Source organism: Phascolarctos cinereus, unplaced genomic scaffold, assembly GCF_003287225.1.
Source record: "Phascolarctos cinereus isolate Bilbo 61053 unplaced genomic scaffold, phaCin_HiC Scaffold_4;HRSCAF=312, whole genome shotgun sequence".
Taxonomy (NCBI): domain Eukaryota; kingdom Metazoa; phylum Chordata; class Mammalia; order Diprotodontia; family Phascolarctidae; genus Phascolarctos; species Phascolarctos cinereus.
The window spans coordinates 555654627-555726715 of record NW_027555847.1 but is presented as its reverse complement, the minus strand read 5'-3'; the positions used below and the strand labels follow the sequence as shown (position 1 = coordinate 555726715).

Genomic DNA, 72089 nt, shown 5'->3' with positions numbered 1-72089 from the left:
GCCCCCCCCCCATCTGGAGACGTTGCAGGAAAATCTCCAATTATACTCGTGGTGTGGTTCATGTTGAGTTTTCCCAAATGTGGGTAATAGGGTCCCTAGTTCCTATATAAACATTCAACGTGGCAAATGCAAATAGTGTGTAGGACAGCTTTTCTTTCATTTTTACCCACACAGAAAACATATAAGATACAAAGGACTCACCATAGCCCACATACATAAATACACACAAAGCAATCAGCCAGCTCATCAGATCTTCTTAGAAGGGAATCAAATATGGATTTGCCATTGAAGCAATACTTTGAAATTCTGATGATTCTTTCTCTTCCATAGAGTCCTTTACAATCTCTTTTAAATTCCTGCACCTTGGAATGTCAAAAAGCAAAAGTCTTGGGCCCAAGGCAGTGTACCTAGTGAGGAGCAGGTTCAGAAGCACACAGTAGCTATGTGGCTCCGCCTGGAAAAGCAGAATGGGGACTCAGACCCAGCCTCCAGCCCAGTCTGAAACCTGCAGTTGAACAAACAGGGCAGGAATCCAAGACCAAAGGGGAGCCATCACTGTTACTCTGAACTCGCAGAGCTTTCTGCTGGCTGATAGTGGCTGAGTCCAGAAGCACTCTACTGGAACTTCCAACCAGGGACAAGCCCCAGGCGTGTTGCTTCAACCCAAAACTGAGACAAGAACTTGCTGAGTTCAGACTTAAAGGGCAATGAGATCACACCATTTTGGGAGCAATAAGATCTTAGCCTGAGCTGTCCAAGATCCTGGAATAGCACAATACTCAATACCCCCAAGAAAGCAGCAGAAGGGCCCAAGAAGACAAACGCTTAGCATCCACATATCCCCAGAAGTGCACAGAGTGTGGCCCTAACATAAAACCCAAAGTCAGAGAGTAGTTTGGAATAATGGGCAGAAAAAGAAAAACAGAAAAGAAAAAGAAAACCACTAAAAAGAGCTTAAGACACAAACCCAGAAAAGAATGATTCCCAAACACATACAAATAAATTCCAATCTGCTGCCAAGGTCTGTCGATTTTGCCTTGGCAACATCCCTCAAATACGCCTCCTTCTCTCTTCTGGAGCTGCCACCCCTGTAGCACAGGTTCTCATCACCTCATGCTTGGATTATTGCATTTGCCTGCTAGAGAGTCTGCCTGCCTCAAGTTTCTCCCCATTCCAAGGATAGAAGTATGGATTAGAAACCAGAATCCAACAATGTTTATAATAAACATTCTTGAAACAGAAAGATGCATACAGAGATAAAAAAATAAGGAACTGGAACAGAATCTATTATGCTTCAGCTGAAATGGGGGCCTACCCATGAGCAATTTAATTTCTCTAATTATTGAGATGTCTTTACTTGTGGAAGTGTTTTATAACTGTCTTCACATAGTTCTTGTATGTGTGTTGGAAGGTAGACTCCCAAGTATTTTATATAGTCTGAAGTTATATTAAATGAATTTTCTCTTTTCTATCTCTTCCTTCTGGATTTTGGTGGTAATACCCAGAAATGCCAATGATTTAAATGGGTTTGATTTATATCCTGCAACATGTTTACTTATTCAAATACCATACCAATGAAACCTACCAAAGGATTACTTCATAAAACTAGAAAAATAATAACAAAGTCCATCTCAAGGAACAAAAGAGCAAAAATATTAAGGGAATTAATAAAAAAAAAAAAGGTGGGAAAGAAACAGACCTAACAGTACCAGATCTCAAACTATCCTATAAAGATTTATTCACCAAAACAATCTGGTACTGGGTAAGAAATAGAGAAGTTAATCAGTGGTATATATTAAGTACACAAACAAGCACATTAGCCTAGTGTTTGACAGTCTCAAAGATACTAGCTATTTTCGGCAAGAACTTACTATATTTTTTTTTTGTTTTTGGCTAGGCAATGGGGTTAAGTGATTTGTCCAGAGTCACACAGCTATTATGTGTCTGAGGACGGATTTGAACTCCAGTCCTCCTAAATCCAGGGCCCGGTGCTCTATCCACTGTGCCACCTAGCTGTCCCCAAGAACCTACTGTAGACAAAAAAAAAAAAGCAGTCCAGTAGAACTAACTACACACAAACATCTCACACCATATACCAAGAGAAGCTCCAAATGTATACCTGATTTAGACACAAAGGGTGACATCATAAGCAAATTAATAAAGCATGGAAGAAATTGCCTATCAGATCTATGGATAGGGAAAGATTTCATAAACAAACAAATAATATAGGAGTCCACAGGAGGTAAAATGGACAGTTTTGATTAAATAAAATTAAAAGTATTTTTCACAAATAAAAGCAATGCAGCTAAAATTAAAAGAGAAACAGGAAATGGAGAGGGGAACTTTGTACCAAGTTTCTCTGATAAAGATCTCATTTTTGACATATATAAGGAACTGAATAAAATTTGTAAGAATAAGAGGCATTCCCCAATTGATAAGTGGTCAAATAGTCAGTTTTCAGAGGTCTCTGTAGTTTGCTGGCCCATGAGTTAGAACATTAGACCACATAGAAAAAAAAATTGAATTGAATAAAGACAAATGTTACAATACAGTTGGATCAAAAATATAAACTTTCACAAATAAAAGATGGGGAAGAAATGGTTAGATGATATTTTGCCTGATTCCTCTTGCCCAGTTAAGTCATTTTGACTATTAAAAATACACAAATGAAAAATAAAGGACGTATGAAAAAAAGATGTTATCTGCATCTGGAGAAAGAACTGATAAATAGAAGTACGTATAGAAAATGTTACACACACACACACACACACACACACACACACACACACCTATTTGTGTCTAATAGTAGCCCTCTCTAGGGCAAGGGGGGAAGGGAAGAAAAAAAGGGAAAAAAAGAAATTGGAGGGAGTAGTAAGTTGCACATGGTAGATTTGCAGTTTGATATGCAACCTTTTTATTATACTGTGTTATAGAAATGCTTTTTTGTTCTGTGAATTGAAAATAAAATAATTTTTTAAAAATGCTTTGCCTGAAAAAGATGTGGAGGTATTAGTGTACTGTAAGCTCCATATGAGTAAAGAATGTGATATAGCAGCCAAAGAAGCTGAATTTTAGACTACAGTAAGAGAGGCATAATGTCTAGGACTAGGAAAATAATTGTCCTGCTGTATTCATGCATGGTTACACCACTGTGCAGTCCTATGTATGGGTCTGGGGGCCACATTTTAGGAAGGGCAGTGACAAGCCAGAATGCAGAGCAGGAGGGTGAAGTTTCTCAAAAATCATACAATACAATCCAAATTGAATATGTTTATTCTGGAGAAGGGAAAACCCATGGGATGGGAGCAAGATGGGACAAGATAACTATCTTCAATTATTTGAAGAGAGGCAAAGGGGAATTAGACCTGTTCTTCTTCATCCAGAAGACAGAATGAGGAGCAGTGGCCTTAATTTATAAGAGGCAGATTTAGACTTGACATTAGGAAAAACTTTCTAACAATTAGAACTATCCCAAATGGAATGGGCTGCTTCTTTGGAGGTTTTTTTGAGCAGAAACTTAAGTTCCCTTGTCAGTTATGTTGTAGAAGGGTTTCTTATTCACATATGGCATGGCTTCTGATAGTCCTTCCAACTTTTTACAACTATAACTCTTTGACTTCACGCGTTGATTAGAATAGCTAATAATAATTAATGTTTATTTAGCATTTATGATGTGCCAGAAACTGTGCTAAGTGCTTTTCGATTCTTATTTCATTTGAATTTCATAACAATCCTGGGAGAGAGGTGCTATTATTACCCCCATTTTACTTGAGGAAACTGAGGGCAAACAGAGGTTAAGTGACTTGCCTAGGGTCATATAGCTATTGCATCCAAGGTAAAATTTGAACATAGGTCTTCCTGACTCTAAGCCCAGCACTTTATGCACTGTGCCACCCAGATGCCCAGCAAGAAGGTTAAATTGACAGAGATACAACTTCTTTCTTTGAAGAAAAGTAAGCTAAACAAAGCTACTCTTTGATAAAACAAAGTGCAGACCAAAGTTTATGCATACAGGAGGTACACATTGTTCTGTCTTAGACAAAAGCGCAGGAAAAGAATCTTTGGCAACAGACTGGAAAAATTAACAGCCAGAGGTGACTTGGTAAGTGTCCATGTAAGTCCAGAATTAGAAAGCTTCTCTCCAAATGACAAGTAGCCAGGACTGATGACTTCATTCAATTCAACGTAGATTAAAAGCCTCCTGCGAGCTGCACCTGGGAGGGAGCATTCATGTGATAAAATCACAAATCCATTAAAGAATCTGCCAGGCCCACAGAGCACAGGTCCTGGAGTCAGGAGGACCTGAGTTCAAATCCAGCCTCAGACACTTGATACTTACTGGCAGTGTGACCGTGGGCAAGTCACTTAACCCCAATTGCCTCACTCAAAAAAAAAAAAAAGTAGAATCTGCAAGGCCCTTCAAAGGATGTTTGCCATACAAATACAGAAAAAACCTTCAAGGATCTTCAAGTGTAATATGGGGGTTATGAATATATACAAATCAGTGCGACATAAAGGTTTGTTGTTGTTGTTTGTTTTGTATTTTTTTCTGAGCATGTGACTTCATCCGTATAGGAAGCTTCCAGTGAGGAATTTTTACCAATGTCAGTGGTCCCCTTTTCTGCAACTTTAGACAATTGCTGTGGGCACCAAGAGCGTAAGTGTCCAATGCCACACAGACAGTATGTGGCAAAGGCAGTACTCTAAGCCAGCTTCCCTGATCCCAATGCACTGTGTAAGACCTCTCACAAGACAGCTCATATTTGGGTAGAACTTTAAGATTTACTCACAACAACCTTGTGAAGTTAGGTATTGCATAAACTATCATCCCTATTTTACAGAGAAGGAAACTTAGAGGTGAAATGATATGTTTGGGATCATAAAGCTAGTAAAAGTCCAAAGTGGGACTCAAACTTACGTTTCTCGGCTTCAAATCTAGCACCCTTTCCTCTCCATACTGGAGATGGTGAAAGGGCAAGAAATTGATTCAGATAAAGTACTATGAGAAAATGAAATGCAAGTGGTCATTTTAAGCTGATGCAGTTTTTTCTTTATGGTAGCAACTGGGTCTTGATAAAAAAAATAAATAAACAAAAAGGATTTCAGTAGGCAGAAGTGTAGAAGGAAGATGTTCCAGGCATGAACAAATGTAGGAACATTAAGGGACTATGGATACCGATCAGGGAAGAGTAAGCCAGTGGGATGCTAAAAGTAGACTCCAGCAAGGAATGTAGAACAAAATAAGGCTGAAAAGGTAAATTGGAACTACATTGTAGGATGTCAAATTCCAGGCTAAGAAACTTATATTTTTATCTTATTAAGTCTGAAAAGGTAAATTGGAGCCAGATCATGGAGGACTTCAAATTCCAGGATAAGGAACTTACATTCTTATCCTACGACTCAATTGGATGATTTTAATATATTGCCAAACAAGACATCACTAATTAATACTAAAATGGCTTTTCTCTTATATTTCATAAATCTACAAGTAAGTGCTCTAAGATGAAAATAACATCTAATTATCTTTTTTTAAAACCTGGATTTTACTATGAGCTAACAAAGTCCATATACCTTGAGGTGTTAGGTTAATCAACTATATGGTTTAATGACTTTAAGATTTCTCCTAAACTGGTTTTGACATATATAGAGAAACTAAAGTCACTTACTAACACTCACTGAGGCTCCTCTAGATGAGACTATTTCAAGTTCAAGGTACTCTGTGGGTCTGTATCCACTCAAAATCATAACTTACAAGTCCATACCAATGTATCTACTTTTACTAGTCAGAGAGAGGACATGTTTAATTCAAATGAAATACATTTAATGATGTCATAGATATACGGGATGCCTGCAGCCCTCTCTATTATCTCTCAAATGGCCATGTAAATGCCCTGTTCTCTCTGTCTCTCTCTGTCTCTCTCTCCTCCTTCTCCTCCTCCTCCTTCTGTTGCGGTGTAAGAGTTTGAGAGGTTGTGACCCCTCAAAGACCGGGGTACAGGACGGGTCGTCTGGAATGAATTCACAGACTCAAGCATTCTTTAATTCAAGGTGGCAAAGACTTATTGTTACGCTTTTCAGAAGGCAAGGATTCTTAAAGGATCCTGCAAGAGACTGAGAATGCAGCTAGGATTTATACAGAAAAGAGCATGGGAAAGAAATGCCAGGAACACTGATGGATGGGAAAGTACAGGAAGTACACCGGACAGGGAGGGAGATGACAGAGGTATGGATCTTTGGAGTCTGGCAGGAGGAAAAATCCTTGGGCTGGCCAAGGACAAAACTCCTTGGGCTGGGCAAGGCACCCCTCTCCCTCCGTCTTGATGAGAGAATGTTCTGCAACAAGGGAAAGCTTTCTTACAAGACAGGAGCTGCTACAAAATTGGGAGGCTTCCAGAGACATGATCTGAGGGCTGGGGCTTAAACAGCCCAGCTCTGTGTAGCTGTACCAGGGAGAGAGATAAGGGTCATGCTGAGGCCCATGCATGAATAACTGCTAGGCACAGTGTCCTTGGGCTGGGGAGTGGTTGTCAGAGACAGTGTTTCTGAGACTAGGGTGAAATTGGGGTACAAGTACAAGCACCAAAGCACCCCATCCCTTCCACCCCACCCCCCACCATTGACTAGCTCACTCCAACCTGCCTTCACACTGGGAGCTCTAGGTTACCCAAGAAGGATCATCAGCAAGCAATTACATTCACATCTTCTCATTGTCCTAGGAGTAACTTTGCTGGGGGAGAATGTACACACACCCACTAACTACTATAGCTCTTAAGTCCTCACTCATATACTTCCATATACACAAAGCAGCCACAAATGATGACGCTTCTAAAATCTTAAACTTGATTTAGTAATAGGTAAAAGAAATAAATAATAATATAACAGGTATTCATACAAAGTAAATGTAGGAATAACAAATATATTATGCATATCAGCCTGGGTCCCATTCTTCCAAAAGTGCCTTCAGTATTTGTATGGGAGATTAGGCACATTGGAAACTTGTCAGGAAAGCATGTGAAGGAGAAAAACCCATATGCTTCAGGTAACTCACAAATTTGAACTTCAGACTTTGATGTCACTAATCTATTCAGGAACATCTGTCCCACACAAAGTCACTTCTCCACTAACTTAGCATCTGCAGGTCCTCATTGCTCTCCAGCTAGACAAATCTTCCCTTCTCAAGTCACTATAGCATTTACATGTTCTTTCAATTTACAATTACCCTTAAGAGGGCATCAGAAAAGTGTTACCTCTTAAGTTGGTGAACAGTTGCCTTTAAGCCATAGAAGTGAAAAGCTCATCAAACTGGCTATTTCTGGGCACTAGAAGCTTAGACATCTGTTCACTCAACAGGATGTTGAATCATCCAATTAAATGCAGCAAGCAGCATTCATAGCAACAGAACCAGGTTGACTCTTTGAACAAAGCAAGCAAACCTATCCATCTCTTCATTCACTATGATTTTGCTTCATCCAATTAAATCTCAGCATATCTTCACATACGGTAAAATAGCCACAAAACCTTTCTCCCCAACAAGCCACAGAAGGGGATCAAAGAGCCACAGGCACACATCCCATAAGGTCTAGGTCTAGGGGGCTCTGGAGGGCAATAGCAGTTAGTAGCTAGCTTCTAAAGAGCTTAAATCTTTATTCATCCAGTCAGGAATTAGCAACTGAAACCTTTTCATCAGCTGACTACTCTTGCTGCTTTTCCCCCCTAGGAAGTCCCCAAAAAGCTGCTTTTTTTTACCCCCTGCTGAGTTTTCCTCCCTGGCCCATTCTTGACCACACCAGCCTCAGCTCCAATGTTCCTCAGTGGCTTAAACTCAGAGCCCCCTGATACTCAGTGACTCACTGTTTGCTTATGAAGTAAAAACTCACTAAATTTATTTCATGGAAATTAAGTCTTTATTTAACCATCTTTCAGTTTCCAAATAATTTTGACTTTTTATTTATTGAGTTTTGCCTTGTGAAGTCTTAAAACAATTATATGCAAATGAGCAGAGAGATCATAATGCCCAGTAGCTCTCATTTCTCAAAACATCCTTCCATTTCAGTCCTTGATCTTGAAACTTTTTCTTCATAACCACATTATAACTTTTTTTTAATGAATGAAAATTATTAGGGGCAGCTAGATGGCACAGTGGATAGAGCACCAGCCCTGAAGTCAGGAGGACTTGAGTTCAAATTCGGCCTTAGACACTTGACATTTACTAGCTGTGTGGCCCTGGGCAAATCACTTAACCCCATTGCTAAGCCAAAAAAAAAAGAAGAAAAGAAAATTATTTCACTGCCTCTCTGAGCCATTAAACTATTCATTTACAATTGAGGCATCTGTTTTGCTGTATTTGAAAAGATGTTGATATTTCATTCAAGTAGCATCATGGTAAATGAAGCAGTGAATAGGTGATTTAAGCCTTTATATGTATGCCTCAATTCATTTTCTGTCCCAAATTGCTCAAATTCCATCTAAAAACTATTTTTTACGGACATGCTTTAGCGGTTTTTATTAAACCTATTCTTTTCCTACTCCTTTAAGACATCAAACTGTTTGTCCATGAATGATACAATACTTTATATCCTTTGCCAGTTAATTTGACTCTTTTCTTTATACAAAAAAATACTTTTCTCTGCCTCTTTCATCATTAAACCTCTACATGAAAAGTTCTTAAAGAAATGGTATTTTACAATGAAATAGAATGGTAAGAAGAGTAGCAATAAAATGTTTCCCCCATAAAAAATGAAGCATAGTCTCCCACACCTTGAGTGGACCTGTGTGCAGAACATGTGTTGAAAGGTATTAACATAGTGAACACGTAGCCATAGTATACCCATGAAGGGATATATACATACTGAAAACACATGACCAGAATACAGATGTGGCAACAAATACCACCAATGAAGTAGTACTACAAACATTTCCCAGTGATCTCATTGCACTGATCCTGCTGGATTTGACTCCCATTGATGTCCCATGGCATACAGTTGCTGGCAGACAGACTCTATCAGGCATTGCTCTCAGCTGGATATTGTAAAGTTGCTTCTCTGAGCTGTTTCTCTTGGTTAGGAGTTGCCAGGTGCTACTCTATCATAAGACCGTGAAGCTTCTTTATGATTCTAGTTTCTGGTTGCAGCTGGACTCCTCAGCTGGTATACTATCTCTTCTGCACACTATGCCTGGCACATAGTAGGTACTTGATAAACGCTTAGCTAATTAGCTGCCATAGCTCTTTCAGCTAAAAGTGCAAAGGTTTTTTCCTACAGGTACTAAAGAAATGTTAATCCTAAAACATCTGCTCATGGCACTAGAAAAAAAAATCCTTCCTAGCTTTTTTTCCAAAAGAAAGTCTGTTTCTTAGAATCCTGTCTAGAATACACTTTATTCTATAGAAGGAGATTCCTTGCCCCAGGCACCAAAATCTGAAGCACAGACACTTACTGCCATCAAGCTTAAATCTATTTTTTCACCTCTTTTTCTTGGCCACCAAAGGCTGTGTCTCTATCATAAACCCAACTTTCACATAGGGTTAGAAATTCCTTTGAAACCTCCCCCACTTTAATTTCCCATCACCAAAGTAAACTCTTTTAGAGACCTTTAGAAACTGCTAATGGCCCTTAGTATTTGGGTTCCCAATTTTCAACTCCAAACTCCTTTTCTTCCTCCAGATCTCTTGATATTATATGAATAGCTATGGAATATATGGGTCTTACATTAGTTATACCCTGTTCTTGCTACATGAGTAAACCACTTTCTTTTGTAGTCATCCCTCTCCCTGACAGCATTGTTTACATCCATTTTCCTGTGCAGCTTTTTACTGGTATTATGATGCTATCTACTTATACATATCATGAGGCTTTCTATTGTCCTTTGGGTGACTTATAACAACTGTTCTTTGGAGACTGTAGTAGTCCATGACATGAAGCCACACAGAACCATGAGAATATTACTGTTAGAAAGATGAGCCTATGTTTCAGGAAAAAATTTGGCATCACTAAAAGAATTTCTCAATTACCCAACTGCAATCTATCCCACTTTCTTCTCTTGTTCAACTCTGAAACCAGTTGAAATGACCAAGACATATATACTGATGGATCAGCTCTACATATTGTTCCTATGACTGCACATTTTAGTCTGGGTAATAGTCATATTTCACCCATGTGATTTTTCCTTTGTGGATAACTTGAATTATTATGTATCTAATTTAGGGCACTCTTAAGTGTTCTTGGGTTTGATGCAATCAGCAGAATATAATTTAAAAACAGGGATATCTGGAAGATGTCACTACCTAGACACTATCCCTTTTCTATTTAGTATCTATGGTAGGCATCATCTTCCATGATAGTGATGTAATTCTCTCTATTTTATGCCTTGCTTAATCCCATTGATCTGAGGATCATAAAAAGGTATTTATGTCAATATATCTTGCAAGGAATTTTGTATAATTTGACATAAGCATGGGAGAAACCTTTTGGAGGATAATCTTTAGATAGAGTTTCACTATGTAACTGGCAAGATGAAGTAATTACTTTCCCCAAACCTCAGCAACCCAAAAACCTCATAAAAGGAATTATGCTAAAAAGTAATTGCTGCTGAATACCCAAGATTAAAAGTAAAACAAAACAAAATCCCTGTACAAAGTAAAAGTTTTATGATATAACAGAATTTTAGTACTTGGAGTTCCCATTCAGAGTCCCTATGGCCAACCCACTCCATGCTTCTTGCTCAGTGAACACAAACAAATCTGCAGCCTTGTAATCAGGTTTCAGCAACAGAAATACCTGTTTATTCAGTCCACATCATTGACCCAGCCTGAAATGCCACCACCACCACCACCGCCCTCCCACCCTTGCCAGATGCACAAAAAGCAGCAGATATATATTCTGTCAAGTCGCACAAAAGAAAGGGACAGTGATTCAAAGAAGGAAGGGTGGTGTTTTTTTTTTTATTCTTCAGGCGGAGCCAAGATGATCAAGTAAAAGCAGGGACTCACCTGAGCTCTCCCCCAAACCCCTCCAAATACCTTTAAATAATGTCTCAAAACAAAGTGTAGAGTGGCAGAACCCACAAAAGGATGGACCAGTGAAATAATTTTCCAGCCCAGGACAATTTAGAAAGTCAGCAGAAAAGGTCTGTTATACCACAGCGAGAGTGGAGAATAGTCTAGAGTGGCCACAGGTGGCAATTGAATCAGTGGCAGCAGTGGTGGTTTCCAGACCTCTGAGCCCACAGAAGGGAAGGGGGTCAGACAACTGACCAGAAGGAGATTACAGGGATCCTTTTGTTTGCACTGGGGGCGGGATTCTGTTGCACTGCCCATGCTTGGATCTGTGTTGCTGTCCTGGGTCTCAGTCCTAGGGTAAGGAGGAGCACTGGCACACCAGAGCTTGTGGCCACAGGGGAACAGAGACTCTAGTCACAGTTCCAGGGTGGAAAAGAGTGCTTTGTGGTTTGTGGTTGCCCACAAACCAATGTACAGGAGAGTAGTAAACACATCTCTCCCTGGATCATACCAAAAATTTATAGGTCCCCAGAATTATCTCTGAAAACAGCTGCACAAAAAACATGAAGCTTGGGACAGTGCCACCTCCACTCTGGAAGCAGAGCATAGAGATAAAAGTCAAGAAATAGGCTGTAAAATGAGCAAACAGAAGAAAAAAATCTTGACTACATAAAGTTACTATGGGAGGCCTGTGCAACCTGTGGCACATCAAAGGATTTCAGGTGGCCTGCCAAAAATGTAGAGGATGTTTTCCATTTTTCATGGGTCACCCAAAATCCTTTGGTATGCTACAAGCAGCCTTCAGGCTGCAGGTTATGCAGGCTTGTAGTATGGTGACAGGGAAGACCAAAGCACAAACTCAGAAGAAGACAACAAAGTCAAAACTTCTATATCCAAGCCTCAAAAAAAAAAAAACGAATTGGCCCCAAGCCATGGAAGAGCTCAAAAAGGATTTTAAAAATCAAGTAAGAGGGGCAGCTAGATGGCGCAGTGGATAGAGTTCTGGAGTCAGGAGGACCTGAGTTCAAATCTGGACTCAGACACAAAACACTTACTAGCTGTGTGACCCTGGGCAAGTCACTTAACCCCACTGCCTAGCTAAAAAAAAAAAAATTAAGAGAGGTGGAGGAAAAATTGGGAAGAGAAATGAGAGTGATGCAAGAAAACCATGAGAAAAAGAGTCAACAGCTCAGTAAAGGAGGCACCAAAAAAAATACTGAAGAAAACAACACCTTAAAAAAAGAGAATAGGCCAACTGGTAAAAGAGGCACAAAAATCTAATGAAGAGAAGAATGACTTGAAAAGCAGAATTAACCAAATGGGAAAAAAAGATATACAAAAATTCACTGAAGAGAAGAATTCCTTTAAAAGTAGGCAGCTAGGAGGTGCAGCAAATAGAATATTGGACCTGGAGTTAGAAGGACCTGAGTTCAAATCCAGCCTCTAACTCTTACTAACTGTATGATAATGGGCAAGTCACTTAACTCCAATTGCCTCTTAAAAAGCAAAACTGGCCAAACAGAAAAAGAGGTACAAAAATCCAATGAAGAAAAGAACTCCTTAAAGAGTAGAATTGGCCAAATGGAAAAAGAGGTATAAAAACTCACTGACAAAAATAATTCCTTAAAAATTAGAATTGGGGGGCAGCTAGGTGGCACAGTGGATAGAGCACCAGCCCTGGACTCAGGAGGACCTGAGATCAAATCCTGCCTCAGACACGTAACACTTACTAGCTGTGTGGCCCTAGGCAAGTCACTTAACCCCATTGCCTACCCCCAAAAAAAATTAGAATTGGGCAAGTGGAAGATAATGACTTTATGAGACATCAACAAACAATCAAGCAAAAGAATTAAAAGTAGAAGAAAATGTGAAATATCTCATTGGAAAGACAACTGACCTAGGAAATAGATCTGGGAGAGATCATTTAAGAATTATTGGACTTAGACATCATGTTTCATGAAATTATCAAGGAAAACTGCCTTGATATTCTAGAACTAGAGGGTAAAATAGAAATTGAAAGAATACACTGGTCACTTCCAGACAGAGATCCCAAAGTGAAAATTCTCAGGAATTTATAGCCAAATTTCAGAACTCCCAGGTCAAGGAAAAAATATTGCAAACAACCAGAAAGAAACAATTCAAGTATTATGGAGCCACACTCAAGATAACACAAGAATTAGCAGCTTATACATTAAAAGATCAAAGGACTTGGAATATGATATTGTGGAGGGCAAAAGAGCTAGGATTGCAAACAATAATCACCTACCCAGAAAAATTGAGTATACTCCTCCAGGGGAAAAAATGATAGTTAATGAAATAGAGGACTTTTTAAGCATTCCTGATGAAAATACCAGAGCTGAATAGAAATTTTGACTTTCAAATACAAGTCTCCAAAGAAGCATAAAAATGTAAGCAGGAAAGAATAACCATAAGGATTCAATAAAGCCAAATTGTTTACATTCCTACATGGAAAAATGATACTTGTAACTCCTAAAAACTTTCTCATTATTAGGGCAGCTACAATGAGTATACCTAGACAGAAAGCAAAGGTGTGAGCTGAATATGATATAATGATTATCTAAAAAAATCAAATTAAGGGGTGAAAAAGAAGAATGTGCTGGGAGAAGGAGAAAGGGAGAGGTAGAATAAAGTAAATTATCTGACATAAAAGAAACCCAAAAATGATTTTATAGTGGAGGGGAAGATGGGAGAAGGGGAGATGGGGAGCATGTGAACCTTACTCTCAGAATTGGCTCAAAGAAGGAATAATGTAAACACTCAGCTGGGTATAGAAATCTGTCTTACTATACAGGAAAGTAGGAGGGGAAGGGGATAAGGAGGGAGTAAGGGGGCTGATAGATAGAAAGGCAGACTGGGAAAGGTAAAAGTCAGAAGCAAAACACTTTTGAGAATGGACAAGGTTAAAGGAGAGAAAGAGTAGGACAAACAGGGGAAATAGGATGGAGGGAAATACAGAGTTGTAATCATTACTGTAAAAAAAAATTACAGCAAATTTCTCTGATAAAGACCTCATTTTTAAATATATAAAAAAGAATCAAATTTATAGAAATAAGAGCCATTCCTCAATTGATAAATGGTCAAAGTATATGAACAGACAATTTTTAGACAAAGAAATCAAAGCTATTTATAGTCATGTGGGAAAAGTGCTCTAAATCACTATTGATTAGAGAAATGCACATTAAAACAACTCTGGCCTACCCCCACACATCTGTAAGATTGGCTAATATGACAGAAAAGGAAAATGACAAATGTTGGAGAGGGGAAATAAAAACACTAATGCACTTTTGGTGAAATTGTATACTGATTCAACCATTCAGGAGAACAATTTGGAACTATGCCCAAAGAGCTATAAAACCATGCATACCCTTTGACCTAGCAATACCACTACTAGGTCTATATACCAAAGAGATAAAAAAAAAAAAAAGAAAAGAAAAAGGGCCTATTTGTACAAAAATATTTATGGCAGCTCTTTTTGCAGTGGCAGAGTTGGGAATTGAGGGGATACCCATCAATTGGGAAATGGCTGAACAAGTTGTATAGATTGTGATGGAATACTATTGCGGTATAAGAAATGATGAACAGAATGCTCTCAGAAAAACCTGAAAAGACTTACATGAACTGATGCTGAGTAAAGTGAGTAGAACCAGAAGAACATTGTACACAGTAACACAACATTGTATGATGATCTACTATGAATAACTTAGCTATTTTCAGCAATACAATGATCCAAGACAATTCTGAAGGACTTATGATGAAAGGTGCTGTCCATCTTCAAAGAAAGAACTTGTGCACACTGACTTGAGGAGGGCAAAGACATCTAGCAGTCTACCTTAGGGAACTTATGTAACAGCAGAAAGAAAGCAGCCAAAGAGTGAGTAGGAAACCCAGAGGGCAGTGCTAGGAAATACAAGTCCTAAAGTTTAAGAGAAAAAGTCTTAATAAATACCTAGCTCACAAGCAGATAGACCAATAGAGATAATTATAATAAAAGAAGGAAGAATGAGTTTTTTTTAAAAAAAGGAAAAGTTCAAAATAAGATAATATTTCTCCTCAAATGAGATAACTTTGTAGCATTATATAAACGATAACATTATTATCATTATTATTAATAGACATTAATTATACTATGGGAGTGTTATTTTAACTACCTAGGGAATTACTTGCTATAGTTTTGTGAAGGAATCAAAATATTGAGGCTATATTATAATAAGCAGCCAAGGATATATATGATATGTACAGGATATATGAAATTTTTTTCAAAAATAATGACCCCCAAAATAATGGAACTTCAACCAGACCAAAATCTTTGTCCCATTTTCTTTTGTATTTATGTGGGAAATTCTTTACAAGCATGATGTGGGCATATGATACACATCCCTAATTCTGACAGCACATGGAATCAAGTGCCAGATCAAAGGGCCAGTTTTACCCATCTACCAATTCCTACCTGACCCAACTCTACACAAAAAGCTTCCAAGACTCCTGTGGTTTCTTATTTGGCTTGCAGAGACTAGAGCAATTTAAATATTATTTTTATTCCACATTTCATCTAAATATTTCAAAGCAGTTTGTACAGTTTTATATGTTGTTAGATAATCTTCATTTTCTAGGACTGCTTAAGAAAAGAGAGATAAAGTGATAAAAAATGAAAGTATGAAATCCCAAGAAATGAACCTAATAAACACTGGTAGAAGTCAGTTCTTTCTTTAAAAAAAAAAATCTAATATAAACACTTAGCAACAATTTCTTTTTGCTGGTTTTCTTTGATGGGGAGGCCGCTGTTGTCATAAATTTCTCTAATACTTTACTACTTTCCAAGTTATTTGTTTTATTCATTTTGATGAGGACGTATTTTATTGTTCACCTTATTCTAAACTTCTAAAGCAATTATGGTCTTTACAATCTATTTGGTAATTAATTATGTAAGGCCTTGTGGTATCTTGTCTATCATAGTCTTGAACTACATTTATATTTGTTATTATTTAATATTTCATGTTTTCCTTTATCTCTTGAACTAGTTTGTAAGCTTACATTAATTTTCTTCTCTGAAATCCCATAGTACTAATGGTCTTTACACTCATCTTGATATTATAATATACTATCTTACATTATTATTTAATTGGTTTTTGCGTATGTGTTATCTTAAATTGATTTTAAGTGCCTTGAAGACAAGCCAAGATTGTTCCTTATATTTCTTTGATTCTTTCATAGAACTCAGCATATACAGGTATGTAGGCATCTAGGCGGTACAGTGAATAAAGTGCTTGACCTGGAGTTAGAGAGACCTACATTCAAATCTATCCTCAGATACTTACTAGCTGTGTGACCCTGGGCAAGTCTTTTAGCCTCTGTTTGCCTCAGCTTCCTCATTTGTAAAAATTGGGCTAATAATAACACCTACCTCCTACTGCTGTTATAAGGAGAAAACAGGATAATATTTATAAAGCATTACACAAATGCTAGCTATTATTATTATTATTATTATATAGACACTTTTCACTTTTTTATTTTAAAAGATACAGAAGCAAAGTGCTCTTTTCCTATAAATCCTTGGAGTGGGGGCAGGGAACCATCATAATCAAGCAAACCAAATCCACACATTGCACATATTGGAAAGTGTATGTGTAGTCCTGCACCTTGAATCCATCACCTCTCTTCCAGGAGGTGAGCTAGCATGCCTCTTCATCGAAGGAAGTTGTGGTTTATTGTTCTGAAGTCATGGTTAGTTATTGCATTGAGCAAAGATCTTAAGTCTTTTAAAGTTGAACTTTTTTTTAAACAACACATATATATAGTCCTGTTCATTTAATAATAAATATATATGTTGGCACTGTTTATTTCATACTGCATCAGCTCATACTAGTTTTCCTGGTTTTCATTTAAACCATCACCTCCATCATTTCCTATGGAACAATAAGTTCTTATGCAACAATTGCATTTTTAACCATAACTTGTTAAGCCATTCCCCAATTGATAGGCACTTCTTTTGTTTCCAGTTTCATACCTATGTAAACACAGCACATTGTTCCAAATGAAAACAGTTCAACATTTAAAAAAACTCTATAGACTGTCTCATACACACACACACACACACACACACACACACACACACACATTTCTGCTTTGTTCCTTTTGATGGCTACCATTAGATACAAATAGGTGTGTGTATACATATATACGTATGCATGAATGTATGTAAAATTATTCTATACATACTTCCATTTATCAATTCTTTCTCTGGATGCAGACAGCATCTTTCTCCATATGTATTTTATTTTTAATTTGTGTATTTATAATAGTCAAAGTTACTTAGTTGCTCAAAGTCTTTCTTAAAATAATATTGCTGAAAACAATTCTGAGGAGGGACAGGGTTTAAAGAGAGAATAGAATAAATAGGGGGCAAGATAGGATGAAGGGAAATATACACGCAACTGAGAAATAAGGTATACAGGCAATGGGATATAGAAATCTATCCTGCCCTACAGGAAAATAGAAGGGGAAGGAGATAAGAGACTGGGGGAGGGTCATAGAAGGGAAGGCAGATTAGGGGAAGGGGTATTCAGAATGCATGCCATCTTGGAGTGAGGGAGGGGCAAGATGGGGAGAAAATGTGGAACTCAAAATCTTGTGGAAGTAAATGTTGAAAACTAAAAATAAATAAATCTAAACTTCACTCAGGTGCAACCTCAGCCCCATGGAGGTCCCTGTCTTCTCTGAGGTCCTGTCAAGTTACCTTAGCAGGACAGATGCTTTACACCTTTATTTTTGCTGCTCTGTATTCATTTTGTATCTGTTTGTGGAGGAAATCTGGAGAGCCTGGAAATTTCTGACCTACTCCACCATCTTCCCAGAATGCCCTGTAAAGTATGGACTTTTGGAAGGGTATGTAGATTAAGAATTAGGAGGGAAGGGAAAGAGGATGAGGGAAGGACTCTTATAAGAGAGGGTAGATTAAGGAATAGGAGGGCAAGGTAGGGGTTAGAAGTAAATTAGACACCTGAGGAGGGTGAGAAGGCTAAATAGTGAGGTAAAATAGGGTGGAGGGAAATAAACAACTAACAATTGTAACTTTGAATGTGAATGAGATAAATTTACCCATAAAATGGAAATGGATTGCAGAATGGATTAAAAATCAGAATCTGACTATATGTTATTTACAATAAACACAATTAAAAATGATAAATATACACAGTGCTAAAATAAAAGACCAGTATAGAATTGATTATGCTTAAGCTGATGTAAAAAAAAAAAAGGCAGGGATAGCAATCATGATCTCAGACAAAGTTAAAGCTAAAATAGATTTGATTAAAAGAGATAAATGGAAACTACACTATGTGTCACCCATATTGTTCAATATTGTTTTAGAAATGCTAGCAATAGCAATAAAAGAAGAAAAAGAAACTGAAAGAATCAGAATGAGAAATGAGGTAATAAACTATCTCTTTTTGCAGACCATATGAGGATATATTTGGAAAATCCTAAAGATTCAACCAAAAAAGTCAATTGAAATAATTAACAATTTTAGCAAAGTAGTGGGATGTAAAATAAATCCACATAAGTCATCTGCACTTTTATATATCACCAACAAAATCCTGTAAGAAAAGATAGTAAGAGATATCTCATTTAAAATAATTGTAGACAGTATAAAATACCTGAGAGTATATCTGCCAAAAACTGACCTAGGAACTACATGAATATAATTATAAAATACTCTTTATACAAATAAAGTCTGATTTAAATAATTGGAGAAATATTAATTGTTCATGGGTAGGCAAAGCCAATATAATAAAAATGACCATTTTACCTATCTAATCTACTTATTCAATGCCACCCCAATTAAATTACTAAAAAAAATTTTACTGAGTTATTAAAAATGATAAAAGTCATTTAGAAAAACAAAAGGTCAAGAATTTTAAAGAAACTAATAAAAAAAAGTAAAGGAGGAAGGTTGAGCAGTACTATATTTTAAACTATATTATAAGGTGAGTAAATATCAAACTACCTGGTACTGGCTAAGAAACAGAAATGTAGATCAGTGCAAGATAGTAGACATAAAATACACAGTAGTAAAGGATAATAGTAATCTTGTGTTTGATAAATGTAAAGATTTAAGTTTTGGGGACAAGAATTCATTATTTGGTAAAAATTGTTTGGAAAACTAGACAGTAGCCTGACAGAAATAGACCAATATCTTACATTTATATTTACCAAGATAAGTCAAAATGGATACATGATCTAGTTATAAAGGGAGATATCACAAGAAATTAGAAGAACATGAAACATATTACCTATCAGACTTAGGGATAGGAAAACAATTTATGAATAAACAAGAGATGGAGAGCCTTGTGAGGTGTAAAATGTATAATTTTGATTATATTAAATTAATAAGGTTTTGTACAAATAAAACCAATGTGACCAAGATTAAAAGAAAAGCAGAACATTGGGGGCAGGGGAATTTTATAGATAGTCTTTCATATACAGGTATCATTTCTCATATATATGAAGAACTTAGTCAAATCTATAAGAATATGAATCATTTCCCAATTTATATATGACCAAAGGATATGAACAGGCAGTTTTTCTATGAAGAAATTAAAACTATATATAGTCACATGAAAAAATACTCTAAATCATTATTAGAGAAATGCATATTAAAACAACTTTAAGATAACATCTTACACCTATCAGATTGGCTAAAACGATAGATGCCCTTCAATTAGGGAATGGCTAAACAACTCATGGTATATAATTATGATGGAATACTACTGTACTACAGGAAATGATGAGCTGATTGACTTTAGAAAAACATGGAAAAACTGGCATGAAATAATAAAAAGTAAAATGAGCAGTACCAAGAGAACACTGTACATAGTAACAGAAATGTTGTCCTAAGAACAACTTTCAACGACTAATTCACCTTGAGTATCATAAATACTAAAACCAATTACAAAGGATCTATGAGGGAAGATGCTATCCACCTTCAGAGAAAGAATTGATAAATAGAACTATGTATAGTATTACACATATGTTTACGTGTGTATTACACACATATATGTGTTTAATTGGTAGCCTTCTCTAGGGCAAGGTGGGGAGAAAGAAAAAAAATTAAAAGTGCACAGCAGAAAACAAAAGGAAGCACAGAAAAGCAGGGCAGCTTTGAAAACAATGTACAGTATTTATTATATAGTTTAAAAAAGTAAACAGTCTGAAATGGAAACACATTTTTATTGAATTTTTTATATTGAATCCTCTATGTTGTGCTGTGTACATGGAAATGATCTTTTTTTTTCTTTTTGTATTTAAGTTCAAATGAATTTTTAATTAAGACTGAAAAAAAAAGAAAAGGAGAGAGACTGCAAATATACAAGTTAAAAGATTTGCACAAAATCAAGCTAGATTGTTCAGGAACTTCAACTGTCTAGTCATCTGCTAGAAACCTAACTCTACAAAAGTAAAACATCTGCTGTTTTAATGGGTCTTGCTGACAATTCATCCCTCAGAAGGTAGATGAATCCATAAAGACAATTAACTTTTGAAAAAAAGTGACTTAGAGTATAAAATGTTTGCCCTGAATAAGGGTTGTTAAATGCATCCCCTAGACCTCTTTTCAATCTGATTTCAACAATTCTGAGAAAAGGGATATCATGGCAAAGTCCCTAGAGAGCCTTGACAGGGATAGGAAGTTGTAAAAAAATAAATAAATAAAATGACATCAAAAGAAACAAGTTTAACTATTCAGGGAGCTCCCAGATAAACTCAGATTTTAAAAGGATGTATTCCAAAGCAATGAATTAGGAAAATTATTCAACTAGCAGTATAAAGGATGGATTAGAGGGGAGAAAGATTAGAAACAGAAAGGCAAGTTAAGAGGCCATTACAATAATGTAGATAAAAATAGATACAGGCCTGAACTAAGGCGGTTTCAATAAGAATGGAACAACAGGTAAAGATATGGCATCTTGAAGAAGCTTAGCACACTAGGCCTGGAGTCAGGAAGATTCGACTTAAAATTCAGCTTCAGACACTTACTAGCTTTGTGACTTTGGGCAAGTCACTTAACCTCAGTCTGCCTCAGTTTCCTCAATTATAAAATGAGAATAATAACAAATTCTACCACATAGGGTTGTTGGGAAGATTAAATGAGATAATATTTGTAAATATGGGTAAGCAAAGAGATACTTTTGAGCTAAGCCATAGGACTTTGTCCTTATCTCTGTCCTGTTAAAAATTTTTGTCAGCAAATTCAGTAAGGACATGGAAGGCATGCCTATCTATTCTGTGGTTGATTGAAAGCTGGGATGGATAATGAATACGCCGCATATTAGAATCAAACATCAACATAATTTTATAAGTCTGGAATGTAGGCTGAAACAAAAAAAGTGGAACTTGATAATTTGCTAGAGAGAAATACAAAGTTCTTCAAACAGGTTTAAAAAAAGAAAAAAGCTACCACCATAACTAACAAGAACAAAAAAATTGTTGCACAAGTACAAAACCAGGGAGACTTGGCTTAGCAATGGCTCCTAGGAAGAAGATCCTAACAGTATGAAATGACTACTAATTCAAAATTAGGTTGCTTTAATATAAAAAAGTCAATATAAAAATGGTCCAAATCATGAATAGTAAGAGTCCCCACTGCATTCCAGTCTGGCCAGACTATATCTAGAATACTATGTATCCTTCTGGGACAACTTGAGAGGGACACTGACAAACTGAAGCATGCACAAATCAGTGTGACAAAAATGGTGAGGATTCTATAATATGTCACATTGTTGACATATTATATATAAGGGTTGATGTATTATATGCAGAATAATTGAATTAACTATGTATATTCAATTTTAGGAAGAGAAAATAAAGGAGAGAGATGATGGCTTGTCAAATCTTTTCACACACTTGAAGGTCCTGCTGTTATATGGAAGAGTAAGTTGACTTATTTTACTTTATTTTAGAAGACAGAACTAATACCAGTAGGTTACAGAATGGCAAATTTCAGTTAAATATAAGAACTTTCCAACTATATCTGTTAATAGAATAAGCTGGCTCATAAAGCAATAAGCTCCCATCACTGGAAGTATTCAATCAGAGCTGATTGACCATCTGTCAATGATTTACCAGTAATGCTTTATAAATAGATGACTTCTATCCTTCCAACTCTAAGGCCTTGTTTCTATTTTGGGGATTGTTTTTAGGGGAGTTCTTAACTTTGGAAATCACTCCACCTGCTGGTTTCTCAAAGACCTGTCAAGTTTGTCCTACAAAATCTGAGTATTTCTTGCTATGTTCTTTAGGCCTCTTATAAAGACAATATTTGTTATTTGTGACTAATTATATGTTTATGAATTACTTTGAATTCCTCAAATATTTCTATTCTCAATACAAAGTGTTATCGCTTTGATGTGAAAATACAAAGAAAAAACCCCACTATTCCACGGATTATATATTGCCATGGGTTTTTAAAAAAATAACCACTGGAGGGCAGAAAAGCACTATAAAATAACAGCTTTTAGTTTACAACACAAGTGATAACTTATGCAACAAGTGTTTGTGAAGCATGGTATTAAATCAAATTCTATTTTAAATATATTAAAGAAACCTTCCTTTAAAAAAAACAAATAATTACAACAATCACAGCCAATCCCTAATTTATTGGTTACATAAATTTTATTTTTTGTATGTTGGATTTTTTTAAAGACTCATTTTTATTCTGAAGTTGCCATTTTAGGGACTATTTTGAATCTTGGGAAGGCTATTTCTATGAACTTACAAGAAGAGTTGAATCCAAACCACATGATCAAGGTTTGTCAATAAACTGAACTTCACCCCCAAAAATAGAAAAATCATTGATAAAATATTTATCACCATGACTCAAACAATAAACATTTATTAAGCATTATGTGTCAGAAACTGTTCTAGGAACTGAAACTGCAAAGATAAAAGTGATACAGCCACTGCCTTCGTGGAGTTTGCCTGGAGGGGATATGACTAATAATGTGTATTTATATAGGTATACACAAAATAGATAGAAGGTAATTGTGCTAGGGAAGGTCCTAGCAGCTGGGGAGGCTTTTACAGTAATGCTTGTGCTGAGTCTTGAAAGAAACTTGGGACTCCAAGAGGCAAAGGTAAAAAGAGACTGAATTCCAGGAATGAGACATGTTCAGTGCAAAGGCATGGAAATAGGAAAGGATATGCTGTATATGAAGAACCGTAAGGACAGGTTAACTGTACTGTGGAATGGAGGGGGGGGTAGGCAAAGGGAAGACTGCATGTAACAAGCCTGTAAAGGCAGCTTGGGCCCCAGTTATGAAGGATGTTGAATGCCAAACAGAGTTTACATTTGCTTCCGGAGGTAATAAAAAGCCACCAGAGTTTATTGAGAAGGTGTGGGGAGTTAACACTGTTATTATGTTAGAAAAAATCATTTTGGCAACTGTGTGGAGAATGGATTAGAATAGGTGGAGGGAAGCTATCATAATAATCCAATTGAAAGATGATGAGACAGTGGATAGAGCACCAGCCCTGAAGTCAGGATAATCTGAGTTCAAATCCAGTCTCAGACCAAACACTTGACACTTACTAGCTGTGTGACCCTGGGCAAGTCATTTAACCCCAATTGTCTAAAAAAAAAAAGATGATGAGAGACTGAATTAGGGTGGTGCTTGTATGGGTGTAAAGAAAATGACACACTGAAGAAATGTTGTAAAGGTAAAATGAAAAGATATGGCAACTTCTTGAATATATGTTATTGCTGGCTGTCCTTCATTTAAGGAATACCAAGGACATCACAAAAAAGTGACATCTTGACTTGTGCATGAATTCAATTTAACTGAGGTAAAGCTGTGCATTTAAATCATCAGCCTCACTCTTGGAGTCATCAAAGTCCAGTGGCAAGACAAAAGTCAGGAAGACTGGTGACAGCCAGGGGTAAGCCAAGGGTGAGTAAGAAGTTGGGGATGAAGTTGAGGTTGCAGAGATAGAAAATACTATGAAATGCAAAAAAGATAATTTTGGTTACATTAAATCAAAAAGCTTTTGCACAAATAAAACCAATGCAACTAAGATTAGTAGGAAAGTAGAAAGCTGGAAAACAATTTTTACAGTCACTGTCTCTGATAAAGGCCTTATTTCTCAAATACGTAGAGAACTGAGTCAAATTTTTAAGACTGTAAGTCATTCCCCAGTTGATAAATGGTCAAAGGATATACACAGGCAGTTTTCAGATGAAGAAATTAAAGCTATCTATAGTCATGAAAAAATGCTCTAAATCACTATTGATTAGATAAATGCAAATTAAAATAACTCTGAGGTACCACCTCACAACTATCAGATTAGCTACTATGACAAAACAGGAAAATGATAAATGTTGGAGAAGATGTGGGAAAATCGGGACACTAATGTATTGTTGATGCAGTTGTGAACTGATCCAACCACACTAAAGAACAATTTGGAACTATGCCCTAAAGGCAATCAAACTGTACATACCCTGTAATCCAGCAATGCCACTACTAGGTCTGCATCCCAAAGAGATACCAAAGGGGAAAGGACCTACATGTACAAAAAGATTTATAGCAGCTCTTTCTGTGGTGGCAAAGAATTGGAAATTGAGGAGACACCCATCAATTAGGGAATGGCTGAAGAAGTTGTGATATATGAATGTAATGGAATACTATTGTGCTATAAGAAATGAGCAGGCAGAGTTCAGAAAAACCTGGAAAGACTTACATGAACTGATGCTAATGAAGTGAGCAGAACCAGGAGAACAATGTACACAGTAACAGTAACATTGTGTACAATGATCAACTACGAATGACTTAGCTCTTCTCAGCAATACAATGATCTAAGACAATTCCAAAACACTCACAATGAAAAATGCTCTCCAGAGAAACTATGGAGTCTGAATGTAGATTGAAACATACTACTTCAACTTTTTTTTGTTTTGTTTTCTTTCTTGTGGTTTTCCCTTTTTGTTATCATTCTTCTTTCACAACATGACTAATGTGGAAATATGTTTAACATTATTACACATGTATAACCTATGTCAGGTTGCTTGCCATCTTGTAGAGTGATAAGGGAAGGAAGGGAGAGGGTAAAAATTTGAAACTCAAAATCTCAAAAAAAAAAAAAAGAATGTTGAAAACTACCTTTACATGTAATTAGAAAAAAAATACTATTGATTTCCCAAAAAAAAGTCATAAGGAAGTTCAGAAGAGGGGAGGGTTTGGGGGGAAAGATAAGTTCTCTTTTTGATATATGTTAGTATGCAATGTCTATGAGACATCCAGTTCAAAGTTTCCAAAAAGCAGTTGGTAATGCAGGACTAAAGCTCAAGAGAGACACTAGAGTTGAATATGTAAATCTGGGAGTCATCTGCATAGGGTTAAACCTATGGAATAATATTTTGATGATGATAATAATAATACCTATGGAAGTTAATAAATTTGCTAATCAATTACATACTATGTGCCAGGCACCACACTAGGCACTGGGGACACAAGTTCAGAGAGAAAAACAATTTATACTCTCAAAGAAGCAATCTTCAAATATTTAAAGGGCTGTCACATGGAAGGGGCATTATACTGTTTCCATTTGACCCTAGAGTATATGACTAGGAGCAATGAGTAAAAGTTGCAAAAAAGGCAAATTTAGGTTTCATGTCAGGAAAAAAATAAAACAACTTCCTAACAATTAGAATTATACAAAAGTAGGATGTGCTTTCTCAGGAAATTATAAATTTCACTGGAAGTTTTCAAGCAGATGTTAGATGATTACATGTCAAGCATATTATGGTAGGGATTCATTTTTGATTAAGGGCTAGGCTAGATGAATATTAAGGTCCCAATCCAACTTTGAAATGTTATCATTCTGTGAATATAGAAAATTCTATATTCTTCACAATATAGAATGCATAAATTCATTAAAGTTTAATGTGCATCTGGTACTTGTTCAGAAATACCTGGGACAGTGTCTCTCCACATAGAGAAGCCGAAAAACTGGCTTCTGGAATAAACATGATGATACTTAAGAGAAGTGCCTTGGAGCAATTGTGGAGCTTTGATAGACATTCTATAACTACTTCTGGGTAATTAACCATGTATTGAGGAGGAGCTCTTTGATTTGTTTATGGAAGCTTTCAAAAAGACCAGGAAGTTTCAGCTGTATCTTCCTTTGCCTCATTCTTTTTCTTACTTCACTTGGTGACTTCTTATCTCAGTGTTCTATGAGAGACCATACCAATCTTAGAAGTTTCAAAAGGTTAAGAAAGTGATCCACAAGAATCTGGGAGTCAAAGTCCCAGATGGGTTTTACAGCCAATGTAGCATCAATGCCCCAAGGAATAAGGAAGGTCACTTTGGAAGTGACCTTTGGGACTCCAGCCCAGTAGTAGCAGAGGTACAGGTTCATCCAGCAGTATGCCACATCTGTATGTGAACATGGTGTAATTTCTACTTTGTAGAAACTAGGCTAAGTTTTAAATCTATACCTCTAGACTAAGGTAGATCAGGGAAGAGGTATTAGGGAAAATGTTTGCACATTTCTTATTGCCATATCTGTGAAGTAAATATTCCTTTGTAAAGGCTACCCAGTGTCAGTTGTTTAGATAGAATTCGGGTACTAGTTACAGGACCCCTAAAAATGATGGCAAAACAATGGCTGGGGGGGGGGGTGTCAGGCTAATAACAAAGAAAAGAGACAACCCCAACCCTTCAAAGTACTTGAGAGCACTAAGCAAAATATACCCTGAACAATTAGAGCCAGAGTATAGATGCTACAGGGATAAAGGGATCATTTATACCAACTTATTGCATACTATTACTGCTACAATAAATCTAGCAAAATAAATTCTGTAGTACAATTACATTATTATGTCATGAAAATCCTGGCTTGTAGGGCCAAATATGGAGACAACCTCAAACAGTCTGAGGCGTAGTTAGTTGTCCTAGAATTCTTTACCCAAAGGCTTTCATAAATACACAGGAGAATTCATGTTTGAAGTTTATCCAAAAGGCCCCAAAAATTATTACTCAGTTATACTTAAGAATATAAACAAAGATATTACTTGATAAAGTAACCGGGCTTTCTAAACAAAAGTGTAAACTAATTCAGAAATTAATTACACTGACTAGTTCTCTCATAACACACTACTCCCTATATTATTGATTCTGCATACCTCCTCATTTCCCATGATAATTACTCTCTACCTAAGTCCTTTTCTTCCTCTTCCAATACCTTATGCCCTTAGCTAAAATACATGGCAGTATATATACCAAGATTCACCCAGGGGCTATATGAATTTAATAATAAAACTCTTTGCAAAAATAAAGACAGAACTAAATCATTGGAAAAATGTTAACTGTTCACTGGTAGGATTAGCCAATATGATAAAAATGATAATATTACTTAAACTAATTTATGTCTTCAGTGCTAAAGCAAACTCTCAAAAGAATATTTTATAGAGCTAGAAAAAAATAATATATTTCTTGAAAGGAGGAACAAAAGAATCTCAAGGGTAATAGCAAAAAAAAAAAAAAGGTGGAAAGGAACCGGGCAAGGGGGTCTGTCAGTACTGGTTTAAAAAGAGAGAGAGAGAGATGTCAATCAGTGGAACCCATTAAATAAAAAACATATAAAAACAAACAAACATAGTAGTACAGTGTTTGATAAACTCCTAACCCCTTTTTACTGGAGGAAGGACTAACTATTTAACAAAAATTTCTGGAAAACCTGGACAGCAGCCTGGTAGAGATTAGGTTTATATCAACACCTCACACCATACCAAGGTAAGTTTGAAAGGGATACATGACCTAGATGTAAAAGGTCATCCATTTCATAAACAAATTAAAGGAGCAACAAAGATATTACCTTTTAGATATGTAGATGGGGAAGGAGTTCATAATTAAACAAGCGACAGAGAGGATCACACATGAAATAAACAGACAATTTTGATTAGATAAACTAAAATTGTTTTCACCAACAATGTAGTGAAAATTAGAAATGAAACAGTTCACTGGGGGGGGGAAATCTTTGCAACAGGTTTCTCTAGTAAAGGTCACATATCTAAGATCTATAAGAAACTGAATCAGATTTCTAAAACTAAGAGCCATTACCCTATTGATAAATGGTCAAAGGATATGAACATGCAGTTTTCAAAGAATGAAATCCGAGCTATCAACGATCATATGATAAAATACTCTGAATCATTAATAATCAGAAAATGCAAACTTTGAGATTTCACTTTACCATTATTAGATTAGCAAAGATGACAAAAGAGGAAGATAGCAAATGCTAGAGGGATTATGTAAAAACAGATCCATTAGTGTCCTATTGGTGGAACCATGAATTGGCCTGGCCAATATGGAAACAAATTTGGAAATATGATCAGAAAGCTACCAAAATGTTCATACTTGGACCCAGTTATACTGCTACTAGTCTTATATTTCCAATCAAAGAAAGAAAAGGATTTATTAAAATATTTATAATATTTATTTTTGTAGCAGCCAAAAATTGGAAACCAAGAAAATATCCTCTTATTGGAGAATGACTAAATAAATTGTAGTACATGAATGTAATGGCATATTACAATGATGTCAGAAATGATGAAATGGATAATATCAGAAGGAAGTGAGAAGTCCTTTATGAAATGATACAGAGTGAAGAGGGCAAATAGAGAACAACTTATACAATGATATTAATTATAGAGAAAACAACTTTCAAAGACTTTAAAATGCTGATCAACACAAGACACAAGTCCAAAAGAATGAAAGTGAAAATTGTAGCTCACCGACTGACAGAAAAATGATAAACTTAAAATAGAAAAAGATACTTACATTTTCAGACATAGCTAATGTGGACATTTGCTTGGCTAGATGATTACAGATATGTATGTAAGCTTTATCTTTTGGGGGTTTTTTAAATATGCTTAATGTCTGTGTGAAAGGAAATAATGAGACTGATAGATTAATTTTCAAGATATTTCAATCTATACTCTGAATCTATCAGTTCTCTATCTAGAGGTGGTTAGCATGTTTCATTATGAATCCTTTGGCATTGTGGTGTTAATTGTATTAATCTGAGTTACTAAGTCTTTCAAAGTTGATTGTTTTTACAATATTTCTGTTATCTCTTGTTCTGGTCATTATCCTAGTTCTGCTCACTTCCTCTTCCTGAATTTTTCTAAAATCATCCTCTTCATCATTTTTAACATATCAGTATTCCATCACAATCATATACCATAACTTGATCACCTATTACCTAATTGATTCCCCAATTAATTATGTCAATTTCCAACTCTTTGTCACCACAAAAAGTATGAATACCTTTGTACAGATAGGTCCTTTTCCTCTTTGATCTCTTTGGAGTATAGACCTAGTAATTGTACTGCAGGGTCGTTGTTGCTGTTTGTCCTTTGTTCTCTAAGAGGACCATGACATCTGGAAGATGATGCCATGCCTTGCAAGTTAATTGGATTTAAGGGGGGGGGGGGAACAGAGGTGCTGTGCAAGGCCACCAGCCTCACCTTCTCCTCAGGAGCCATTTGGGTCCAATGGCAAAATATAAATCAGGAGGATGCCCCCTACTGCAGGATCAATGTACAATTTAATAACTTTTTGGGCATAGTTCCAAATTGCTTTCCAGAATAGTTGGACTAATTTACAACTCTGCCAATACTGTATTGATGTCCCTGTTTTCCTCTTCTTTCCCTTTTTTTTTTTTGGTCATCTTAGTCCAAATGATGAGTGTAAGCTAGTACTTAGTTGTTTTAATTTGCATTTTTCTGATTATTAGTGATTTTGAGAATTTTTTCATATGGCCCTTGATAGCTTTGATTTCTTCTGCTATCCTTTGATTATTTATTAATTTGGGGAGTGCCTTTTCTTCTTATAGATTGGACTCAGTTCCCACGTATTTTAGAAATGAGATTTTTATCAGAGAAACTTCCAGCAAAGATTTTCCTAAGTTTCCCAGTTTTCTTCTAATTTTAGGTGCATCTGTTTGGTTTGTGCAAAAACTTTAATTTTATGTAATCAAAATTATCCATTTTATCTCCAGTGAACCCACCTATTTCTTATTGGGTCATGAACTCTTCACTGTCCATAGATCTGACTGGTGATTCTTCTCTGCTCCACTAATTTGCTTATATATCACCCTTTATGTTTAAATCGTGTACCCATTTCAAACTCATCTTAGTATATGCTGTGAGATGTTGGTCTATGCTTAGTTTCTGCCAGATCATCTTCCAGTTTTCCCAAACATTTTTGTCAAATAGTGAGTTCTTGCCCCAATTGCTGGGAGACCAGGTGGTGGGGTGAGGAATTTATCAAATTCGAGGTTACAGTGCTCATTTGCTTCTCTATTTTGTATACTTAATCGTCCCACTGATCAACCTCTCTATTTCTTACCCAGTACCAAACTGTTTTGATGATTACGGCTTTGTAGTATAGTTTGAAATCTGGTACTGTCAGGCTCTCTTCCTTCCCATTGATTCCCTTCATATTCTTAACCTTTTGTTCTTCCAGGTGAATTGTATTATTTTTTTTAGCTCTATAAATTAATTCTTTGGTAGTTCGTTATGGTAACTGAATAAATGAATTAATGTTGGTAGCATTGTCATTTTTATTATATAGACTCAGCTTACCCATGAGCAATTAATATTTCTGCAATTATTTAGATCTACCTTTGTGTGAAAAGTGTTTTGTATTTTTTTATTTTTCATAATTGTGTTCCTAGTGACAGCACACAGTGGGCATTTAATAAATTCTTGTTGGATGATTTATAAGAAAGGACCATGTCATGGAAATCAAAGGTATGGAACATTTAATGGAAGTGATCAAGGTGCGGCAAAGAAAAGAAAAAGAAAAAGAATGAAGACTGAGAAAAGACCACTGAGTTGGATTAAGAAAATATTGGAGCTCTCAGAAGTCTAATTGCAGGAAGCTGATAAGGGAATAAAGGCAGGTATATTCGTTGCTCTTTGGGGGAACACATGTTTGAAAGGAAGAGAAATAATACTGCAGTGAAGGAAAATGAGAGATAGCAAGGTTAAGTAAAGGCTTTTCCAAGATAAGGAAGACTAAATATTTACTGAGTACCTATAAGGTGGACAGTAACTTACAGAGTACACATGGTTCTGAGTTTGTAAACATGAGTGAATGAAGTAATGGTGATGCAATTGACAAGGAAGTAAAAAAGATGAACAAATTTGGTGTGTTCAGATTTAGACTTGAACTTGAAGTGCTGGCTAGACATCCAGGAGGAATTGTCTTGTAGGTACTCAAAAGTGAGTGTGAAGCTCAAAAGAAAGATCAGGGTTTTATCAAATTGGAAAATATAATAAAATCCAGACATTATCAATGTTGAAGAGGCTTTGAGAAGGTGGATTCAATAACTGTAAAGTCATACAATCATTTTGGAAAATAAGGATGTCAAAGGCAGGGAAATGTCCTATATTTGCCAAAGTATTTATAACAGCACTTTTTGCAGTATCAAGAAACTGGAAAAAAAAAGTTAGTTTCCCATTGACTGGAAATGGCTGAATAAATTGTGGCATATGGATGTATTAATATATTATTGTAGTATATGAAACAATGTAAATATTTAGTATTCAGAGAAACTTGGGAAGATATATAAGAATTGCAGCAGAATTAAGTAAGGCAGAACCAACTGCACAATGTACACAATGAGCACAATAGGTGAAGGAAAGTAATACCTCCCCCCCCAAAAAAAAATCAGTAGCGCAATCAATACACTGACCAAGATGCTGATGCATGCTAGACTACCCAACAATGTGCAACAAGCTTGCCTGCCTATACTTGCTTGGTAAGACCTGTCTGGGGACTTGGCCGTTGATGGGCTATAACTTGCATTTCGTGTGTTTATTTGGAAAATAATGTAATCACTACAACTTTAACTCTGTTACACAACAGATGAAACATATATGAATGGTTTTTCAAAATTCTCTTCTCTTTCCTTATGCTTCCACTATCCCCTTATTTTTATTCAGTACCCCCCAATTGTACCAGAAGCTACTACCACCCCTCCCCCATTGTTCGGGGTGGGGGGGCAATATCGGCCACTTTGGGAACTTCTGGAAACTGTGGGAGTGGATAAGATCATCATTGATTATATATTTTGTATCTACTTATCTGTTTTTTCCACCTAATGGAAGAAGCAACTCCTTGAGAACAGGCACCGTTCCATTTTTGTCACTATATCACTAGCACCTAGCACAGTACCTGGCACCCAACAAGGAATTAATAATGCTTATTGCAATGAAATGAGTGCCAATCACAAAGCTTGAAAGGCTGAAGGAGGGGGCAGCTAGGTGGCACACTAGATAGAACACTGGCCCTGGATTCAGGAGGACCTGATTTCAAATCCGGCCTCAGACACATAACATTTACTAACTGGGTGACCCTGGGCAAGTCACTTAACCCTCATTTCCCAACCAAAAAAAAAAAGACTGAAGAACTAATATAATATTTATAATACTTTTGAGAAGAGTATGTTCAAACAGATGACAATGACTAAAAGAGGTCAACAGCGTAGATAAGTGGTTATTCCTATGTCAAAAATTCTTTAGTTTAAAAGCGTGCTTAATTAGTCTTGGAGATTAAGTTCATAATAACTATTTAGAAAAAGGCTTTTTTGAGTAGATGGATTTGTATGCTGTAACATACCTTTGAAGCCACATCACCCAACCTCATTATTCCTCATTTACCTCTGCTTCAAAAATAGCAAACAAACCAATCCCTTTCACAATGGCTTATTCTGTACCTGGCTGCATTTGGGTCCTCTTAGGGTCTTTGGGTCTTCTCTCAATTATCCACTATATCCCAGGACCATTATCATTGGGAAAACTCACCAATCTATTAGATCAATTTGCCTTGGTACTTCCTCACACCTCACACAGCTGCGGAAAGCACAGTGTGTCTGGCAAACAGGCCCTTAATAAATGTTTATTGACTACGATTTATTGACCATGCTTAGCGCATCTTCCTGAGAACCCCCCCCCCAAAAAAACTACTTCTCTTGCTATTAAATTCTAAGCCATTCGCTGTCCTTTCTCAAGATATTTATGTATAACACTAGTTTCTTCCAAATTTAGATTGATCCTGCTGATCGGAGGCAGCGTTTAGGTAGGTTTAAGCCAGGACACCTCTACATAGGGTGGGAAGGAAGTCCATTGTTTCGGTCTTGGTAGCGAACGCCCCACTTCCTTCAGACAAGGTTTTTAAATCTGGCCTCCCTCTCCTTCTTCTCTAAGTCCCAATATCTGGGTAGATAAGTGGGCTGCTTGACCACATCTGTGGGCATCGAGGGACTCCTAAAAAGGTTCCCGGGGCCTTTTTCCACCCAGACATCCCTAATTTAAATAGAGCTGAACCGCAGGGAAAGAGGTCTCGGGCTTTCTGCGGCGCTGTGGAAAGCTGCAGCCTGGCCTGGGGGCTCCGGAGGCTGCATCGCCCAAGCTGAGTCCCCAGAGGGCGGACTTGGGAATTCTCGGATGAAGACAGCAGCGAGAGGCCACAGCAAAGCCCCAAGACCGCAGCTCCGCAGGCCCACTCGGACCCTGCGGCTGGAAAGGGGGCGGTGACGTTTTTAAGGGGCGGGGTTTCCGCTTCCGGCTGCAGATTGTTGACGACAGAGACTGCGGCGGCGCCAGGCCCGGGGCTGGGAAGAGTCAGTCGGGAAGGAGACGGTTCAGTGACAGATTCAGCTGCGGCTGGGGCTGTGGCGACGATGGCGGAGGGGCCGGAAAAAGCCCAAGGCCGCCTTCCCAGGCAGCGCGGCAAGCGGGAGAACCGAGGCGGGGGCCGCGACTCCGAAGCCTCCACTTCGAGCTCGTCAGCCGTCGTCCCTCCCCGGGACGAGCAGCAAGGCCAGTCACGGGCCCCGGGGAGGCCCGAGGCGAAGAACCTCGCAGCTGCCTCTGCCTCCACCTCCGAGGCGAGTCCGGAGCGCGAGCCCGGGCCCCCCGAGGGCGAGGTGGACCCCGGCGGCGGGCAAGCGGAGAAGCCGACGGCGCGCGAGTACTCCCGGCAGGTGCACGAGTGGCTGTGGCAGTCGTACTGCGGCTACCTGACCTGGCAGAGCGGCCTCCTGGCTTTCCCCGCCTACGGCAGCCCCCCGCTGCAGCCGCAGCCGCAGCCGCCGCCGCCACCGCAGCCCCAGCCCCAGCCCCAGCCGCCTTCCTGCGCCCTGGGAAGCGGCAGCCCAGCCAACGGCCCGGCGGCCGGGCCCCCGCTCGCCCCGCTGGGCTACTACAACCCCTTCTACTGTCTGGCCGCCCCGCCCGGGGCCGACCCCGCGGCTGCAGCTGCGGCGGCGGCGTCTACGACCTCTGCCGCCCCTCCTGCAGCTGCCGCCGCCCCCTCCCCGGGGCCCCGGGCTCCCAGCTGGCAGGGATCGGCGAGATTAGCTCCTGTGACCAGGGCTGGAGGGGTCACCGCGCCCCGGCAGCAGAACGAGAACGGGCGTCCTGCAGGTTAGAGGCGGGCGGCCGGGTGGGTGTGTCTGTCTCTGGGGCTCTGTGAAGGGGGTGGGGCTCTTTTGGAAGCAATGATTCCTGCTTTTATTCCAATATTGCTTCTGTATTTTTTTTTAAGCGCAGGAATTCTTGCACCTTTCGGACCTCGATTTTCTTCCTTAAGGTGGGCATAAGATGGACATAAGGCTGCAATTTCCAAAGGGCACGACTAGGTTTCTGGTCTTCTTCACGCATGTGCACCACAGTTCTCTTTCTCCTTTGCTCCATTAAACTCCACGTTAGGGAAGCTCTTTTTGCCGCCCGACCTTTTCCGCGAACCCTCCTTGGGGATTGTTTTGTATTATATTCCGGACCAGAGGTAATATGGTAAAGTAGATAACAGTTCGGGGACAGAGTCAGAAGACCGAGGTTCATATATGATCACTCAGGGTAACCACCTTGAGGTGACCATGGGCAGATATGCCTATGAATTTATCAGTTTGAGAGTGATTTTACTCTATACTGCTACCTAAGAGATTATGTACTAATTTCTTGTAATTATTAAGCTTCATTAACTATTTTTATTGTTAGAGGAAAGGATTCCTTTTCAGTGGGAAGTGTGTCAGGAAATAATTGTAGTGTGAAAAGGAATGGCATTGATAAAACATTTAAAAACCAAAATGGTAAAATAATGTAATGGTCAATTACTGCTCTGCAAAAACAAGGTTATAAATAGAAGTAGAACTTGTGGTTTCATTAGTATAGTAAGCTGCCAGAAAAGCTACCAGTGCAGGCTGGTACCTTCTTGGCAACTTAGAATTCCCAGTTAAATGAGTTGTCCTGCCAATATGTTCCAGAGACAGGACTTGAACCCAGAGCTTCCTGGCTCTGAGGCCAACTCTCTAATATGACAGTGGTCTCTGTAATAAATATCAAGAATATGAGGACTTCAGGGAAACATGGAAAAATATATGTTGACCTGAAGCAGAGCAAAAAAAAAAGCACAACCAGGAGAATACCATACATGATAATTGCAATAAATAATGTAAACAAAAGTGACTCAAAAAGGTAGCTGAAATGATATTTAATGCAGTGACAGTCTTGGTCCTTGAGGACAGAACAAAGAAACCCTTCCCTCCTTTCTGTAGAAAAGTACAAGTCTTCAATTAAGAATGTTGTATACACTGTCAGAAGTAGTGATTCTGTTGGTCAGAGTTTTCAGAATTTTAGGAGTTGGAAGGGACCTCAGTGAATCTCTAGAGTCTAGACCAAACCACACACTAGAGGAATCTCAGCTATAGCATACCCAACAAGTAACTGTCCAACTTGGGCTTGAAGATGACCTCCAAGCAGGGGGAAACCTACCTCTCAAGGCAGCCTGTTGTACTTTTGGACAACCATAATCATTAGGATGTGCTTCCTGACATCAAGCCAAAACTTGCATCTTTTCAACTTCTTCCTTTTCTTTCCCTCCCTCCCCCCATTGCTGCTTGTTCTGTCTTCTGGAGCCAAACAGAGCAAATGTAAGCCTGCTTTATCTGGACAACTCCTTGAGTCTTCTCTTCTTCAGGCTAAACATGCCCAGTTCCTTCAACAGATCCTTATATGACCTGGCCCTTCACTATTCCATTTGCCCTCCTCTAAACTTGGCACCCACAGACTCACATTTGTAACTGCCGATTAGATATCTCAAATTGGATGTCCTGAACTCACCATATCCAAGACTGAGCTCATTATCTTTTCCCTTAAACTCTCCCCTCTTTGAGATTTCCCTGTTACTGGCCAGCGTACCACCATCCTTCCATTCCCCAGGCTCACAACCTAGGTAATCATTTTTGACTCTTCACTTTTTCATTTCCCCCTCCCAAATCCAAACTGTTACCAAGATCTGTCATTTTTATTTTCCTGAATCTGTATATCTTCTCTCCTCTGACACTGCTATCAACTTGGTGCAGTCCCTTATCAGCTTATGTCTGGAGTATTGCAGCAGCCTGCTGATTGTTCTGCCTGCCACAAGTCTCTCCCCATTCCAGTCTGTATTCCACTCAGCTGACAGTGATCTTCCTAAAACACAGGTTTGACCATGTCTCATGCATATTCACCCCTTCTCAATAAATAAAGTCCACTGACTCCCTTTACCTCCAGGATTAAATATAAAATACTGTTTGGCATTCAAAGCATTTCATAACCAATCTTTTCTTTTTTGAAGTCTACATTTTTGTTACTTATTACCATAAACAAAATACAATGTATGTACAATATTAAAATGAAGCCACACTAAAAAGACACTTGTAAAAAATATGAAACACTTCACAAATTTGTGTGTCATCCTTGCGCAGGGGTCATGCTAATCTTCTATCTCTGTATCCAATTTTAGTATATGTGCTGCCAAAGTGAGCACTTTCAATAACCAATCTTCACCCCTCCTTTCCAATCTTCTTTTATCTTGCACCTCATCACTTACTCTGCAGTCCAGTGACTTGTTATTCCCTGAACAAGATAATCCACCACCTTGACACCAGGCATTTTCACTCTCTTTCCCATGCATGAAATATTCTCTTCCTTATGTTCTGGCTTTCCTGGCTTCCTTCAAATCCTAGCTAAAATCCTACCTTCTACAGAGAGTCTTTCCCTATCCCTTCTAATTCTAGTGTTAATTACTCTTTATTATTTTCAATTTATTTGGTATATGGCTTGTTTGTACATAATTGGTTGCATGTTGTCTCCCCCATTAGACTTGTAAACTCCTTGAGAGCAGGAACTATTTTTTACCCTTTTTTGGCTCCCCTTTGCTTAGCACGTTGCCTAGCACATAATAAGCATTTAAATAAATGTTTATTGACCAAAAGACTCCACTGGAGATATCTGGATATCCAACCAGTAATGAATCTACCTGATTTTATTGTCTAATCTGTATCTCTCCATCTTCTCCATGCAAGTAGTATGAGACCATCATCAAAAGCTTTGCCAAAATCTAAGCAAACTATATCCACAGCATTCTTCTCATCTACTAGTTGAGTAAACCTATCAAAAAAAAAATGAAGCTAGTCTGGCATAATCTGTTATTGATAAAGCCATTCTGGTACTTTGTAATCCCCAATTCTGCCTTTGTAGGTATTCACTAACCATGTTTTTAATGATCTCATCTTGGATTTTTCCAGGAATCAAGATTAAGCTCGTTGGCCTATAGTTTATAGGTTCTGTTCTCATCCCTTTTTTGAAAATTAAGACAGAATTTGCCCTCCTCCAATCTTGTAGTACCTCTCCCATTTTCCATGATTTTTGAAATATCTAGACAGTAGCTTGGCAGTCATATTTGCCAGTTCTTTCAGAGTATGGTTCATCTGGGCCAGGTGATTTGAATTCATCAGAGGCAACTAGGTGCTGTTTCCTTTATTTGGGGTATCAACTACATGTCTGACATTTTGGTTTTATCATTTCCAGTTAAATAACAGTGCTTAACTGTTCTTTGTTAAAATGGAGGGCGTATTGGGAAATTACTACTGTGTAAAGAAGCAATAGCGAAACCTGTTTTTAAAAAATGGTATATTGGAAGTAGAAAAAATGAGTTTGTTATTGAAAGAAAAATAAGCTTCACAGTTTTGTTTTTCTGTCTGCTTGTCTTGACAGAAGAAAGTTGTGTATCTTTTGTTTTGTTTTGTTTGGGGAAGGGGGTCATAATACGTAGAACAGGAAAGAAAAAAGAATTACACCTGTGATTGCATTGATATAGGTAACTCTCTCTACCAGTGCATATACCAATGCATACATCTGCTCTGTATCTTATAGTTCCAGAGAGTTGCTAGAGCACTGAGAAGTTGATGGTTACACCACTGAAATGGTTATAAAGTCAGTGTGTGTCAAAGGTAGGACTTGAACCCAGGTCTTCTTGCCTTTTTTTCAGTGTTCTAGGCTGATGCTATAATGCAGTTTCTTAATAAATGTGTATCACATAGATGAATTAATGAGATATGATACAAATTGAATTTCGACTGAAAGTTCTATTTAATCTTTAATGCCACTTAGAAGAATTTCAGTTCAACATTCCAGATTTATTAGGATTAGCTTTTTTGTTTTTAATGACAGACTGTTACTTATAAGTGGGAGAAGAACCAGCTGTACTCTGGTTTTTATCTTGGTCAGTATTCAGGAAAATAACAAGTTAATCTCCTATACAGCCTGGTTGTCAATATGATTAGCAAATCTAATAACTGATGCAAATCTTGTGAGGTAATGTTGGACATAAGAATTTGAGATCCTAAATATCTGCATATATGCTTCCCTTTGGTTTTACTATAAAGTGCATAGTTTTGTGGAATTATGCTTTTATGTCTGGACTGTTCCATTGAGGTTATCTAACTCAATCCACTTCTGAAGCATGAATCACCTCTTATAGCATCACCAAAAATTAGTAATTGTCTAACTTCTATTTTAAAACCTCCTTGATGAGTTATTATGAGTAATTAATTCACCTAACTTCTGAGGTAGCCTATTTAACAATTCTCATTGTTAAAAAAGTTTTTCCCCCTTACATTGAGTTGAAAAGTGCCTCTTCATTCTTTGTTTTGTTCTCTTACACCAAGCAGAATTAGGCTAATTCCTCTTCTACCTGACAGCATTTCAGGTATTTGAATATGGTTGTCTTGTTCCCTGTCCTTCCAAAGCTAAACATTCCCAATCCTTTCAACTCATTCTTGAGTAACATGGTTTCAAGTCCTAGATGAGCTCCAGCTGTCCTTTCTAAAATGTTCTAAAATGTAATTTTTTAAAAAAAATGTAATTGAACTGAACAGTAATCCTATAGATGTGTTTTGATCAGGTTAGATCAGATCAGGCAGTTGTCTCCCTCCTTCTGGACCCTTTATTTCTATTCACGTGGACTAAGATTTGCGTCAGCTTTTTGGCTGACCTGTGTCACTACTATTGATTCATATTTACAGTCCACCAAACCTGCAAGTCTTTCTGTTGTCTAGCAGTTTCTCTTCTACTCTTTACTTGTGCAGTTGATTTTTCATCTCTGTGTGTCATCCGATTATGGTTTCTTTCAAGCATAAGCTCAATTGAATTCTGCCTCTCATTCAGTTTGTTGTTGTTGTTGAAATATAAAGTATTCTAATTACATTGTTAAGAGGTATGTCTGTAATACCCTTTATCACTAAGGTGATAAAAGACAATAATTACATATATTTGAATTTTATATGGAGTTTAAATTCATCAGGTTATATAATATAATATAATATAGTACAATGGTGCATGACAAGTACTAGCTTAATTTTATTAATATTATGAGTTACAGGAATTTTCAAGTAATAATTTTTCTTCTCCATTACTTTCCTTATTCCTAACCTAGCTAGTATGCTAAGCTGTGCTTAAGTAAATTAGCCATTTAATCTAATAATCAATATTTTAACTTGTTTTTTTCTTATTTCAGGTAGAGAATATGCTATTCCATCCTTGGCACACAGGTTTATGGCAGAGATGGTGGATTTCTTTATTCTGTTTTTTATAAAGGCAACCATGGTCTTAACTATTATGCATGTCAGTGGAATAAAGTAAGTTAAATTATAAAAAGGCTTAACTTCTTTACTTTTTAAAGAAATTTTGTTCAGCTGAAAGTGTATGAATATATATGAGCAAATATCTCAGGAGACAGGATTGTCAATGGTATACTTTGGGTTTGTTTTTGATGTGCTCTTTAAAGTTTATTTCCTATTGGTTTTAGATAATAACTATAATAGAGAACAAAAGTTAATAGCAACAGTAGGAAATTGGCCGGTGTTTAGAGTTAGGGATAGGAAACCTCAAGCTCAAGGGTCTATTTCTGTTTCTGAACTTATTTTTCAGTCTTTGGGAAACAGTATTGCTCTTGCAGCTCTGGAGGCTTCTATGGTCCATTCACAGTGGAACTTCTCAAGGGTAAAGGATAAAGAACATTTAAGCCATGAACAGTGATTTAGTCAGTTGCTCCTTAGTGGCCCTTCCTTTTAGGAGGAAAAGTAAGATTATAAAAATAATATTTTAGTTAAGTACTCAGTAACTCATTGCCCTTTTTCTGTTTTTTTATGATCTAAATTCAGGTTCTGTCACCATCTGAGTCTGTGGCTAAGAAATTATGGCAACAGTACTTTATGTAATGGGCCACCTATTTGGATACCTCAAAAATCAAGAAGTATAGCAAGAGCCTAGCTGATGTTAAATAAGTAAATAGGGGCTAGTTATTTTCTAAGATTGTTATAAATATACCTAAATCACCTGTTTTTATTGATACAACAGATTATATGCATTTATCATATTATTTTAATTTCTTAATATATTCTGTCCCTCTCCCTTCATCCTTTTAATAAAAAAGAAAGAAAAAGCAGCTCACCAGAACTAATCAGCACTGCTATCAGCTGAGTCTTGCCAGTTTGTGAAATATTCTATAGTTGTCCTTCATCTCTCCCATTGAAGGGAGGTACATTGTTTCATCTCTTCTTAGGTGCAAGTGCAGTCATAATGATTATATTTAATTTTAATTAGTTAAAGTACATTTTTTTTCTTTCCCACGTACATTGTTGTAATCATGTACTTCTGGTTTCTGCTTCCTTCTGCATCTGTTCATATAAGTCTTCCTGTGCTTCTCAGAATTCTTCACATTTATCATTTCTTGTAATAAAGTAATATTTCATTACATTCATTTACAGTTTGTTTAGCCATTCCTTATTTAATGGGAATATTTGTTTGTAGTTCTTTGCTATTACAAAGTATTGCTCTAACTGTTTTGGTATATATGAAATCTTTCTGTCTTTCACCTTTTTGGGGTGTAATATAAACTTAATTCAGTTTCTCATGTTCCTTTTTAAAGCTGTCTTGCCCTTTAAAAAAAAAGTTTGTTTTTTGCTTTTTTGAATGGGATTTTGGTGATACGAGCTGACAGCATACATTTACTCTGTGTGTGTGTATGTGTGTGTGTGTGTGTGTGTGTGTGTGTGTGTATAATTTATTTACCATAGTTTAATATGTTTCAGAATTGTGTATATACCTGGTAGCATTCATTCCTTTTAGTAAAATGTAGCTGTATTTTAAAATAAGAACTTACTTTTTCTGCTGCAATTTTGAAAGAACATTGTTTCAAAAGGAAAAACAAAATAGAAGCTTACAGTCCAAACAGTCTTTGAAATATTTGTGGTCTCCATAAAGAGGGGTTCAGTCTACAGTGACTGGTGTGTACATTTCTGTGGGCTAATGGTAGAGGGACACTAAGGGGTTCTTGGCAGCATTTGGCTTTTTAGTTCTCAGAATTTAAATTTATACCAGTGATTAACATGTGTTATGTATTCATGTTTTGACACAGCAGAACTTTTCCTGTCCACGGTAATTTAAACTTAGATGTCCAACCTGATGATAATAAACTTTTTTTTAACAATAAGTAGGAGAAAAGTATCCTGAATTTGACTACCCAGTACTTGTGTCATATGTAGTGACAAGATAATAGCACCAGCGGGAAAAGAGAAACTCACTATCTAGCCATCTTCCCTTTTTTTTTTTGTGAGGTATGTATGTTTTTTAAAAAAATTAGGAACACTTCTATGAAGTTATTTTCAATTTGACTGTATTTAAAATATTTCCTAATTGACTTTTATCATCCTTCAAAATTCTGAGCTTTTGTGAAAACTTAACCTAACATTTGGAGGATCTGAGATAGAATGAAACACAGGATCATTTAGTACTTCTGTGCTACATGATTCTCTCTCTTTCTCTCTTTTTACCATAAAGTTAATTTGAACATAGCCTCTGGCAAAGTACGGAGGTTAAGGAATCTCACAAGCCATTGCTCTGAACCCATTGAGTCCATCAAACTGCCTCCTGAATCAGATTGATACTTTTAGAAGGCTAGCTAATGGTTTCCCAAATGGGGGGGAACATGACATCCTGCCAGAGGTCCACAACCAGTCCTTAAGGAGGTGTTTAAATAACTAATTGCAAGGTAGAAATACAGTAGTGCGCTGGAGCCAGGTTACAATTGTTCAGTTTCAGCATGAACATTTTTATCTTCGAACTCAGCAAACACTTCACTTCAGGACTTGATTTGTTTTACTGATTATCTAGACTTAAGAAAATGATGAAGAAAATGTTAATAGTTCAAATTAAACTTAAAAGTGTGTCATATGTCCATTTTTCTTTTCAGAGAGCTGATTCTTGGACATTTACCAGCATATTGGTACTCTCATCGCACCCTTGCTCTGATAGTTAGTCTTGTCTCCAACACAGCCACACCTACCTTTATCCCTCAAACAGTCCTTCACCTTTCCCCTCCCTTTTCTGTGCAAGCTTTACATCTCCCTCCCACCCTTCTGAGTCAGGTATTGGCCCCTAAACTAACTGCTATGCACTGCAGCTGTGCTGGAGTAATTGAGAAAATTCTACCTCATCTCCTGCCACCTAAATTGCCTGATGGTTATGGCAGGTGTTCTGTATTCTGCAGTTGGAGAATAGAACTACTTCTTACTTGATGGATAGGCATGGCTACATTGTTATCCTGCTCACAGATAACATTACATCTTTTCCCTCTAACCCCACTCATCTTCCCTAGTATTGTTGAGATCACAACCATCCTTCTAGTCACCCACGTTTTCATAGCTGTCATCTTTGACTTTTTAGTTTTCCTCATTCCGAATCTACATGTCCATTCAGTTGCTGAGTATTGTTGGTTCTGCTTCCACATCTCTCATAGCTCTCACCTCACCACTCATATATACCACTGTCATCCAGGCTGTCATCACTTCTCACCTCCTATTTTGTCTCCCTACTTCAAATATTTTTTTTGATTCAGTAATTTAGTATTCAACATTCACATCCACAAGATTTTGAGTTCCAAATTTTCTCCCCATCTCGTCCCTCCCCCAACCTTGAGACAGTGTGCATTCTGAATACCCTTTCCCCTAAGCCGTGCTAAAGTAAATTAGACATTTAATCTAATAATCAATTTTTAACTTGTTTTTTTCTTATTTCAGTTAGAGAATATGCTATTCCATCCTTGGCACACAGGTTTATGGCAGAGATGGTGCCTTCTATCTCCCTCCCTTCTCTTATCCCCTTCCTTTTCTATTTTCCTGTAGGGCAGGATAGATTTCTATACCCCATTGCTTGTATAGCTTATTTCCCAGTTGCATGTGAAAATTTTTAATATTTGTTTTTAGAACTTTGGGTTCCAAATTTTCTCCTTTCCTCCCTCCCCACCCACCCTCATTGAGAAGGCAGGCAACTTGATACAGGTTATACTTGTGTAGTCATGCAAAACACTTCCATAGTAGTCATGTTGTGGAAAACTAACTATATTTTCCTTCATCCTATTTCCCCCCCCCATTTATTCTATTCTCTCTTTTGACTCTGTCCCTCCACAGAAATGTTTGTTTCTGATTACCCCCTCCCCCAATATGCCTCCCCTCTATTATCCCCCCCACTCTTTTATCTCCTTCCCCCCTGTTTTCCTGTAGGGTAAGATAGCTTTCCATACGTAATTGAGTGTGTATGTTATTCCCTCCTTAAGCCAGATCCAGTGAGAATAAGATTCATTCATTCCTTCTCACCTTTCCCCCTTTCCCCTCCACTGTAAAAGCCTTTTCTTGCCTGTTTTATGTGAGATAATTTATCCCATTCTACCTCTCCCTTTCTCCTTTTCCCAGTATAATCCTTTCTCACCCCTTAATTTTATTCTCCAGATATCACCCATTCATCTTCAACTCACCCTGTGCCCTCTTTCTATCAGTCTACATATATAATTTTTTTTCCCTCTAACTACCCTAATACTGACTTACAAATATCATCTTTCCATGTAGGAATGTAAACAGTTGAACCTTAATAAGTCCCTTGTGATTGCTCTTTCCTGTGTACCTCTTCATGCTTCTCTTGAGTCTTGTATTTGAAAGTTAGATTTTCTGTTCAGCTCTGGTCTTTTTATCAAGAATGCTTGAAAGTCCTCCATTTCACTGAATGTCCATTTTTTTCCCCTGAAGGATTATACTCAGTTTTGCTGGGTAGGTGATTTTTGGCTGTAATCCTATCTCCTTTGCCCTCCAGAATATCATATTCCAAGCTCTCTGGTCCCTTAATGTAGAAGCTGTTAAATCCTGTGTTATCCTGATTGTGTTTCCACAATACTTGAATTGTTTCTTTCTGGCTGCTTGCAATATTTTCTCCTTGACCTGGGAACTCTGGAATTTAGCTACAATATTCCTAGGAGTTTTCCTTTGGGGATCTCTTTCAGGAGGTGATCTGTGGATTCTTTCAATTTCTATTTCACCCTCTGATTCTAGAATATCAGGGCAGTTTTCCTTGATAATTTCTGGAAAGATGATGTCTAGGCTCTTATTTTTTGGTCATGGCATTCAGATAGTCCAATAATTTTTAAATTATCTCTCCTGGATCTATTTTCCAGGTTAGTTGATTTTCCAGTGAGATATTTCACATTGTCTTCTATTTTTTCATGCTTTTGGTTTTGTCACTGGCTTCCAATTGCTCCATTCTAATTTTTAAGGAAGTATTTTCTTCAGTGAGCTTTTGGACTTACTTTTCCATTTGGCCAATTCTGTTTTGAAGGCATTCTTCTCCTCATTGGCTTTTTGGACCTCTTTTGCCATTTGGGTTAGCCTATTTTTTAAAGTGTTATTTTCTTCCGTATTTTTTTGGGTCTCCTTTAGCAAGCTGTTGACTAGTTTTTCATGATTTTTTTGCATCACATTTCTCTTCCCAGTTTTTCTTCTGCTTCTCTTACTTCTTAAAAACCTTTTTGAGCTCTTCCATGGTCTGGGACTGATTTATATTTTTCTTGGAGGCTTTGGATGTAGGAGCTTTGACTTTGTTGTCTTCTTCTGGTTGTATATTTTGATCTGCTTTGTCACTAAAGAAAGATTCTATGGTCTGACTTTTTTTTTGCACAGTTTGATCAGAATCCCAGCCAATTACTGGAGTTCTAAACTCTTTGTTAAGGTAGGGGTCTGCTTCCAGTGTGGAGAATGTACTGTCCCAGGCTTCAGGGGTTTTGTGCAGCTGTTTTCAGAGATACTTCTAGGGACCTGTAAGTTTTCAGTTCTTCCGAGGTGGTATGATCAAAGGAGAGGTGTTTGTGCCTTTCCTGGCCTGTGCTCTGGTCTGTGAGTGACCACAAGCACTCTTTTCTGCCTTGGAACTGTGAGGATTCCCTCTCTACCGCCACCACAAGCTCTACCACGCCAGCACTCCTTCTTGCCCCAGGAACGCCACCCAGAACTGTGACCCAGAAACCACCACAACTACCTGTGATTCAGTCCCCTGAGGCCTGCTGCAGGTTCACTGAGGCCTATTTTGCCTGTATTGCCAAGCTAAACTACATTCCTCTCCCAGCACAGTGCAATAGAGCTTTCTAATCAACCATCCAAGTTGTCTTGGGCTGGAAATTTGTTTCACTCTTTTTATGGGTTCTGCTCTAGAATTGGTTTATTTGGAGAGGTTTGGGGGAGAGCTGAAGCAAGTCATTGCTTTTACTCTGCCATCTTGGCTCCACCCCCCCTTTCAAATTTTTCCCAACTCTAATCCATTCTACATGCAACTGCTAAGATGATTTTCCTAAAGCACAGGTTTAAATATATATGTTACTTCCCTACTCAGTAAGTTCCATTGGCCCCCTAGTGATTCTAGGGTCAAATGTTATTTCATATTTATTGAATCCCTTTAAAAATTAAGTCTTATTTAATACTTCTCCCTTGCATGTGTATTATGCATCAGCAAAACTGGACTACTTAATGTACCCTATCTCACTCTTCTTCCTTATATAGTCTCTGTCATCTTTATCTCCTGTATTCTGTATTGAAGTATTCCAAAGTATTCGACTGAAAATCTTTATTTCATTTTCTGTCCCTACCCTAATTTAAATTTTGGATAGATTTTCTTCAGACTTGCACAAACTAATTTATGTGAGTAGATGAACTGTAGTTATAGATTCAGATGAGACAGAAAGGTAAGGGATGCCAGTTGTTAGGATGGCATCTGTAGACATACAGTTGCCAATCCATGAGTAAGCTAATGAAAGTTTCTTAGGGAAAAAAAAAAGATAACTGAAGAAATTCTTAAGTATTGTGAAATCTGGCATATGAAAATGAGTGGGAAGTACTTGCTCCAGAAGAGCTATTCATTTTTAGAATTTCCTTTAAATATTGGTGTACTTTAATGGAATATGTTAATCTGTCATTTATTCAGCTATTCTCATAATTCATTCTTTATAACCTAAATGTTGTCTTTTATTCTCTGTAGGGATATTTCTAAGTTTGCTATGCATTATATAATAGAAGAAATAGATGAAGACACATCAATGGAAGACCTGCAGAAAATGATGATTGTGGCTCTTATATACAGGTTATTAGTTTGTGTCTATGAGGTAAGATTCTGGTATTTCAAGAAATTTTTTAAAACATTATTTAATCTTTATTTTAATAAACATTAAATTTTTTATAATGTTTAATTTAATTTGTTTATAATTTTTAAATTTTTTTAAAAAATTTAATTTGTTTATAATGTTTAATTTAATATTTAATGATAGAAATTAATACAAGGCAAAATTGGGCATTTTAGTCTTCAACAATCATAAAGTCTTAGACTTGATGGAGAGCTTTAAAATAATCTAGCCTAAACCTCCTCATTTTATAAGAAACAGAGATCTAGAGAAATAAAATGATTTTTCATTTTTCAAGTTCTCAGTAGTAAGAGTTAAGGACTAGACCCTACGTTTTTCCTAAGCCAGTGCACTTTCTACTGTAGCTTGTGCCCAGAATGTCAGGTAGCTTATAAGAACTTTTTTAGATACACACAAATACTTACTATTCTATACAATCTCTTTATAGATGTAGGAATGTTTCGGGGGTTTTTTTTAATCCTTCCATTCATTCTTGGTCAAAACTTTATCAATAGTAAATTAATTAGGATTTGCTGATTGAAAGCAAATAGGGTACAGTAGAAAGAATTCTACTGGACTTTGAGTAGGACACCTGGGTTTGAATAACAGCTCCAGTAATTACTACTTATTTGGCTGTATACAAGTCACTTTATTGATGTGTCAGGTTTTTTCATCTATAAAATAGTGATAATGATACTTTACCTACTTCACAAAGTTTTTGTGAAGAAAATATTTCATAAACCTTATAGCACTATGTAAATATAGATAATTTTGTTGTTATTATTATTGAGCCCCTACCTATTTCCAATACCTATGTTAGGTTATATGGAGGATGTAAAAATGTAATATATACTAACCCTGCCCTCAGGGAGCTTAGTTTGAAGCCAGTTTAGGAACAGAACTAGACAGAATGTATCAGGTCACTAAGAGAAGCTGCAGAATACCTCTCTCTGGAATGGACAATAAAAATGATATTTTAAAACATATTAGATCTAGTCCTTGTTTAGGTATATAATGATGGTTTTCTCATGATAAACTCTAGCTATGATGTTATAGAAAATGCTTTCCTTCCACTTTAAAGTTTTCAGCAACTATTGAGCAAACAGAATATTGGGGAAAACTTTATTAACCAACAAAATTGAGAAGGGAAATGTTTTTTTTTTATTTTTACCTCTTTTTTAAGATATTTTATTTTTTCCCAATTACATATTTTTTTATCTCTCTTTCCAGATAATTTGTATATGGGGAGCAGGTGGAGCCACTCCGGGGAAATTTTTGCTGGGACTTCGTGTTGTGACATGTGATACATCAGTACTCATTGCACCAAGCCGTGTTTTAGTGATTCCTTCCTCAAATGTTAATATAACAACGTAAGTTTTAGGTTTTTATTTTTAAGCTTGCTCTATACTGATAAGACTAATTATGAACTTTTAAGAATAAGTATTCAAAGCAAAATCAACTGACCTAGAAAACTGATCAAGGAGGGAAAATTTAAGTATCTTTAGACTACCTGAAAGCCATGACCTCAAAAACAAACAAAAAAAAAACCAGCCTAGATATCCTATTTCAAGAAATCATAAAAGAAAACTGCCCATGTCTCTTAGAACCAGAGGGCAAAACAGAAATAGAAAGAAACCACTAGTCACCTCTTAAAAGTAAGGTAACTCCCAGGAATATTATAACCAAAATCTAGAGCTTCCAGATCAAAGAAGAAATACCACAGGCAGCCAGAAAGAAGAAATTCAAGTGCCAGGGAGCCACAGTTAGGATCACACATGATTTAGCCACTGCCACTATAATAAGGCATAGAGATTGAAGTACAATATTCCAGAAGGTAAAGGATGTAGGCTTAAAACTAAGAATTACTTACCCAAAAAACTGAGAATAAACCTGCAGAGAGGAAAATGGATCTTTAATGAAACAGATAATCTCCAAATATTCCTGATGAAAACCAGAGCTGTATAGAAACTTTGAAGTTCTGTAAACATAGGAATCAAGAGAAACATGAAAGATAAATATAAATGAACACTCACAGGGGACTAAAGATTCTAATACTGTGAACTGAAAAATGTGTGCACTCTGAACCCTATTATAACTAAGGGTCATCAGGGAATCTAATTAGATGGATAACATGGGAGTAGTTCTGTTATGTCTCGATGCTTGTAGAAGAAGAGTTGACTCACCCCCCCCAAAAAAAAAAAGTTGAAAGGGAGGGTAAAAGGAATTTAGTAGGTGGAGGGGACAAGAAGGTGAGAAAAGTTAGGAGAAATTACCTCATAATTGAGGTGGTCAAATACAAATCTATACAAAGAAGAAGGGGAATTTGGGGCCTGACTGACTTGAATCTCACCCTCATCTGTACTGGTCAGGAGGGAAGAATACTTACAAACACCCACATGTATACACACAGAGAGTTGGATACAGAAATACATTTCACTTAGGTGGGAAATAGGGAAAGAGAAGGGAGAATTAGAGGGTGGGTATATTAAGGGAGAGATTTGTCCTAAGCAAAATAAATCCTAAGAATGTGTATATTTGTTTTTGCTGTGGCAAAGAATTGGGAACTGAGGGAATATCTATCATTGGGGTGAATGGCTGAACAAGTTGTGGTATATAAACATGATGAAATATGATTGTGCTGTAAGAGATGATGCAGTGAATGGTTCCAGAGAAACCTGGGAAGACCAATATGAACTGATGCAAAGTGAAGTAAATGGAACCAAAAGAATAATGTATACAGTTATAGCAATATTGTAAAGATAGTCAACTTTGAAAGACTTAGGAACTCTGATCAGCATAATGACCAGGCTTGATTATAGAGGACTAATGATGAAATATACTGCCCACTTCCTGATAGAGAGGTAAAGGACTCAGAGCATAACTTGAGACTTTTTTTTTAAACATGGTCAATACAGAAATTTGTTTTCATTAACTATACATGTTTGTAACAGGAGTTTTTAATTTTTTTCATTCCCAGTTGGTGGGAAAAAAAGCAGATTTTTGCAGATTGAAAATATATATACATTTTTTTTAAAAGAAGGGAACCAATATGATTAAAAGTTTCAAGATCATACCACAAGAAGATAGACTAAAGAAACTGGGGATACTAAACCTGGAGAGTACAAGACAGGAAGTTACTTTCAAGTCTTTAAAGAGTTGCCATGAAAGCAGCATTACACCTATTATGCTTGACTCTAGAGGGCGGAAATAGGAGTGGAAGTTGCAGAAAGATAAGAGTTTAATGAAAAACTTAAAATTAGAGCTATCCAGAAGTGGAATGGACTTTTTTAAAAAAAGTGCTCTGTTTTATTAAGCCTTTAAAACAAAGATCTTATGCTTAGTGGCAATACTGTATATTCATCCCAAGATGACAGGGATGATGCCCCGCCACCCCCCCTTCCCAAGTCACTTTATACTTGGGGCAAATAGAGTGCCTGTCAGTCTCTGATTTCATAGTAGCATGGGTCTTCTAGTACATTTGATTCTTTGAGGCTCAGTATCCCTGTTGGTAGGCCTTGTCCTCATCATTCAAGCTAAGGGCTACAATTCCGGTGTTAGTACAAAGAAAGACTGAATAGAATACTGGTTCTTGTTACGTTTTGAAATTCCACAAGCTTCTTTAAATTGCCAGATAGGAATGAGTTTTTTTTAAAAAGTGGAAAGGTAAAAATCTGATATTTGCAGAATTATTTTCTAGGCTGAACTATTACTAAAGAGATTTGAACCTGTTTTTGAAGGTCTGCTTATTTAACTGCCCAATTTCAAAAAGAAAGGAAAGCTGGAAGATAATTAAACCCCTAGGGCTTCATATATGATAAAAACCGGGAGTATAGTAGAACTACTTAGTTTAAAGTGGAGGTGATGCCAGTACAGTTTAATGAGTGATTGCAGAAAAAGCAATCAATGGAATATTTATTCTTTTACAAAGTGTTCTTTTTCTGTTACTGGAAAAACACTTTAAAGTGTCATTAATTCTGTGTCCAGCACATCTCAATCTGTTATTTTTTTTTCCTCTGTTAACACACTGGGGTCACAGTTTTTGAAAGTAACTAAAGGGTTATGGAATCTGATCACAATCCCTGCTATTCAAAAATGACTGAATATTATAAGCAAAATTTATTTTGTAAGTGAACATGGACTATACTTATGATTTAGGTTAATATTAAATAGTTTGGACTTAGGAAAATGATTTTGTGTTAAAAATGAGTGTTACCTGATTTCTTTTTTTGTCCTTTAAATATTTAGGTCCATTATTCGAGCCTTGATCAAGAATTTTTCTATTGCTTCTTTTTTTCCTGCTTTCATCACACTGCTGTTTTTTCAGCATAATCGAACAGCATACGACATTGTGGCAGGAACCATTGTGGTAAAAAGAAATGGGGTTAGATGATGCCAAGAAAAAGCCCTGAGTTCTATACTTTCTGTAATAATGACAAGACTAAAATTATGTTTGAGGCTGTCAGTATCCTTGGGTTAGATTAACTGGTGATTCGGAAATTAAAGTCACTCCCACGTGATGCAGATGACTATCGTGAAAGTATTGACTTTACTTGAATGCCAAAGAACTTTACCAGAAAAGAAACAGTACTTATTCAATGAAAAAGTGTCAAATTTTTCAATTGAAAAGGCATGTAATGTCACAGTCAACTATGGACATATACTTTCTTACATTCTAAGGCATGATAGTTTGCTGGGAGTAATTTCAGCCTTGAGTCTCCAGATGAAATTTCTGCAGCCTTTTGTGTTTAACACAAAAGGATGCAGAATGTCCAGTTGTGTTTTGTGAACACCTACATACTCCACCTTCTAGGTTAACACCTCTTAGAAAGATTGCAACCTTTATTTTCTTCTAGGGGATGAAATTAATTATTTCATCCTAATAATTGGTTCCATGAGATGTGAATTGGACAGTGGAGGCTAAGGTTATCAGTTATCTCTTACCTAAAGCTTTTTAACATGTACTGCATTTTACTTAAAGAATGGTGCAACTTTACCACTGTTCTAAATATTTAATCCAAATGTATATTTTGTGACAGGTCTTGCATGATGATGATCACAAGTATTAAGTCTATTACTATATTATCAATGTTTTTTTTTAAAGGAAGGTAAGTTAGTGATTCCTTTTTATAAATGAATCAAAAGTAAAATTTCCAAGGTAGATTGAACTTTATATTGATGTGCAAATGTTTCAGTGCTCTAAAGGGAACACTGTGGACTATAAATACATAGAGAGAAATAATCACTTCTTTTGATGGTAAAAATGATTACTTCCATCAAGTTGTTGCATATAAACAGTACAGTATGAAACAATATTCTAATCGTGTTTGCAGCATGAAGAAAGTATTAGTGTATCTCAGTATTCTGAAGTTGAATGTAACATCTTTACAAATAGGATTTTCACTCAATAATCAGTCCTCACTTTGTATCCTTTATAGTTACGTAGTTGTACTGTTGGAGTGAACTGCATCAATCTGTTGAATAAAGAACCTCAGTATTTCGTGATATATTTACATGCCATTATACTGTGAAATGTTTGTATTTTTCCCAATACGAAATAATCATTTGAAAATAACTTGCAAAGGAAGTATTGTCTTCAGACATTGACCAGAGTTTGAAAGTGTTCTTTAGTTGCACTGGAATTCCTTAATCCTACCTATTTATTATCAGTGGGCCAAAAAGAATTCAGTGGTTTCATTTATTCAGTTTACTATTAACTATGCTGCTGGTTACAGGGAATACAGTATTTAAGGAGTTAGGAAGAATGGTAATTCCATATGTTGTCATTTCATTCATTCCACTGCTAACAAAAAAACATGTTTTTGTTTCTTCTTTTTGCCCCAGTTAGTGCTGTTGAGATATTTCTGAGCCAAATAAACAGGTTTTTCTGGTTTTATTAGCCATATTATAACCAGCATCTCCATTTATTTGAAAATAAAGGTAGTGTGGTATAATGGAAAGAGCATTGAATTTGGAATCAATAGAGATTTGAATTCAAATCCCAGTTATGATACTACCCATGTGATTATAGACAAGTCTCTTCGCGGCCCAATTTCTTCATCTGTGAAATTACTTAAGGCTTGGTTCAGTGGTTTCAAACCTAAATAGAAACACATCTCTGCATGCTAAATATTGACTCAGAAAACCACAAATTAACATTATTCATGTTGTGTTGTAATTTTATTTATTTTGTTAAACATTTCCCGATTATATTTTTTCAGCTGGTTCACTCCATTTGTGACCTCTGGACTAAATGATTTAAATTCCTTGCAGGTCTGAAACCTATGGTCCTAGAATATTTTCTTAGATAAATTTTTGTCAAACAATATGGAAATTGTGTAGTGAAACGAAATAGCCTTTGATATTCTTGGCTTTTAAAAATAACATATTGCTACATGACAAAACAAAAAAATATACTCCCTGTTAATACTGTCATACCAATTTTTAAAATTATTTTTCTCAAAATTTACTATAGAAATTATTTGAAATACTGTTTTTACAATTTGTGTTTACAGAACTTGAACAATGAGCTCTTTTTTGGTGTAACTTTACTTTAAAACTTCACAAGCCACATTTATTTTTCAAAACTATTTGGTGTTAGATTCAGCTTCATTAAAAACTGTTGGAAGTAGGATGCTAGATTTGGTCATTATCGAAATCCGTATGACATCACAGAAAAATAAATGAACCAGTAGTTAAATTAACCTTTTAAACCTTACAGAATTCTATAAATTTGAATTTTTTTTATGGGACAGGGTAGAAAATACTGCAAAAATACAACTAATATATATAATGCTCATTACCAGTACTATTCATTGTACTATATTTCATCACTATCACTTTTTGGTTGTAACTTGGACATTATCGCTCTTTTAGACTGCTAGGGAAGTAATTTAAAGCACTGGGGAAAATTGGATTCTGGTATTATAGCACATACCTCAAGTGGTACCATGCCAATAGGAGTATCTTTTTTGTCTCTTCAAAGCACTACACCCTTCCTTATTAATAGGAATTTGAGTTGCCCCTTCTCTTTCACGAAATTATATTGCCCTAAAGTTCAAACTTAAGAAAGAAAAAGATACTAGAAAAATTTACTGCCTTCACATTCATGTATTTTATAGTATTTGTATATTTTTAATTTAAAATATGTGTAAGATATAAATAAGCAAATCATAAAAGGAAATTAAGGGGAGAAATTTAGTTGTGATATTATTTCAGTGAGAGTTATCTAAGTATACCCACTGTATCTGAGAATGCAGAATTAGCTTTACATATTTATTACTGAAGCCTAGTATTAATATTTTATAAACTCTACAACTATTCATTACTAAAATTGTAATGAACAGCCCTGTGTGCTTTGGAAGAGGAAGCCTGAAATACATTGTGAAGTTAATGATCATACAGATTCTTAGTGAATCGTTTTGTTAAATCAAGCCTCTTTGATCAGATTATGAAGTTATATAAATTGCAATCTGATAAATAATGCTCAATTTTCTAGCATCTTAAAAATCTATTTTAAGCACTTACCCTGCCAGTATTATGAAAGGACTTTTAGCATAAATTTTCACGACAGTCTTTCACAACTGAAATTTACCAATCAAGCATTTAAACACCTACAGTATATGTAGGTATCATGCATACACAGACATTGGGGATAAAAGACAAAAATGAAGTGCCCTCAAGGGTCTTAAATTCTATTGGGGGAGACCATTTGTGTATGTCTAGTTGAATATTATTAAACTAATGTACTGTCTAAACATTTATTTTCTTAGTATTCTGATTTCTCCTAAGAATACACATTTATCTTCTAAACTACATTACTACATTTATAAATGAGGAAGTTTATTAGGAAATGAGCATACACCTTTTTTGCTAGATCAACTTGTATATATAATACAAATAATTGTCCATTTCTGTGGTTTTGTTATACCATATATTTCCAGTTGCACCATAGGTATTTTACTATTATTAACTCAGTGCAGCTATAGGAAACTATATTGGCATATAATTATTTTTTTCAGGTAAAATTTTCCTCATTTCCCTTCAGTTCCTTGCTGATTGGAGTAGTTTTCTTTGGGTAGGGGGAGACAGGAATTGAAACCTATTTATTTGCTACTTGTTAATTTGTATATAAGGATTTGGCTGAGAAGGAGATTGAATCTGTTGGGTAAAACTAGGTTTGAGGATTATCAAATTTTCTAAATAAATCCTTTACATTTGTGACATGCCTGCCCCTATTAAAGATAGTTTACATTCCATTATTTATCTTGGGTAATGTTAAGGTTAGTTTGTTTTCAAACATATAACTCCCAAATACTTTTAATATAATAGTATTTGTGAAATTGAACCATCATAGAAAAATGTAAAAAGTGTTATACAAATATCCACATCAGAAAAAATACATAGTTCAAGTTCTGTTACAACACAACTATTACAAAAATATCTTTAACAGAGATTTTCCCAAATTGGTCAAGGATATTCTTCAAAAAGTATTTGCTAAAATAAGCTCTACCACTACACCATAAAAATACAGAAAGGCCATAGGAGTTCATTGTCATAGAAAATGACCTGCATCATTGTTTTCTAATAAATCATGCTATTTCAATTTGTAAGCTGCCAATTTGTATATTATCCTGTCTTAATAAAATCTTTATTACAGTCTTCATGGTGTTTATGCATTGTCTCTAATTGGAAATGTTTTGGTTTCAGAAAATGGTGTGGGCCCCTACTAGGATCTCCACCTTTGCTTATAGATGTACTCCAATGGAGGGAGTATTTACATTTAGCCTCTGATATTCTTACAAAATCTGAGTCAAAAGAGACTTTAGACATTCTCTAACGTAGCTCATACCTGAAGTCCCCTACCATCTCTTCTCTAAAGGAAATCCCTCTAACTTTTTCTAAGAAGTGGGTATCTCTTCAATTAGAATCTGAAGATCTCCACCAAAGGATAATTTGCTGCCAACCAAAGCTGCCCTTTCCACTTTTGGATAGTTCATTTTAGTCAGTCAGCAAGTATTTAGTGTTAACTATGTGCCAGGCATAGCTATAAATGCTGTAAATACAAATACAAAGAAAGTCTGACTCTATAGGAGATAACATTCTAATGTGAGATGATAGCACATAAAAGGAGGATACAGGTGGGAAGGTACCCCTCCTCACCCCCATGGGTATGATGAGGAGTCCTGAGTGCAGTCTGATGAGAAATGAGAAGGCTAGTCTGGCTACCCTCCTTAAATGGAGGCTTTGGGAGGAGCCAGAGAGAAGTACAAAAGATACTTCCAAGATATATATTCCAGGTGAAGTTGATCATTTAAGATGAAGTTCCCTGGGGTTAGGGAGCATTTCCTTACATTGTACCTAATTTTTAAAGGGGGGGGCAGCTAGGTGGTGCAGTGGGTAGAGCTCCAGCCTTGGAGTCAAGAGGATCTGAGTTCAAATCTGGCCTCAGACGACCCTGGGCAAGTCACTTAATCCTGACTGCCTCACCAAAAAGCAAAAAAACCCGAAAAAACATTGTACCTAAATTGTCTTACATCCCCTTCCAATTATTAGTCCTAGTTTTGCCTTCTGGGGTGATAGAGAATATAATATTTCTTCTATGTGATTGCCCTTTAGATAATGTATTCTCCAGGGTGAACATTTTCAGTTATTTTACTTGATCCTTGAATATGCTGTGTTTCATCAGCATCCTTCCTAAAATGTAGTGCCCAGAACTGTACAATACTTCAACAGGATTATTACCTCCTTGGTTCTAGTCACTGCTTACTGGTGCACCTTAAGATCAAATTAGTGTTTTTGGAAGCTATGTTATGTTTAGATTCCAAATTGTTTTCCAGAATCTAAACTATTTGTTGGGAGGGTTGTGGAAATACAGGCACACTAATGCATTGTTAGTGGAGCTATGAATTAGGTCCAACCATTCTGGAAAACAATTTGGAATTATACAAAGAAAGCGACTAAAATGTCTGACTCGCGACCCAGAGGGTCCACTGCTGGGCACATACTCTTAACGAGGTTGTAAGGCCCTCAGTAACCCCCCTGCCTCACTAAACAAAGAAATCCCATGAAACTCAAATCTCTAGTCACCTGCAGTCTGCAGTGATAAAAGCCCTGTTCCCACTGGGGAAAATTTGAATATCAGTAAATCACCAGTTCTCTAAGGGTGCTCCCTCTCCCGGGCTCCTCACCAACATGAATCAGCACTAGTCCCCAAGCCTTGATCTAAACATTGTCCAGGCTCTCCACACTCCCCACCCACCGTATTTCCTATAGTTGGTCCTGCTTGATCCAAATAAGAACCTATAAAAACCCACCAGGTTTAACCAGCTTTTGCACTCCCATCCATCAGACATCCACTAGGACTTGACCTGTTTCTATATTCCCTGACTGCCATTCTGAGTGTATTTTCCCTCAGCAAAGTTGGCTTATTTTTTTCTCTGTTGACTCCTATCGAGTCTATTTTCTGTTTTGTCAAGTCAAGAAACTTTTATTAGGAGTACTATGTGCCAAGCACTGTGCTAAACTCTGGAGACACACACACACACACACACACACACACACACACACACACACACACACACACAGCTCTTGAGGAGCTCACAGTCCAATGGTGCCACACTTTGTACTGCACTTTGGAATCTAAACCTCATTCTCACTGCATTCAGAAGTCAATGTACAAAAAGCTCCCTAATACATTAAAATAGTTGTAGCAGGAATGAACTGGAAACAAAGTAGATGGTCATCAATTAAGAAATGGCTAAACAAGTTGTGATACAGGAGTGTAATAGATTATTACTGTAAAATGCAGAAAGTATGAAAATACTGAATACAGACAAACATGATAAGATATATGAACTGATGCAAAGCAAACAAACCTAGGAAAACAATATATAAAAATGATTACAATAATTTAAAAGGAAAGAATGATAACACTTCACTCCCTGGCCTTCTCATCAGCCTCCTAATTAGCAGCTTCATTGTCTGAAGCAGAAACCAAGTCATGAAGTGCTTAACCCTTTCATGGCCAGAATTACAGCCATAGACTCCCAGTCTTGTTTGATGGTTTTTTCAGGTACCCACTAATAAATCTAGGGCTAGAGGGTCCCTGTCTGTGGTTCCCTCCTTCACTCCCCAGCCATCTCCTCACCAACAACCATGCTATTAGGGGTATGCCCCACGAGCATCTTGCGTGTATGCCCACCTTGCTTATCCTCGAATCAAATTAGCTCTCTCATTACTTTTGAAATGGGGTCCTTCAATGGCACCATTCACCAACCCTATAGTTTTCCAAACAAAACTATTGCTCCTTGGCCACCATTCTGCTGTATGTTTTGTCTCCTCTGATTAGAATATAAGTTCCCTGAATACATGTTTTCTCTTGAATGATCACACTTAGGGTTCTCTTCCTACCTATCTGACTGCTCCTTCTCAATCTCTTTGAAAATGCTGTTGGGTCTTCATCCAAGTCACACATCTACTAAACCTAGGTGTCCCAGAGAGTTTTGTTCTGGTCCCTCTTTTCTTCTCCCTCTATACTATTTTACTTGGTGATCTCAGAAGCTACCATGCATTCAGTTATTACCTCTATACTGATGACTCTCAGAGCTGCTTATCTAGCCCTATCTCTCTGCTGACCTCCAATATCTCATCTCCAACTGTCAATCAAATACCTTCAGTAGAAATCTTAAACTCAACATGTCCAAAACAATTCATTAACTCTCTACCAAGCCCACCTGCTTCCAAACTTTCTTATTAGGGGAGATAAGAGAACTAAGTCTGTATCATTGCTCTATCAATCATGTTATATTTGATAGTGAACTTTGTAGGCCAAATACTACGTAGAAATTGGGTTATCTGAGCCCATTAGGCACTTTGGCCTCACGCTACCAGAGTGAAGCCAGCTATATCTCCCCCTAAAATGTCTTAGATTTAGGGATACCCCTGAAAGGTTGGAATGTCTTTCTCTAGTGGCATCTGATCAAGCCTCCATGTTTCTCACACTGTTAGCCACTAGTGATTAGCACCTCAGTTCCATGTAATTAATTAATATCAATTCAGTTTTGATGAAGACATTTACTGTGAAAATATATCAAGGAAAGAGTACAAATATTCTCAACACATGGGGACACATTCTCCCTGATACTATTACCAGAGTGAGCGCAGACTCACATCATAATGGCACTTTATCTTTTTTTTTTTTTAAATTTACTCATTCTTCCAGCAATCTACTCTAGGCAACTTGGTGAAGCTTATCTAGCTCTGGACTCTGGTCCACTCCAATCACTCCTCAGTCTAGCAACCTTCTTAGATCATTATTGGGACATTATGGGGAACTGGGCTGTTGCTGCTTACTCCTCCACCATCTTGGTTCAGTCTATTCCTGATTTGGTTTCCATGGCTCAGTACATGATCCTGGGATCCTGGTTGTTACTAGCAGAGGCAAAAAAGAAAAAGTTAAAACTTTACATTTTGAAAGGATGTGCCTGAGAGGTGTTTTAATTTGCATTTCTCTAATCAACAGTGATATAGAGCATTTTTATATGACTATAGATAGCTTTAATTTCTTCATCTGAAAACTACCTGTTCATATCCTTTTACAATTTATCAATTGGGGAATAACTTGTCTTATAAATTTGACTCAATTCTCTGTATATTTTTAAAATGAAGCCTTTATCAGATATAGTACAGTAAAAATTGTTTCCCAGCTTTCTGCTTCCCTTCTAATCTTGGTTGCATTGGTTTTGTGCAAAACCTTTTTAATGTAATCAAAATCATCTATTTTACATTTCATAATGTTCTCTATCTCGTTTGATCATAAATTCTTCTCTTTTCCATAGATCTGACAGGTAGACTATTCCTTGCTCTCCTAATTTACTTATGGTATCACCCTTTATGTCTAAATCATGTAACCATTTTGACCTTTTCTTGGTATATGGTATAAGATGTTGGCCTATGCTTAGTTTCTGCCAGATACTTTTCCAATTTTCCCGGCAGTTTTTGTGAAATAGTGAGTTCTTATCCCAGAAGCTGAAGTCTTTGGGTTTATCAAACAGTAGATTACTATAGTTATTTACCACTGTACCTAACTTATTCCACTGATCCACCCCTCTATTTCTTAGCCAGTACCAAATAGTTTTGATGATTGCCACTTTATAATACACTTTTAGATCTGGTATGGTAAGGCTACCTTCCTTTGCATTTTTTTTTCATTAATTCCCTTGATATTCTTGACCTTTTGCTCTTTCAGATGAATTTTTGTTATTATTTTTCTAGCTCTATAAAATAATTTTTGGTAGTTTGGTATGGCACTGAATAAATTAATTTAGGTAAAATTATCATTTTTATTATATTAGCTTGGCCTACCCATGAGCAACTGATATTTTTCCAATTGTTTAGATCTGACTTTATTTGTGTGAGAAGTATTTTGTAATTTTGTTTGTATATTTCCTGGGTTTGTCTTGAGAGGCAGACTCCTAAATATTTTATATTGTCTACAGTTATTTTAAATGGAATTTCTCTATGCCTTGCTGCTGGACTTTGTGTTGGTATTACTTTCTTAATAAAGGCAGAAAAAGCCTTCAACAAAATACAAAACTCATTCCTACTAAGAAACACTAGAGAACATAGGAATGAAGGGAGCTTTCCTTAAAATGATAAGTAATATCTATCTAAAACCATCAGCAAGCATTATCTGTAATGGGGATAAACCAGAAGCCTTCACAAAGATACCCATTATCACCACTATTATTCAATATTGTACTAGAAATGTTAACTTAATTAATGAGAGAAAAAGAAATTGTAGGAATTAGAATAGGCAATGAAGAAACAAAGCTATCATTCCTTTGTAGATGATATGATGGTATGCTTGGACAATCCTAGACAATCTAAAAAACTACTTGAAATAATTAACAGCTTTAGCAAAATTGCAGGACATAAAATAAAACACATAAATCACTAGCATTTCTATGTATTACCAACAAAACAACAGCAAAAGATAGAGAGATTCCATTTAAAATAACTACAGACAATACAAAAAACTTGGGAATCTACCTGTCAAGACAAATCTAGGAACTATATGAACACGATTACAAAACATTTTTCACAACGTATTGTAGGATTCTGCTTTTTAATCCACTCTGTTATGTGCTTCCATTTTATGGGAGAGTTTATTGCATTCACATTCACAGTTATGATTACTGTGTATTTCCCTCTATCCTATTTCCCCCCAGTTTATACCTATTTCTCTTTCTTCTTTCACCCTGTCACTCCTCACCAGTGTTTTGCTTCTGACTACTGCCTCTCTCAATCTGCCTTTTCTTTTCAGATCCTTTCCCTCCTACTTCCCTATAGGGTAAGATAGATTTCTATTCCCAACTGAGTGTGTATGTTATTCCCCCTTTGAGCCAAATGCAATAAGAGTAAGTTTCAAACCTTGTTCACCCTCCTTCCCCACTTTCTTTTCCTCTACTGTAATAGGTCTTCCATGCCTCTTGACATGATATAGTTTACCCCATTCTGCCTCCCTCTTTCCTCTTTTCCCAGTACAATCCCTTTGTTCACCCCTTAATTTTTTTCATATCATCACATCAAAGTAAATTCATACCCACACCCTCTGTCTATGTATACTCCTAGGGGCAGCTAGGTGGCGCAGTGGATAGAGCACCGGCCCTGAAGTCAGAAGGACCTGAGGTCAAATTTGGCCTCAGACCAAACACTTGATACTTACTAGCTGTGTGACCCTGGGCAAGTCACTTAACCCCAATTGCCTTTAAAAAAAAAGAATTATGTATACTCCTAACTGCTCTAATAGAGATATAGTTTTTAAGAGTTACAAGTATCATCTTCCCATGTAGGAATGTAAACAGTTGAATAACATGTATTATTATTAAATAATGTATATTTTTCTTTCCTGTTTATCTTTTTGTGCTACTCTTGAGCCTTATATTTGAAAATCAAATTTTCTGTTCACTCTGATCATCAGGAAAGTCTGAAAGTCCCCTATTTCATTGAATGTCTATTCCCTGCCCCCCCCCAAAAAAAAAGATTATGCTCAATTTCACTGGGTAGTTGATTCTTGGTTGTAATCTGAGCTCCTTTGCTTTCTGGAATATCATATTCCAAGCCTTTTGATTCTTTAATGTAGAAGTTGCTAAATTTTGTGTTACCTGACTGTAGCTCCATGATTCTTGAATTGTTTCTTTCAGGCTGTTCGCAGTATTTTCTCCTTGACCTGAGAGTTCTGGAATTTTGGTTTTAATATTCCCTGGAATTTTCATTTTGGGATCTCTTTCAGGAGGTGATTGGTGGATTCTTTCAATGACTATTTTGCCCTCTGGTTCTAGGATATTAGGACAGTTTTCCTTGATAATTTCTTGAAAGATGCTCTCCAGGCTCTTTTTTTGATCATGGCTTTCAGGTAGTCCAATAATTCTCCCTTTCTTTCTTTTTGGCAAGGCAATCGGGGTTAAGTTACTTGCCCAGGGTCACACAGCTAGTAAATGTCAAATGTCTAAGGCCATATTTGAACTCAGGTCCTCCTGATTCCAGGGCCATTACTCTATCCACTATATCACCTAGCCGCCTCAATCCAATAATTCTTAAATTATCTCTCCTGGATCTATTTTTCACATCAGTTATTTTACCAGTGAGGCATTTTACCTTTTCTTTTATTTTTTCATTCTTTTGATTTTTGATGTCTCATAGAGTCATTAACTTCTACCTGTCCAATTCTAATTTTTAAGGAGTTGTTTTCCTTGGTTAGCTTTTGCACCTCCTTTTCCATTTGGTCAATTCTACTTTTAAGGAGTTGTTTTCTTTAGTGGATTTTTTGTACCACCTTTTCCATTTGACCAATTGTATTTTTTAAAGTTTTCTTTTTCCAAGCTTTTTTTCATAATTTTCTTGCATCGCTCTCTTTTCTTTTCCCAATTTTTTCTACCTCTCTTATTTGATTTTTAAAATCCTTTTTGAGTTCTTCCAAGAGGACTTTGTGGGCTTGAGACCAATTCATATTCCTCTTTGAGGCTTCCCATGTAAGTGCTTTGACATTGTTGTCCTCTTCTGAGTTTGTGTGTCTCCATGCTGGCTAAGGTCAGGGGGTTCTTTTTTGCTTTTGTCTCCATTTTTTGGGGGGCTCACTTTCCAGTCTATTTTGTGACTTTTAAGGTTGAGTTCAGCTCCTAGGGTATAGGGGGCACTTTCCCAAGCTTCTTGCACTGGGGGAGATGCCTGGCCACTGGCTTTCTGTGCTGGGCCTACAGGGCTGAAGGCTTGCCCAGTGCACTGGGGAGGCCTAGACTAGTTGTGCCTGTTGTGCCACGGGTTCGGGGGCTGGCAGTTTGCCTGCTGAGCTGGGGCTGGAGGCCTTGCAGCTGACCTACTGTGCCATTGGCCTGCTGAGCCAGGACTGCAGGCCTCTTGCTGATTTATGGCGTGGCTAAGAGCCTTCCACTGGCTAGCCTGGAGAGCACCTGTGCTCTTTTACCCAAGTGAGATAGACCTTTCCTAAAGACCTTCTAAGTTATCTTGGCCTGGAAAATTCTTTCATCCTGTCTTTTCATGGGTTCTGTTGCTTCAGAATTCTGTTAGAGGCTTGATTCAAAGTTGTTTCAAGGGAAACTGACCTGGCTTTTCTCTATCATTTTGGCTCTGCCTAGATTATTACAACAGCCTTGTCTCCTGTCTATAGAGAGAATCATACCCTTACCTGTGGGTGCTCTGCTCAAAGGAATATAAATTCTGATTGCTGAAACCCAGCAAGATATCTTGGGATTTATAGGTTAGATTTCTTTTATATTGACCATGCCTTAAACCCGAATCACTTGGCTCTCATTGATTGGCCAACAACAGATCTCCGGCCAAGTCCCACTTAGTCATTGTTTGGGCCCTGATTGGCTCAGAGTGAATGTAAATAGCAATTGTTTCAGTTTCGGCCAGAAATCCTAAGGGTCTTCCCCTCCCAGATTGATTTTTTTCTCTTTTTTATTAGGAAAAGCCATTCTCTGCCTCATTTTTACCCAGCCTAAATCACTGAATGAGCATTGCCCCAGACAAACTGAAACCTGGGAAAGACTTTAACTCAAAAAGACCAAGGCCTCCCACTGCATCCAGGGCCATCTCTATTCATCCTAATCTATATCTTGCCACTGGACCCAGATGGCTCCAGAGAAGAGAGTGAAGAGGGCAATTCTGCATAGCCCTCCTTCACTTAAATCCAATTCATTTGCAAGTCATGACATCTCCTTCTGGATGTCAAGGTCCTCTTCATAAACAAGGACAAACAACAACAGCCTCCAGATTAGATGTCCTGCCTTAAATTTCCCACTGCTCCCATTCATCTGACACACTGCAGTCAAAGTAATTTTCCTTAATCTCATATTTGGCCATGTGACCAACCCCAATGGTTTCTTATTTGCCTGTAGGACCAAAAGTAAAATTCTCTGCTTAACTCATTTTTTAAAAATATATTTTTGTGGGGCAGCTAGGTGGCACAATGGATAGAGCACCAGCCCTGGAGTCTAGAAGACCTGAGTTGAAATCTGGTCTCAGACCAGAGACTTGACACTTACTAGCTATGTGACCCTGGGCAAGTCACTTAACCCCAATTGCCTTGCACAAACAAAAAAATATACTTTTGTTTTTCAGTTTCAAGTTCTCTCCCTCTCCCACTCACTGACATGGCAAGAAATATGATACTCATTATATATATGAAGTCATGTGAAACACATTTCTACTTTAGCCATGTTGCCAAAAAAAACAAGAAAAATAAAGTGAAAAAAATGCTTCAGTCTGCACTTAGTTCATCATCACTCTCTCTCTCTCTCTCTCTGGAAGTGGATAGCATCTCTGATCAAGAGTCCTTTGGAATTGTCATGATCATTGCATTGATCAGAGTTCTTAGATCTTAATGCCCTACACAATCTAGCTTTCTGGTCCCACTGGACATTATACCTCTTGCTGCACACTGAGATCCAGCCAAACTGGCCTTTTCTTTGTTCTTCACTAGTAGGCTGCATCTTGAAGCATTTTCATTGGCTGTCCCCTATGTCTACATGAACTCATTATTTCCTTCTGTTTCACAATCCCTTCTTTTCTTTTTAAAGCTATAGTTCAAGAACCATTTTCTGGATGAAATATTTCCTGATTCCCCTGGTAGTGCCCTCCCCAAACTAGCTTATATTTAACTTTGTATATAAATTGCATTTATTCACTTTGTTATATATACTTCATATGTACTTGTCCTCCCCATGAGAATATAAAGCACTCAGAGTAGGAATAGTTTTATTCTTTGAACTTGTATGTATTGCCAGTGCCTAGCACAGTGCCTGATAAACAACATGGGCTTAATAAATGCTTGTTGGTGGATTGATATGTTTAGTCTTAAATAATTCAAAAGCTTAGAACAAAATTCTAATGCCTGTATGAAAGAAGGTTCTCTGTGGCCACCAATAACTCACAAAAGAGAGCTTGGGAAATGATCATGCTTGAGAATGGGGATGTGTAGGGGAGAGGAACTGTGTGTGAAAGAAATATTTTGGCCAGTAAGAAACTGTTACTAAGAACATTTTGGAAAACATTGGAAAAGGAATGCTTTGCCATGACACAGTGCCAATCAGGCACAGACATCATCTCTGGGGAGGAATAGTGCTGTTCCCTTCATGGATGACAAGGCTTTAAACAGAGTTGAATGGTATCTGAACAGCTCCAAATGAAAGCTATAGAAGTGATCATGGTAATTTACATAACTTCCATTCTAATGCTGGATGCATTCCAAAATACTCCAAGGCAGTTGCAGATGGCCTTTGCCAGAGTTATGAAAAGCATTTGCTTACATGTTAAAAAAATTAAGCAAATACTCTGAATTCATTCCCATATGGTGGTGGGGTAGGGAAGGTGCAGTATAGCAATGTGGTTGAAGAGGCAGAGGGGAGCAATATCTATTATGGAGGCTGCCGGTCCAAAAAACCTCCGGTGTCATTTAAATTTGCTTAGGCCTCTAGCAACACAAGGGCAAGAAATGGAATTTTTTTATATGATAGAGTACATTTTTGTCAATTTTGGACATTGTTCTTTGAAAAATGAAAAAATACACTTCTCTCAGAAGCTATACTGAGACATTCCCTTTGGGGACCTTAGTGTAATATGGATAACTGCTTTCTTCAAGGTTATCCAGTCTCTTCATCTTTTTTTTTTTTAACTGCTCTGCAGCTTTGGACACTGTAGACCAGTCCCCCTTCTAATGGACATAAATCATCTCCTTTGGCTTCTTCGACATTAAGCTCCCTCAGTTTTAAGTCGGTCTTTTCCACCACATTCAGTCTCTTTTCTTCATCTTTCTCCTATCCACTGTATGGGAATACACCAAGACTCTGTCCTGGGCCATCTCTTTTCTCTTTGGTGACTTCACTGACACCAATTTCAATGACTCCCAGGCCACATATGGCTCTAATCTCTTCCAATGACTCATTCTGTATTACCAACTGCCATTGAACATTTCCATCTGAATGTCATGTAGACATCCTATGCGTAACACATACAAAACACATTTCGTTATATTTTCCCCAAAATCCATGCTTCCTCCAATCTTTCTAATTTCTGTTAATGGTGACACCATCTTTCAAGTCACCCAGTTTCAAAGCCTCAAAGCCTTTCCCTCTCTCCTTAAGCCCCATTTCCCATCAGTGGCCAAGTCTTATTGATCCTACCTTCACAATATCTCTCAAATTTGTCTCTTGCTCTCTGCTCACCCAGCCTTTTCCTAGTTTCAGGCCCTCCACACTATTTGCCTTAAACTAAAGAAATTATCTCCTAATAACTCATCCCCCTCCTTTCAATCTTTCCTCACTCCAATTTGTCTTCTAACTGCCAAACTGATATTCCTAAAACAGTTCTTACCATGCCATCCTCTAAATCAAAAATAACAAATAAAATTAAGAGATAATTTTAAAAGAATCATCCTCTAACGAAGTAAGAACTTTTTAGCCTGGCATTTAAAGCCTTCCCTAATCTAGCACTAGCCTACCTTTCCACTTATTTCATATCAATTCCTTTTATGTCTGAAATTCATCCCCTCTCCACCTCATAAAATTCCTAGGTGCCTTCAAAGCACAGCTCAGGTGCTACTTCCTGTACAAGGCCTTTCCTGACTTTCCCTTCCCTATTATTAGCACTCTAGTCTTAAAATGACTTTGTATTGATTTATATATACTCTATATTTACTTGTATATCTGTTGCATATGAAGACCCCCTTTATCCCCAGTAGAATGTAAGGTCCCTGAAGGCATATATTGATCCATTTTTTGTTTCTATAACTCTTTATACCTAACACAGTGCCTTGAACATAATGTTTGTTTGAACTGGAATTGCCTTGGAGATTAGCTAAAACAATTTATCAACCTTAAACATACTAAATTAGAAAAAAAAATTTCCTTTTGAGATCATGGACCAGCAGGAAATTCTTATTAGGTCAGTAAGGACTGAGAATCAGATGAGAGGAAGCTGAGGGGCAGAATGAAAGGAAGAACTTTTTTTTTTCCCCATGGATTTTAAGAAATAAGAATTTTTGGAGGGGTAGAATGGAGGGGAAGAAGTTTATTATTCTTTTATAGATTTTAAGAAATGACTTTTAGGAGGGGCAGAACGAAGAGAAGAAAGTAATTACTTTATAGATTTTAAGAAATAAGGATTTTGGTAGAAAAAAAATTTGGCAAGCCAGTAAAAATTGGCTGTGGCCTAATGCAAGAAAAACACTAGTCTTGGAGGCTGTCGACTCAGAACAAAGAGTTGGAAAAGATTTCCATGGCCATCATCATGCCTGATGATGTACCCAACAATAGGTCATCCAACAATGAAGTGGAATACATGGGTAACTAATTCCATTTTTAGGATAGTTAATTGTTTGGAAGTGTTCTTCAACTTCCACTTGTTCCTCCTAGTTCTTCCCTCTGAGGCCAAACAGAACAAATCTAATCCTTTGACCGGGTAACATTTCTTTAATTACATCATCATCATCATCAATAACATTGATAGAGAGTTTTAAAAGATTTATGAAGCCCTTTACAAATATTATTCAATCCTCACAACATCCCTGGGAGGTAGATGCAATTTTCATTTAATAGAAGAGGGAACTGAGGCTCAGAGATTGTAACCTGTCTAGGTTTCAACTTATAGCTAAACATCAGAACTTGTAATCCATTTCACCACTGTTGTTGGTCTTCCCTGGATGCTCTAACTAAAAAATCAACCAGAACGGAATACAATACTCTGTATGTGGTCTGATGAAGACAGAATTATATTGAGACTATCAGAACTGTATTATTCCTGGAAATTGTGAATATTACCTTGGCGTGGGGGGAGGGAGGGGCAGGGAAGAATGCGGCCATACTACACTGTTAACTTATATTGAGCTTGCAGACCACCAAAATCCCCAGATCTTTTTTGGACAAACTGCTGTCTACCTATTATTCTTGTATTTGTGAGGCTTTTTTTTTTGACTGCAAGAACAGATTTTACATTTATCACTATTGAATTTCATTTCTGATCTCTAGGTAGTAACTACAGCATTCCCTCTTAGCTACCAGTTTAGTAAACTGGACAAAAAAGGAAACTAAGGCTAGTCTGGAGTGGCCTATTCTTCACAAAGCCATGCCAACTCAGAGTTCTGCTTCCTTTTGTACATGTGCTACACTAACCTCTTCAATAATTTATTTTAGAAAGTTGTCAGAAACTGACTTCAAGTCACTGTTTGGTCATTTATGAACAGCTCAACTGTTGTTTTATTTTCTACATGGTTGCTGCCCTCTGGTCTCTAGCTTGGTAGATAAATACTATTGGTTTTCTACCTTTTTCTTTTTCAGGCATTTTTCTTTCCTTTTTGGAGACATAGTCTCCTCTACCTCACCCAGGTTGCAAGTGCAGTAGCCTTTCATGAGCCCAATACCCACTACTGAACAACTGTTTCTAACCTGAACCTTGTCCCTCCTTAGGCAGCCCCATGGCCCCCTGGTGGGGTTGGCATGGGGAGTTAGTTAACTATCTATTGGTGCCTAACTGATCAGCTTTAATCTATTGCAGCTCAAAAATCCTGAGCTCAAGCAACCCATTGGCTTCAGCCTCCTCAAGAGCAGGGATTACTGGCATGTACCACTACACCTGGATGACATTTTGAAGAAAAGAAAAAAAAATACTGACTTTCAAGATCTGGATTCTATAAAGCTTTTTAAGTTCCACTCTTGTTATAAAATCAAAATAATGGTGCACTATGACAGTTTAAACTGAAAGCCTGGATGCAAAAGTACCCTTGACTTTCTTCTAATTAAAAAAAAGGGGTTTTTCCACAACAGTAATTTCCAACTACATGCTCTTCTCCACCCCAAATCCTCATGACAAAGCTAAGCAAGACTCACCCCCAAAAAGCCCATATCTGATAGCATATGCAACTACTTCTCTGCTGAAAAGTTAGTGCTTCATTGTTTTCTGGCATGAAAAATGGTCAATTAATCCTAGTTCTACTGTCTTTTAGTGTTGTTTTTGTCTATACTATTGTATTTAACATATATTCCTGGGTCTGCTTACCTGGTTTTGCGGACTCACTCTACATCAGTTTACATTTCCTCATGCTTCCCTGAATTCTCTGTCACATCTCCAAGCACACAGTATTTTTTAAAAAGATGTTTTACTTCACAGTCTCCAACACAAGTCTTCCTTTTAACAACAAAAGTTAAGCTAAACAAATAGTCCATGTCTGATGACATATGTAAATCTCACACTTATCTTTACAGATGAGTAAGTTTAATCACCAACTCTTTGGAAACAACATTAGTCCTATCAGCATGAATTTTGATGGCTTTTGGTGTTTTCTTTACATTACTGCAATCTTTGTGTATATTATTCTCGATTATGTTCCTTTTGCTCTTTATCAACACATATATCTTCCCAAGTTTCTCTGAATTCCTATTTGCCTTTTCTTATTCTATTATATTCATATTCCATAACTGTTCAGCCATTCTCCATCAATGAACACTCACTTTCTTTAGTACAAACACCTCAAACCTATGTCATACATAGGCTTGGACAATTAAAAAAGATCATGTAGCTTAATAACTGAATAAACTGAGGTCCTATCAAAGACTGACTTGCCTAAAGTCACACATAATTAGCAAGTAGAAGAGTTAGGATTCAAACCCAGGTCTATAGTTCTATAAAACATACTCTTAATTTTGATCGGGATACCATTTATCACATAAAATGGGCATGGCCCAACCATTCTTCATTTATTGGTGAGAGTTTGGTAGTTGTTTTTGTATTTCTTAGGTCATGGATTGTTACTTTCGATATTGTTGGCATTTTCGCTATTTTGAATGAAATTTCATTTTTTCCTGTAGTATATGGTACTGACTGAATAGAAAATATAAATTTTTGTAGAGGTACTTTGTATTCTGCTACTTTGCTGAAGCTACGCTCTCTGAAGTTTAAGTAAACCATCATGTGTGCAGATGGGAATAATGCTGTCTCCTTGCCAATATTTATACATTTAATTTTTTAAAATTATTTTATTTTTAATTTACAGAATAAAACAAACATTTCCATAACACGCTATCATAAAAAAGGTGACTGTATATGAAACTTCAAATCTATATACATTTAATTTTTTTAAAGAGATTTTCAAACTTTAAATTAAAAAATGTGTAGAATGTAACATTTCAATTTTTTAAATTTCTCCTCTCTTCTCAGGATAGATTTCTGGGCCATATTTACACATAAAAGAAGTTTGGTAAATGACCTTTCTGTGTCTTACAGAATAATTTTTGTATGACATAAATTCCTCTTTATTGTTTGATAAAATTCACTTTTAAATCCAATGAGGGCATGGTTTTTCACCCATCTGCAATTCATTTATGGTTCATTTGATTTTTCTTAGATTGGGCTAGAAATGTTATTCTCTATACCCAAATTAGGGTATTTTGTTTTTGTATATAATCTTCCAATTCTTTTGAATTGTATTACTGGCACATAATTGCAGTTTCTGACAATTCTCTATTTCTTCTCTCTATTATGAATTCATATTATTAATTTTGGCAATTTTATTTGATTCTTTTTTGATCCACTTAGCTGTTCATACATTTTGTTAGTCTTTTCTTACTTTTATTACATTGTCTTATTTTTCAACTTCATCTACTTGTCTTTTAATTTTCAATATTTCCTTCATAGGATTGGGTTTTAAGATTGTTAATATCTATTTTTTTTTTAGAACTTGCTTAGTGTATTGATCCTTTTTCAATTTTCTTAATCTAAGTTTTCAGGGATACAAACATCTATCATTACCTTTAACATAATCATTTATTACTTTTGATTTGTTCACTGATTCATTATTCACAATATTGTTAATATCCAGTTAGATCTGTATATTTTGCCGATGGTTCCTTTATTATTATTCTTCCATGGCATTATGGCCTATAAAAGATATATTTAAGCAATTCTCTATTCCCTACTTTTATAGCATTTGGGTAGTATTCAGAATAATTAGATCATTAGGATCCCTTTGTAAACATGGTATACACTAGCAAAAATCACTGAATTTTAAAGCTGGAAGGGACCTAAGAGATAATCTAGTAGGCCAAATCTTTTACATCTCATAGATACAGAAACTAAAGACCAAATAAAGGCAGGACTTGAACCCAGCTCTTCTGTCTCAAACTCCTGTGCAGGTATTATTGCTGCAATGCTAATATTATACAAGCTATCCACAACTACAAGGTGTTTTAATTTGGGTGAAACAAACAAAATATTCTTAACATTAATCACAACTTATAAATAGTTCTATTAACTAAAATAACAGCAAGTATACTTAAATTTCTTTCTTTCCATACATATTCCTGTTGGAATTCATCAAGCTAGTTGCTATCTATAGTACTTGCTTTTAAGTTGTATATGTAAATACTCAGTCTTCTATTCCACAAATATATTGTTGCCTTCAGTAAGAGTTCTGCTAAAATAGAAAAGCAAATTATATTTTAAATATCTATAATAGTATAAAATTACAAGATAAACATTTCAACTGATCCCCACAATGAATAGAAGCCTGTCAAGTTAAAATTTGAGTACAAAGCAGTTGGCTCTACATTTATCTTTCAGAATTCAACTCTAAAACACTGACTGACAGTCTTTCAAAAACTGCTTTCTGTTCACCATGCTGGAGTGGT

General features: G+C 36.8%; 1 protein-coding gene and 1 non-coding gene across 3 annotated transcripts; one reads left to right on the top strand and one right to left on the bottom strand.

Moving 5' to 3' along the window:
• Nucleotides 1–33657: 33657 nt before the first annotated feature.
• Nucleotides 33658–70470, top strand: FAM8A1 (family with sequence similarity 8 member A1). Of its 2 annotated transcripts, none has more exons than XM_078153576.1 (5): nt 33658–34502; nt 39916–40036; nt 46752–46875; nt 48121–48260; nt 68962–70470. In XM_078153576.1, exons 1-5 carry the CDS (start codon nt 33758–33760, stop codon nt 69053–69055), a joined length of 1224 nt encoding a protein of 407 aa, XP_078009702.1. In that variant the 5' UTR covers nt 33658–33757; the 3' UTR covers nt 69056–70470. The 2 variants fall into 2 exon arrangements, with proteins under 2 accessions (XP_078009702.1, XP_020842467.1); XM_020986808.2 differs by lacking the exon at nt 68962–70470 and adding an exon at nt 51136–55548.
• LOC144457226 (U6 spliceosomal RNA) lies at nt 36779–36885 on the bottom strand. The gene has a single exon (XR_013486552.1). It is a non-coding gene; the product is annotated as a U6 spliceosomal RNA (small nuclear RNA).
• Nucleotides 70471–72089: the final 1619 nt, after the last annotated feature.

Bases quoted from the DNA above. Each gene is read 5' to 3' on its own strand.
- FAM8A1 (XM_020986808.2), top strand. From the start codon at position 33,758: ATGGCGGAGGGGCCGGAAAAAGCCCAAGGCCGCCTTCCCAGGCAGCGC. The intron at 40,037-46,751 runs GTAAGTTAAATT...TATTCTCTGTAG, and splicing joins ATGCATGTCAGTGGAATAAA to GGATATTTCTAAGTTTGCTA. The intron at 48,261-51,135 runs GTAAGTTTTAGG...TTAAATATTTAG, and splicing joins TCAAATGTTAATATAACAAC to GTCCATTATTCGAGCCTTGA.